General features: G+C 35.7%; 1 long non-coding RNA gene across 1 annotated transcript; it reads left to right on the top strand.

The window, feature by feature from the left end:
- The first annotated feature begins 31,409 nt into the window (after positions 1–31,409).
- On the top strand, positions 31,410–55,075 carry LOC131414996 (uncharacterized). Its single transcript, XR_009222279.1, has 3 exons — positions 31,410–32,104; positions 42,000–42,099; positions 54,909–55,075. It is a non-coding gene; the product is annotated as an uncharacterized LOC131414996 (long non-coding RNA).
- Positions 55,076–72,089: the final 17,014 nt, after the last annotated feature.

Here is a 72,089-nt window from a genome sequence, read left to right as displayed (position 1 = left end):
GTTAAGTGCATGAACTCTGCTTCCACGGCTCGGGGTTCACAGTTTCGGATCCTGGACGCGCACCGATGCACCGCTTGTCAAGCCATGCTGTGGCGGCATCCCATATAAAGTAGAGGAAGATGGGCATGGATGTTAGCTCAGGGCCAGTCTTCCTCAGCAAAAAAGAAGAGGATTGGCATTGGATGTTAGCTCAGGGCTGATCTTCCTTACAAAAAAAAAAAAATATATATATATATATATATATATGTATCTTAACATACTGTTTTAAAAATCTATAATTTAAAAGTGCCAAAATTTGATAATATGTCTAAATTTAAATATGTGAGACAGAAGACTGTGAACACAGAGTCTAGCCTTTCTTCTTAGAAATTGAGATTATTTTTGTCTAACAATTTAATTTCTTTGTGCTCGTAAAGAAGTGAAATTCAAAATTATCCATTAAATTATCTACTTGAAAGTGAATTTCTCCTACACCCCACTTTTTACAGTAATAGTTCCTTCTGCAAAATCTCCCTAGAATCTATATTCTTCTGGGGGAAATAGTGAAGGCATGAGGCTTCAATAACACTTGTGGCTTTGTCATCATAAACATAGATAAGCCACAATTTGGGTGGTGACTTTCTATATCTATCTGTCCATCTGTCCATTCATCCATCCGTCCATCCCTACCTACCTATCTACCTATAATCTATCTGTATTAGATTTATTCGTTTCTTTAAGAAAAAAATATTTACTTGAAGATTATTTTAACGTAATATAGTACATTTGACCTTGCTTGAAGAAAAGCTCCATAGATCCTCCTGGATGGTTCTGTGCATTATTATCATGTAAGTTATTTAATTGCAATAACTTAATCTGTTAAATAAAAATAGGCATAGTTTTTTCATTGTTTTTTTGTTTTTGCTTTTTTTAACCAAGTGCTGACTACATCAACATTTTAGATAGAGGCCACAGCTGTTAAAATATAAACCCTTGAAATAACCAAGTTACCAGAATCAGAAAAGAATAATAAGAAATATTTAGTGATTTGGTTAAAATATGAAGGGACTATAGATTTTTTAAAACATGAGAAATATCCACTGAAGCTAATTACAAAGTTAAGACTAAGATACCAATTTAATGGCTTTGTCATTAGGAGAATCTGACTCTTGCTCTGATAATAATAATAACAGTGATAAATCATAATAATATTAATGCTAATATTAATTACTGTTACTACTACCATAGCTAACATTTGCTAAACACTTAAAAATGGCCAGGCATTGTGCTAAGCATTTTGCCTTAAGAATTTTATTTGATTTCATATCCTCAATGTGAAAAATACTATTGTTACCTGTTTTTTACCAACGAGGAATTAAGCTTAAAGATATTAAAAGAAATTTACCAACAGTTTCCCAGCTCATAAACTGAGGATCTGGGATTCAAAACCAGGTTGTTTGACTCTAGAATCTAACTTCTTTTTCTTTTAAGGAAGAGTGGCCCTCAGCTAACATCTGTTGCCCATCTTCTTCTTTCTTTTTTCTTTCTTTTCTCCTCAAAGCCCCAGTACATAGTTGTATATCCTAGTTGTAGGTCCTTCTAGTTCTTCTGTGTGGGACGCCACCTCAGCATGGCTTAATGAGCAGTGAGTAAGTCCGCACCCAGGATCCAAACCAGTGAACCCCAGGCCGCTGAAGTGGAAGGCATGAACTTAACTGCTGTGCCACCAGGCTGGTCCCCTAGAATCTACCTTCTTAACCACAATGCCCTATTATTCTGAAAATAATCAACGTCTCAGGATCTCTGTTTATTTATCTGTAAAATGAGAAAATTGGATTAACAATGTCCAATTCTGATGCAAGATCTAAGATTTTCTTAAGTATTACAATGTAAGTGAACATTTAAGGAGAAACATTTTACTTGGTTCTTTGTATTCTTTGTGATAGCACAATGTGTAGTGTAAACATTTGTATCCACAATGCTCTATGCCTTTCCTCAATTAACATTTTGTGGAATTAAGAATTCACTTTATAAATATGTAAAGAACACTAAATGTACAAAGTAGTCTTCTTCTCTTTTAATTCCACTTTTCTCATTTATTGTTTTGTAATAATATTTTCTTATTTCAGTTTAGTTATTCATTTTGAAATTATTTTTAGGCAATAGGTTTTGTAGCCTATTATTTATGTCATAAACTACTATGAAATCATATTAAATTTTTTTAAATGGGCATTCCATTATTGATCATTATTCATTAATTTCCTATTCACATTTAACATTTATAGCAAATTACCTTCCTTGTCTCAAATTGGTTAATTATATATAATAGAATCTCCTTTTCCTATGGTTCAGACCATCCATGATCAGTTTTTGATGTCAAAAGCACTCAAGTGGTAATGGAAAGATCTAAGATGTTTTAACAAAATTTAATTCAATTCAGCTGAAATTATGAAAAAACAGCAAAATTCCACGTAAAACTTGAAATACTCAGGTCAGTCTTGGCATTGTAACCCTCTGAGATTGTCCAAAAAATGTAGATATCTTACTGATGGCAATAAAAATGATTATTTTAAATTTAAAAAAAGCAAAGGAATCACAATATAGGAGGTTTAAAGTAGATGTTTTTTAATTTCTCCTTTCTTCTTGACTTATACAATGGCCCCTATCACTGTGTGACTTATAAAATCAATTACTAGGTAAAGGATTAAAATCTGTCAGATAAGTTTTAGAAGATATTTTGAAATATTCCACATCCTGAGTTTAAGACTTGAGTAGATTAAGACTCTAGTCACACTAGAGTAACATTTCACTGTGTGATTAATAGAAACTACACTTAACTATACTATACGTATGGAACTTGTCTTGTTTCTTGTGCAGTGCATGGTAAATCTCTTCTTTGTTGTTTCTGTGGTAGCAAATAGTAAACTTTATTTCTTAAGGATATATAAAGTGAATCGGAGTTTTTATTTCCCAACAGCTAAATAGTTAAACTAGGCCAAACTAAAATGTGGAAGAGCTTTAGTCAAGCTAACATATTTCAAGTCTGGGATTTACTTTCCCTCTTCGAAGTTAAACAATGCTAGTTTTATGGGAAATAAAAACAATTTCAGTACACTTTTGTGTCTTTAGGTTTCTTTTATCATTATTATTTTAAACAACTGTGGTAGAAAACACAGAAATAAAATGTCTCCTAAGTTTATTACTCTCTCTTTATTACTGATTGTAGACACATTATTTAAAATATTGCACATAGGGGCTGGCCCCGTGGCTTAGCGGTTAAGTGCACGCACTCCGCTACTGGCGGCCAGGGTTCGGATCCCAGGCAAGCACTGACGCACCAGTTCTCCAGCCATGCCGAGGCTGTGTCCCACATACAGCAACTAGAAGGCTGTGCAACTATGACATACAACTATCTACTGGGGCTTTGGGGGGGAAAAATAAATAAATAAAAATAAATAAATAAAATATTGCATATAAACATTCACTGGCTACAGTGTTTATTAATGCATTTTATTTTTATCCTAATATATTTTTATTAAAACAATCACCAAAGGTTAAATGTAAATTCATAAGTGAATTAATGTCATTCTGACAGACCATTACCATATTCTAAACTTACTTGACTTAACTTGTAATTCTATTTAAATATGCTCAAAACATCATTAATTATAATTTAGAATAATATTTTTATTAGTATTATATATTAAAATATGATTGAATGCAGGTTGCTCATGGCCAAGTCAGTTACAATGATTGTAATAAGTTGGGGTAAATTTTTACTAGAATTGGTTAATTCATTGTTAACATTATTTCGTTTACAAAGTAAAGCAAATTGGCCAAAATAATTAAAATTATCAAATAAATGAGAAAAAATATCAAAGAGAAACTGAAAAATACCTCTTTAGTTTATAATACATCATATATTTTTTATTTGTTTCATGCCTACTGTTAAAACGCTTTTGAGGTGACGTAATTTTAAAACATACCCATGCAAGATAACTTTAAGAGACAATTTGTAAAAGTGGAAAAATAATATAACAGGTAGCTTAGGTATATTATTTAAATCCTTAATATACTAGGGGTAATTTGAGAACAAATGAGATAGTGTATTCAAATCTCTCCCTGTAGGTTAAGTTATAATAAATACAGGTAATTAAATTCACAGAGAATTCCCAAGCCTCTTTTCTCCTCACTGCCTATTTTTACTGCTTATTTTCTGTCACTGAGAGTTAAATGATCATAAGAATGGAATTGAATAGGCTTACAGACTCTACACTTAAAAAGATTACTCAGCAGAGTGAAGAGTACCCGAGGTATATTTATTGATTTCATAACCATACATCAACAGAAAGGGAAAATGTTCGGATAGGTGTTTAGCATGAAGGGACTGCATTCTACAGTCCCTGTGCTTATGAGCCCTGTGCTTATGAGGCACCTGGCAAAAGTGGGACACAGACGGTTAGAGCATAGCTGGAAGAATTACACACGTTTGGACATCAATGACATTAATGCTGAACAACTTATAATCACAAATTTAAAAGATGAAAAAATAAAGGAAAAGAAAAACTCTCCTAGGCTCCTTCAGCAACCTAAGCAGTTGCTTTAATCCTTGCTTTTGGAGAAACTCATTTTTACTAGGAACAAAAAGAGACGTCTATCAAAAGTATGAGAAGACAAGCCACAGACTGGGAGAAAACCTTTTCAAAACACATGTCTGATAAAGGACCATTATCCAAAATATGCAAAGAAGTCTTAAAACTCCACAATAAGAAAATGAACAACCCAATTTTAAAAATGAGCAAGAGATCTAAATAGACACCTCACTAAAGAAGATAAACATATGGCAAATAGGCATATGAAAAGCTGCTGCACCTCATATGCCATCATGAAAATGCAAATTGAAACAACAATGAGAAAGTGCTACGTACCTATTAGAACGGCCAAAACCTGGAACACTGACAACACCAAGTGCTGGTGAGGATGTGGAGCAACAGGGGCTCTCACTGACTGCTTGGCGAATGCAAAATAGTACAGCCGCTTTTGAAAAGAGGTTGGCAGTTTCTTACAAAACTAAACATATGCTTACCATGCGATCCAGCAATCACGCTCCTTGGTATTTGCCCAAATAAGTTGAAAACTTATGTCTGCACAAACACCTACACACAGATGTTTATAGCAGGTTTATTCATACTTTCCAAAACTTGGAAGTAACCAAGATGTCCTTCAGTATGTGAATGGATGAGTATTTCATTGTCTGCTTGTACCACAGCTTATAATACAGTGCTATCAAGCCATGAAAAGACATGGAGGAACTTTCAATGTATATTACTAAATGAAAGAAGTCAATCTGAAAAGGTACACACTATATAATTCCAACTATATGATATTCTGGAAAAGGCAAAACTATGGAGACAATAAAAAGATCAATGGTTGCCAGGCGCTGGGGAGAGGAACGGATGAATAGGCAGAGCACAGAGGATTTTTAAGGCAGTGAAACTAACCGGTATGATAATATAATAGTGGATATGTTATTATACATTTGTCACAACCCATAGAATTTGCAACACTAAGAGTGTATTCTAATGTAAACTATGGATTTTGGGTAATAATGATGTGTCAATGTAGGTTCATTGATTGTAACAAATACATCACTCTGGTGGAGGATGTTGATAGTGAGAGAGGCTGTGACTATGGGGGGAAAGGTGTAGGGGAACTCTCTGTATTTTCCACTCAGTTTTACTGTGAACCTAAAACTGCTCTAAAAAATAATCTATGGAGAGAGAGAGAGAGAGAGTGAAAGAGAGAAAGAATACCAGAGAGAAAGAGAGAGAGGTCTATGGCAGCTTTTAGAGAGTAAAGCAAACTAATGAAGCCCAGAAAAAAATAAATCAAAATAGACCAAGGGATCCAGAAGTGATAAAAATTTTGCCACAGCTTTTTGAAGTCAGGTTTGATATAAACACGTTCTTATTGGACTGGAAAATATGAGTTATTCAAACTCAATCATGAGACCCCTTAGAGCTTTTCAAAATTTTAGATCATGACCCACATAAGAAATACATTTTACATTGGGATTCATCATGCGCAGACATACATTATACATTGCACACACAATTGAAAGAAAATATTCACTGAACAATTCTACACTTAATAGGTGCAATCTACTCTGATATTTTCTATTCAACATTGTTAAAAAAAATGCTGGACATGATTCAATTAACTAAAAAAAATGCTGGACATGATTCAATTAACTAATTTTTTTTTTTTACAACTCCAGTTTACAAAACATTGCCTGCAAGCCAGTCTAGTGTTCAGATCAGAGATTGCATTAGGGTCAGTCACACAAATGATTGCTGTTCTTTGGTATTTTGTAGATCCCAGTATGGATAAGCAAAAGTAATTGAGAATTTCCATCTGCCTGGACATTCAAGGGTTGACTTCAGCTGAAGCACCAAGGGACATCTTGTGTCTGAATTCACACATGAAGAACAAGACTTAGCAAATTATTGCATCTTCTTCCTCTGCCCAGAAGCATAGTCACTATGACTGACAGTTGTTGAATCCTAACTTCCAAGTGCTTTGTTTCCTGGGAATTGATTGGATTAGCCAGAAGAGTTCCTGATGGACACATGCAGCCAAGGGAAGCCACATATTATCCCCTGGGTTATCAGAAAGGAATCCTACCCTACATTTAGAAAAAGAGAGTGAAAAGAGTCAGTGTTGGGCTATGGATGTAAATGATCACTGGCTCTCAATGATTGGCATTTTCTCTCTCTTTGTGGAATACTGCAGTGATTTGACTCAGTGAAAGATGACAGGGAAAAAGGTTTGCACATGTGTATCAATGTTTTATTCCTTCCTATGGCCACTAAGGAGAATTTACCTTTGTTTACTTAGGCTTTTCTATCTTTCATTTCTTTTCTCTACCAGCAGACTGTTGTTTGCTCGCCCCACCACACAAAGGAGAGCACTGGAGAGAGCTGGAGAGTTGCATCTTTAACTGATTTGCTCCAGGCCATGTCTACCTCAGAGGGATAGCTGGACTTGCACTGAAGGCGCTAGTCGGAGAAAATCATTACCATTCTCATCATAATTAGATAGAGAAAGGGGAAAGGGGCTGGAGAGACAAGAATCTGCACAAGGGAACATGTTCTTCTGAGGTTATTTTGAGAAGAAAAGAGAATTTTGAGGAGACTCTATCCTGCTTCTGAGGGTAAGAAAAAAGGACAAAGGAATTTTATGACCTGCTGCCCTACATTTAAAAAAATTACTGGTGTTTTCTTCAGAAATTACATTAAGGATTTAAATTGTTTTCAATCATGTTTTGGTTACCAAGTTTTGTGTTGTTGTTGCATAGTTATTTTCGTAGTATAATAATAATAAAAATTGTTATTCTTATTATTTTGAGAATATTATATGCCAGGAGTTATCTACAAACTGAAGGTGTTAACTACAAACTGAAAATTAAAAGTGTTAAAATCTTATACAGTGAATTTTTCCAATACTATGTGATACCTGGAGTTGCTCTTTAATCCACCTTTGTGTCTCAACTCTCATTTTGAAGTTGCTGGCAAAGGGAGGGATTCAGAATATTAGTAAACTTAAATATAGCATAGGTATAAATTCAAGGAAGCTAAATTGACTTACTGAAAACACATTTTTAAATATGAGTCATTTCATTTTTCTCTTTTTAGGAATGCAATTCAAAGTTCTAAAGGCAGTATACAATGGCACTCAACAACCTTTGGAAATGATTAAGGCTCAAATCTTAAAGCAACAAAGCAGACAGCCATGAAGGGTTTAGATATATTTCAATTTTACCAAGTTTCTTTTTAATCTTTCAGTAGTTGATGGTCTTATTAGACATATTTTACTATCTACCAGCTCCATCAAAAAGTAGACAAGACAGAGAGTATGAATGGAGATCACTATCCTTGTGGATTATATTTGACATGATATACTATGGTTTTTCGAATACCCGGTTTTATAAATCTCTGCTGAGAAATGGAAATCTTTATTTTGTCTTTTTTATCTGATTTATTACACTATTGAATTCAGAAATTGCACTCAATCCAATATGATTCCTCATCTGTCTTTCGATTTAAAAATAACAACCAAAACAAAAATCAATGACTGTTTTAAAAAAATGAGTCATATATAGCCCTCTCTATCATATAAGAAAAAAGTGGAAAGCCTTTTCTTTATACAAATATCAGTTGGCCAGGGAGAATCATGCTCCAGGGTACTGGTGTGATAGATACCAATGTCTAGTTCAATATTAATATTTTGTTTTTAGTTGTGATACCTTAATATTAGCAAAAATATCACGTGATAGATAATCATAAACCTTCTGCTGGTGCCATATATTGAAGTGAAAGTATATCAGTTGTGTGTTAGGGTAGAGGGGAGAGTTTTGCTTCCTCCTTTGAGGCATCTATGACACTGTTGCTCAAAGTCTGTTCCAAGGACTACCTGCATTAATCACTTGTTGAAAAAAAATCCTCAATCCCATCCCCAGTCCTACTGATGAAGAATCTTCAGGAGTTGGGACTCAGAACCTACGTTTTTAAACAGTACCCCTTGAGTGAGAAAACTGGCGTGTGTTTCAGAATAAATCCATATTCTATAGAAATCTTTACGTTAATGTTCTAAATAACTGGAATTAACAATCAAGAATGTTGCAATTATATAAGCCCACCTTAAGAAAAAAAAAAAACCCAAATAAGCAACCTCAAACTATACCTAACAGAATTAGAAAAATAAGAACAAACAAAGCATAAGTCAGCAGAAGGAGGGAAATAATAAACATCAGAGCAGAAATAAATGAAATTGAAATAAAAAAAAACAGTAGAAAGGATCAATAAAACAAAGAGCTGGTTCTTTGAGAAGATAAACTAAATTGACAAACCCTTAGCCAGACTCACCAAGAAAAAAAGAGAGAAGGCTCAAATAAATAAAATTAGAAATGAAAAAGGAGATATTACAACAGATAGCACAGAAATACAAAAGATTATAAGAGAATGCTATGAAAAACTATATGCCAACAAATGGGGCAATTGAGAAGAAATGCATAAATTCTTAGACTCATACAACCTCCCAAAACTGAATCAAGAAGAAATAGAGAACCTAAAGAGACCAATCACAAGTAAAGAGATTGACACAGTAATCAAAAACCTCCCAAAAAATAAAAGTCCAGGACCAGATGGCTTCTCTGGAGAATTTTATCAAACATTCAAAAAAGATTTAATACCTCCCCTTCTCAAACTATTCCAAAAAATAGAGGAAAATGGACACTTCCCAACACATTCTACGAGGCCAACATCACCCTGATACCAAAGCCAGACAAAGACAATACAAAGAATGAAAACTAGAGGCCAATATCACTCATGAACATAGATGCAAAAATACTCAACGAAATATTGGCAAATTGAATACAGCAATACATTATAAAGATCATACACCATGATCAAGTGGCATTTATACCAGAGACACAGGCATGGTTCAGCATCTGCAAATCAATCAATGTGATACACCACATTAACAAAACAAGGAAGAAAAACCATATGATCATCTCAATAGATGCAGAGAAGGCATTTGACAAGATCCAACATCCATTTATGAGAAAAATTCTCAACAAAATGAGTATAGAAGGAAAGTACCTTAACACAATAAAGGCCATATATGACAAACCCATAGCCAACATCATACTCAGTGGGGAAAAACTGAAAGCCATCCTTCTGAAAACAGGAACAAGACAAATGTACCCACTCTTGCCACTCTTATTCAACACAGTACTGGAGGTTCTGGCCAGAGCGATTAGGCAAGAAAAAGGAATAAAAGGAATCCAAATAGATAATGAAGACGTGAAACTCTCACTGTTTGCAGATGACATGATCTTATATATAGAAAATCCTGAAGAATCCATTAGAAAACTATTAGAAATAATCAACAAAGCAAAGTTGCAGGGTACAAAATCAACTTACAGAAATCAGTTGCATTTCTATATACCAACAACGAACAGTTGCATTTCTATATACCAACAGTGAACTAACAGAAAGAGAACTCAAGAAGATTTACAATCTTAACAAAAAGAATAAAATATCTAGGAATAAATTTAACCAAGGAAGTGAAAGACCTATACAATGAAAACTATAAGACATTATTGAATGAAATCAATGATGACACAAATAAATGGGAAAATATTCCATACACTTGGATTGGAAGAATAAACATAGTTAAAATGTCCATACCACCTAAAGCAATCTACAGATTCAATGCAATCCCAGTCAGAATCCCAAGGACATTCTTCATGGAAATAGAACAAAGAATATTAAAATTCATATGGGGCAACAAAAAACCCCGAATAGCTAAAGCAATCCTAAGATAAAAAACAAAGCAGGAGGCATCACAATCTCTGACTTCAAAACATACTACAAAGTGGTAGTAATTAAAACAGCATGGTACTGGTACAAAAACAGACACACAGGTCGATGGAACAGAATTGAAAGCCCAGAAATAAAACCTCACATCTACGGGCAGCTAATCTTTGACAAAGGAGCTAAGAGCATACAATGGAGAAAGGAAATCTCTTCAATAAATGGTGCTGGGAAAACTGGACAGCCACTTGCAAAAGAATGAAAGTAAACCATCTGCTTTCACCATACACAAAATTAACTCAATATAGATCAAAGACCTGAAGGTGAGACCTGAAACTATAAAACTCCTGGAGGAAAAATAGGTAGTACACTATTCGTCATCGGCCATAAAGGGATCTTTTCAAATTCCATGTCTAATTGGACAAGGGAAACAGAAGAAAAAATAAACAAGTGGGACTTCATCAGATTAAAGAGCTTCTACAAGGCAAATGAAACCAAGATCAAAATGAATAGGCATCCCACCACCTGGGAAAAAATATTTGCAAACCATATATCCAACAAGGGATTAATCTCCATAATATATAAGGAACTCACACAACTGAACAACAAAAAAACAAACAACCCGATCAAAAAATGGGCAGAGGAAATGAACAGACCCTTCAAAGATATACAGATGGCCAATAGGCACATGAAAAGATGCTCAATATCACTAATCATCAGGGAAATGCAAATCAAAACCACACTAACTTATCATCTTACACCCGTAAGAATGGCTATAATCACCAAGACAAAAAACAACAAATGCTGGAGAGGCTGTGGAGAAATGGGAACCCTCATTCACTGCTGGTAGGAAAGCAAACTGGTGAAGCCTCTATGGAAAACAGTACGGAGATTCCTTAAAAAATTAAAAATAGAAATACCTTATGATCCAGCTATCCCACTACTGGGTATCTACCCAACGAACCTGAAATCAACAATCCAAAGAGGCTGATAGACCCTTATGTTCATTGCAGCATTATTCACTATAGCCAAGACATGGAAGCAACTCAAGTGTCCCTCAACTGATGATTGGATAAAGAAGATGTGCCATATATATACCATGGAATACTACTCAGCCACAAAAAAAAGACAAAATTGTCCCATTTGCAACAACATGGATGGACCTGGAGGGTATTATGTTAAGCAAAATAAGCCAGAAAGAGAAAGGTAAACACCGCATGATTTCACTCATATGTGGAAGATAAACCAACACACGGACAGATAGAACTGTTTGGTGGTTACCAGGGGCAAGGGGAGCATTTCCATTTCCTTGTTTATATTACCCATCTGTTCTTGCATGTTGTCAAGTCTTTCCATTCGAGCCCTTAACATGTTAACCATAATTGTTTTAAATTCCCTGTCTGATAATTCCAAAATCTGTCATATCAGATGCCTGTTTGTTTTTTTTACAGACTGCATTTTTTCTTGCCTTTTTGCATGGCTTATAATATTTTTTTGAAAACCAGACATGATGTATTGGATAACAGGAACTAAGCTAAATGGGCCTTTAGTATAAGGTATGAAGTTAATCTGGCTAGAGGTTGGGCTGTTTTTTAATGTTTGCTATGGCTACAGGTGCCAGAAGCTTCAAATTCCTCTAGTGTCCTTGTTTTTGTCTCTCCTGTTGTCTTTGAGTTTCTCAAAGAACTCCTCCTTACACGAAATCTGGCCTTGTAGGTCTTTCAATTTTAATCCACTGTCAGTATGGCAGAAGTTGCAGGGGAGGGGAAGCATTTTGTAATCTCACGATTTAATCTCAATCTTTTACTGGGCCTGTATCACTGGGCTGTGACCTTCACAAGTAATTCTTAACCTTCCCCACCCTGCCCCCCTCCGCCCCCACCCCCTTAGGTGAGATAGGAAGGCTAGATGAGCTGGAGTTGGGTAAATGCCCTTCCCCCTAGAAGACATAAGGTCTTTTCCCCTGAAGAAAAGGACTTTGTTATAGAGAATGCTCTGGGTATATTTTAAAATGTTTTTTTCTCCTATCCCTGCCAGGGACCCAAGGGAATTTTCTTTGGCTTATCTTTGATAATATCATGGAGTTCTGTAAGTAAAACACACAAAAGCATGAGAGTCTTCCTAAGACAGTGGCCCCAGGAATTTCTCACACTCGTACTAGTCCACACTCAGCTTTCAACAATTTGTCAAATTTATTATTTAAGTTTTCCTATCAGTTTATGGCTCCAGCCACTTCAGTTCCATGTAAGCTAATCTCAGCTGTGATTCTCTATATATACGAGTCTCACCAGATTTCTGGGTGGCAATTACCCAGCAACCTGGTTTTGCTTATGGGTCCAAGAAGAGTCATTAATGTTGTTTGTTCAGCATTTTTCTTATTGTAAGGATGGGGGTGACAACTTCCAAGACATGTCAGAGCTAAAAGCAAAAGTGCTATCATTTGTTTTTTGACTGTTTAAAATGTTTTTTTTTCCATGTAGATGTTTCAGAGGTTTATGAAATGCTGCAGCAAATTTCAAACCATTTTAATTATTGAGACTTTACAAAATTTTTGAATATACAGTATGGCCACCTCCACTTTTTTACCAGTTATCTATTGCCATATAGAAAATTACCCCCAAAACATATTGACTTAAAACAATAAACATATTTTTATCTTTCACAATATCTGTGGGTCAGAAATTTGGGAGCAACTGTGAGTCTCAAGAGGTTTCAGTCCAAGTTTTACCCAGTAGTGCAGTCATTTGAAGTTTTGACTGAGAATGGAGTATCTATTTTCAGATTGGGTCTCAGGTAACTTGGAAGTTGATACCAGCTGTTGCCCCAGGGCCTCAGTTCTTCACCACCCGTGCTTCTCCACTGGGCAACTTGAGTGTCCTCACTACGTGGTGGCTGACTTCCCTGAGAGATAGTGATCTAAGAGAGAGCAAGGAGGAAGTAGCAGTCTTTTGTGAAATATCCTTGACTGTCACACATCATTTGGTATCCATGGGGGATTGGTTCCAGAACCCTCCCCCACCACAGATACTAAAATCTGCAGATGCTCGTCCCTTATATAAAATGGCGTAGTATTTGCGTATAACCTGTGCACGTACTCCCATATGCTTTAAATCATCTAGATTACTTATAATACCTCACACAATGTAAATGCCATGTAAATAGTCATTATACTGTATTGTTTAGGGAATAATGACAAGAAAAAACGTTTGTATGGTTCAGTATAGACACAACCATTGTAGGTCTTTTGATTCATGGTTGGTTGAATCTGCAGACTTGGAGCTCATGGCTCTGGAGGGCCAACTATAACAATATATTCAATTGATAACACAAGTCAGCCTTATTCAGTATGGGAGGGGACTTCATAATGATGTGAATACCAAGACAGGATCATTGAGGGCCATATTGAAGATGGGCTATGACATCCTTCTTCAATTGTCATCCTTCAGGATTTTCCTAATTATTTTTGTTTATTTAATTTTTCATATGAAATTTAGATTCAGCTTATCCAAATTTATGTGTGTGTTTTATTATTTTTTTTTTGTTGGGTAATGTTGAATTTAAAAATTAGCTAAGGGAGAATTGACATCTTTATGAAGATGGGTCTTCTCATATGAGAATATGTTATGACTTTCAATTTGTTCAAATGCACTTTTATGACTTTTGTGTTTTAAGGTTTTCTTCATAGAAGGTATCTGTATATCTTAAGTATGTTTTAGGTACTTTATGCTTTTTTGTGGCTATTTTAATAGGTCTTTTTCTTCTACTGTATCTTCTAATGGATAATGATTTTGTGTGATAAGTTGGCTATTGATTTCTACATATCAATTTTGTACCCTAATACTTTATCACATTATTTTGTTATTGATAGTAGGTGAGTAGTTTATTCTCTGGTGTATTCCAGACATACAGTTAGCATATGCAGATAATGAGAGTATTACATCCTCTATTCCAGTTTTTATAACTTTAATATCTTTCTCACTTAATTTCTTTGGCTGATAGCCCCAGTACAGTGGTAAATTATAGCAATGCCTATGAGCATCCGTGCATTATGTGAAACCCTGCCTTTGTGACTACCATGATTTTAAAGACATACCCACTGATTCCTATTTCACTCAATATTTTTAGCAAGGGTGGCTATTAAATTTTGTCAAACTCTTTTTTGCCATTTATGGAGTTAATGATATGATTTTTCTCTTTATATCTATTAATCTGATGAATTACGTTAATAGACTTCATAATACTGAACCAATCTTGCTTTACAGAAATCAACTGCACTTGGTTATGATAATAAACCTTTTAGTGTGCTTCTGGGTGATATTTGGGAAATGTGTATTAATATTCATAAGTGACATTGATCTGTCATTTTCTTTTTGTGCACTCTGCAAGTTTTTACTTAATGGTGCCTTTTGATGAACAAAATTTTTAAATTTTTATGGATTTTTAATTTATCAATTTGTTTTTTGGTTAGTATTTTTTGTCTTATTCATTTATTTATTTTTGCCTATTTCACAGTTACAAAGATATTCTCCTATATCTTCTTCTAGAAGCCTTATAGTTTTAGTTTTAACATGTCATCTATGCTCCATCTCAAATTAATTTTTGTATAAAGTGCAGTATGTGTTAATGTGAAATAATAAGAAATATATATATTGGTCTCCGCTCCCAGTTCCCAATGCAGGGCTCCTAAAACCTTTGTAAATCCTAAGTGATAAGAGCATTAGGAGCATCTTTGTTCTAAAGAGATGACTGTGAGTAGGTCTTGGATGGCTCCTGAATGGGGGCTGGTAACCAGAAAAACCAAGCCCTGATTAGAAGCTTGAAATTTTCAGCCCCACGCCTCATCCTGCAGAAAGGGGAGAGGCACTAGAAATGGAATTAGTCATTGATCATACCTACATGAGGAAGCCTCTATCAAATTCCAACAGCATGAGATTAGGAGAGCTTCCAGGCTGGTGAACACATGCACACTGGAAGGGTGACACACCCCAACTCCACAGGGACAGAAGTTCCTGCACTCAAGACCCTCCCAGACCTTGCCCTATGTATCTCTTCATCTGGCTGTTCATCTGTCCTTTATCATATCTTTTAATAAACTGGTAAATGTAACTGAGTTCTGTGAGCAGCTCTAGCAAATTAATCGAACCTGAGGAGGGGATCATTGGAACCTCTGATCTATAGCTGATTGATCAGAAGCACAGGTGGTAACCTGGGCTTGTGACTGGCCTCTGAAGTGAGGACAGGAAGGGGGCAGTCTTGTGGGACAGAGCCCTTACCTGTGGGATCTGATGCTATCTCTGAGTAGATAGTGTCAGAACTGAATTAAATTGTAGGACACCCAGATGGCATCCGAGGCTTTCTTGTTGGGGGGAATATCCCCCACATATTTGGTGACCAGAAGTGTCAAAAGTGAAGTGTTTTGTGTGAATAGTAAAAGAAACACACAGGAGATAGACTGAACTGAGGTTTTTCCCTATAACAGGAGGGAAAGACTGGGTTTTTCATTTTAGGTGATGTTCATTTTTTTCCATACAGATATCCAATTGTTCCAGATCTAGGCAATTTGTTGAAAATAATTTCCTTTCAACATGAAATTATCTTGGAGTCCTTGTCAAATTGCCTAGCCATATATATATATATATATATATATATATATATATATATATATATATATATATATATCTGAACTTGCTTGTCTGTTCCATTGGTCAATTTGTCTATCCTCAAACCGGTACCAAAATATCTTCATTACTATAGCTTTTGAAGTCAAATAATGTAAGTTTTCCAGCTTTTGTTCTGCTCTCCCAAGATTATTTCAGCAATTCTATTCCTTTGCATTTTCATATAAATTTTAGCTTGTCATTTTTTTACCAAAAAAAAAAAAAAAACCTGTTAGGATTTAGAGGAGTGAGATTGCATTGAATCTATGGATCAACTTGGGAAGAATTAACATCTTAACAAAGCTGAATCTTGAAATCTATGAGCATGGTATATCTGTTCATGTATTTAGGCCTTGCTTAACTTTACATAGCAGTGTTTTGTAGTTTTCATTGTTGAATCTTTGTCCACCTTTTATTACATTTATTCCTAAGTTTCTTTTTTATGATTTTTATGCTAATAAATGGTATTTTTAAAATGTTTATATTCCAATTTTGTGTTGTTAATATATAAAAATACAATTTGTTTATTAATGTAGACCTTGTATCCTTAGACCTTGCTAAATTCACTTGATTATTTTATCCACCTTAGGATTTCTATGTCCTTAAATACCTTTATATTTTATATACCTTTATATTTTATATATACCTTAGTATATTTTATATATACATTAATATACCTTTATATTTTATATACCTTAGGATTTCTATGACATATTGCATATGTCAAGTCATCTCTGAATAAAAAGTCTTACTTCTTCCTTTCCAAATATTATGACTTTTTTCCTTGCCTTGTTGCATTGGCTGGGAACTCCAGTACAATGTTGAATAGAAGTGGCGAGAGTAAATATTTTGTCTTGTTTCCAATCTTCTGGGGAAGTACAAAATATTTTATCAATAACTATGTTGTTAGCTGTAGGTTTGTCAGAGCTGTCCTCTTAGATTGAAGAAGTTTCCCTCTATTTCTAATTTGATTTTTTTAAAGTCATGAATGAATGTTAAATTTGTCAGATGCCTTTTCTCTTCTATTTAGATCATCATATAATTTTTTATTTTTATTCTGATAATGTGGTGAATTGTACTAGCTGTTTTCCAAGTTCTAAACCAACCTTTTATCCCTCCAGTAAGCCTGGTATTTTCATGATGTATTATCTGTTTTAGGTATTTCTGGATTTGATTTACTAACGTTTTGTTGAGGATTTCTGCATATATGTTTATGAAAGATATTGATATATAATGTTCCTTTATGGAAATGTCCTTGCTAGGTTTTGATATCTGAGGTATTCTGGCCTCAAAAAATGAGTTGGGAAATAGTCCTTCTTCTATTTCCTGAAAGAATTTGTGTAATATTGATATTAATTTCTCTTTATATGTTTGATAAAATTCATCAGTCATGTCACCTAGGCCTGGAGTTTATTTTTGCAAAGGTTTATAATTACAATTTCAGTATCTTCAACATGTATAGGGATCTCAAAATTTCTTTTATTCCCCCCTTTATGTTGGTTTTAAATTTTATTTTCCAAGGTATTTTTGTCCATTTTATATAAGTTCTTGAATTTATTGGAAAAAAATTTAAATAATATCTCATTCTTCTTTCAGTATATGTGTAGGATATTCCCTCTTTCTTATCTGATATTGGTAAACCTCTCTCTCTTTCTCTCTCTCTCTTCTCTCCCCCTCCCTCTCTCCCCTTCTTTTCTTGTTCAGTTTTTCTATGAATTTTACCAGTTTTATTAATCCTTTTAAAGAACACATGTTGACTTTGTTAATTTTCTCTATGTTTTGTTTTCTATTACACTGATTTCTACTTTACTCTTACCTTTCTATTTCCTGTCCTGTGTTTTCATTATCATTCCCTTCAACATAAACTCTAATTCACTTCTGGTCTTTTTGATTTCTTATTTAAAAGTATATTGCAGAAATTATGCCTATTTGGGGATTTTCTGTCTTGTTTTTCTTGCTTTCTAATTTAATTCTGTTGTGATCAGAGAACCTACTCTATATAGTTCAGTACTGTGAAATTTATTGAGACTCATTTTATGGTCCACCATATGGTTGCTCTTTGCGGATGTTCTATCTGCACCTGAAAAGAATATGTATTCTTCTGCTGTTGGGTAGAACATTCTATATATGCTATCATTCTAACACTTAGGTCAAGTGGTTTCATAGTTTTCATCACATTCTCAATACCTTTACTGATTTTTTTTGTCTATGTTTTCTACTTAGAGAGGGATGTTAAAAATATCTAAGATTATGGATTTGTTTATTCCTGCCTTCAATTCTGCCTTTAGTTTAATTTTTGCTGCATGTATTTTAAAGTTCTGTAATTAAGTGTTAAACATTCAGGATCGTTATTTATTCTTGGTGACTTCAACTTTTATCATAAAAATGACTCTATCCCCATTAACAATTCTTTCTTTGAAGTCTTTGTTTTATATTATTATAACCACACTAAGGTTCTTAAGCATAGTGTTTGCATGGTGTATCTTTTTCCATATCCTTTTATTCTCTACCTAAGTTTTTATATTGATAGTCATATCTTGTAAGCGATATATAGTTGAGTCTTGCTTTTATCCATTCTGTCAGTCTCTACATTTTAGAGGTTTAAGCCACTTAAATTTAATGTAATTATACATATGGATTAGTTTAAATTTACCCTCTAGTTGTTTTCTATTTGTCCCACTTGTATTTTACTTCTTTTTTCATCTTTATGGACTTAGTTGAGCTAAGTGAGTATCTTGTAGTGTTCCATTCTATCTACTCTGTTCACTTTTGAGCTATTGATAATCATCTATCTTCCATATTTTTCAATGGATTAAAAATATGCATCTTTAACTTAACATAATCTCCTTTAAATTAGTTACTATACACTTACATGTTTAATGTAAGAGCATACAAAAATGATTAATTTTGTTTTCCAACCCTGCACACCTGCTCTCTCCATCTTACACACACACACACACTCACCCCTTGTTTTGGCAAAAAGGACAACAAATTGAGAAGCCAGTTTTGACCCAAAGCATTGAATGGGAGCTGTATGACTAAGAATAAAGAAGTAAAAGCCTTAGTTTCCTCCAGGAGGCCACTGCACAGACAACAACTGCAAGCAACTGATGCAAATAACTTTCCTAAACAGGCAGACAGAGTGCACTTTGTGAAAGAAAAGCAGTATGTTTTATAACTAGAATTTTCTTCTAGCTGGCAGAGATACTGAAGATAATATGTTTACCTCAGAAGATTTTTTAGTTATTATTTTTAAGTTATGAATATTTTAAATATATAGTAAAGCCAAAACAAATAAAAAGCGTAAGGTTACAGTCATTAAGGTACCCATCACTTAGATATCACATGTTAAGATTTTTACCATATTTACTTCTGATGGCTTTTCTTTTTTAAAAAATAAAACATTACAAATATATCTAAAGCCTGCCCCTCTCCATCCCATTCTTCCCCCTCTCTTCTCACACATACGTTCTTTCCTGTAATTGGAATGCATCTTTCTGGACCATAGTTAAGGAGGAAAAAAAAGAAAGTATGGCCTCTAATTGACTATAATATCTAATTTGCTTATAATAGTGTGATTTAAATATTTTACATCCTTTCTAATTTTTAAAATGTATTTAGTCTATCAGTTTCTAAGATGTGCATTAAAATCTTTCACTATGTTTTTGGACTATAAATTTCTTCTATTTTTGTTCGGTGTTTAATATGTTTAAGATTATTCTGTTAGACCACAGGAGATCATGATAGTTACATCCTATTATTACTATTTTCAGTATATGGTGACCTCCTTACCCTTAAATTCAGTATAGGGAAAAGTTTTACTTTAACCCAGCCACTAATTTAGATGTGTAACTTAATGTCTCCATATCACAGTTTGATTATATTTAAATGGGGTTAATTATATGAACTTTTAGTAAGATTGAGGTTTAAATGGGTTAAGTTTGTCAGTGGTTTGAGAATTAAATGAGTTAATACACATAAAGTGGGCCTAAAAGTGCTTGTCTTGTGATAAGCATTAATGTCTGTTAGGGTGAGAGGATGTTAACTGTCACTTTTCTGTTGTCTCAGGTTTAGGCAGAGATCCCTAAGGCCAAGAATAATACGATAGGTGTAAGTGCCCCTCATTCCAAAGTAAGGTGCTGACTCATCTATACAGGACATAGTGAGTTTGTTTGACCTTTCAGCTAGCTTTTGATCTTTACTAACCTTGAAATTATATAAAAGGAAAAAAGTTGAAAAGGCCCACTGGGAATTTCTTTATGACGTTATCAGGATGGCTCCTTTTCTGACCCTGGAAGGGCCTAAAACAGCAGTTAGTGAGAGGAGAATAGATTAGAGCAAGGAAATTAAAAAAATCACTCCAAGTTTCCACATCATAGATTATCTGATCTAAGATAGGTTACACTTGGCAGAAGTAAGAAGATTTAATTGCACAAAAGTTTGGAGGTTTAAATTCGACAGATGTTTTCACTAAGTTACTGAAAAAACTATGGGAAAAAATCTTCATTCAGGAGGCGTAGGAAAAGTCCACAAAGCAACATTCAGGGAGAGTAGTGCAAAAGAATGAAGTTGTTTCTCTTCACCTTTGGTTGAGTCCACTTATCAATAAACCAGTGGTTAGTAGTAGGCTTGTCCTACCTGAGTAAATGAGATTTATTCTCAAATATGAAACTCCAGTTATGGCCTTAGGTGCACAATTTGTTCAATATGTCCTGGTAAAATAGGATATATTCTATTGAACCTATGCAAATAACTATATTGCCATGAAAAATAATGAAACTCAGTAAAAGTATGTATTCTGAATTACGATTTGTTAGAGAGAATCAGATACCATTTAGAAAGGTTCATTTCAGTTTACAAAAGTATGGTTTACTAAATTGAGGATTAGAGATAGACAAAAAAGAAAGTGACTGGGCCTTTTCATATATACATAAAAGAATATAAGTTAATATAATTCTAAGACTATTCCAAACAAATAACCACAATAAAATTCCCTTTATCCATTTATTCAATCCTATATTAATCAATTCTTGATCCACTGAATCTTGGGTTAGCAGTGAACTTTCACGCAGTATGTCCATTTCCAGGAATTTCTGACTCAATCCAGTAGTATAGTCTGAAAGTTGTATAAGCAATGTGAGCGTAAAACTGTTTACCCAAGAGTATATTCTTTGAACTGTTGAAATGTCAATAGTTCAGAATATTTGGCATAGTTCTTTCCATGAGCTGCTGAGACTGTCTTTGTTGAAGACATTAATTCTAGTCTGTAACTGATAGCAGAACCTTCTGGCAAACATCAGGAAGGGAAAACCTGTTTGATAATGAGAGTGTTAATTTATTACAACAACCAATAATATTGGAATGTAAAAAAGCAAAATTCTCTATTGGGGTACTGTAAATAACTATTTTATGAGAGTTTGAGTAATATTTCACATGATGGACAAGAATATTTTATGGAGAGTGAGGACATTAACAAAACTACAGGGCCTTCTTAAAAAGAATACATTTTTTGAAATATTAACATTAATAATATTTTCCCTATAAAGTTAACCTAGGAAAGGCGAGTGTCTCTTCTGATTTGACAGTTCTTCCCATGCAGTTCTTATAATGATATTGAGCTAATTAAGAAATATGGAGCCTGCTAAATAAACCTAATCATTTTAGAACCCATCCCCATTTAATAAGATGAAATAACAAATCTTTGTGATTTTCCTGGGGTCCTCTGGGAAAACTCAAAGATAGTTTTGTCTGTGAAAGATAACCTAAAAATTTTATTTTAGTTTAGTTTTTAACTTAGGATCTGATCTTGGGAAGACAAAATCAAAAGAAATGTCAAAGGAGATTTGGTCCTTTAATAAAGTTAGGATCTTAGGTGCCTGAGAAACTGTACTTATTTACTATTTAATCATAGCGATGAAATGTTTGAAAATATACATTGAAGAAAGTAGCAATATTACAAGGAACTTTAGTCCTTCACAAAGGAGAAAGCTTTGTTCTTTGTGTTTTTTTATGTTGTTTTTATTTTAAATAATCAAGGATATGAGGAAGTAACACAAAATGGAAAAACTTATTCTAGAGAGACCTGAAATCTTGTGTCTATCTGGGTAAATTACACAAACGGTAATGAGTAATTTTACCATTCTATATTAATAATCTTAAAACCAATCTATCATTTTGACAGATAAAAAGTCAAATATAACATTTGGCAGTAAAGAATATAGGCTTTTATTTCTTATGAATAAACTCATCAAAACAGAGTGATCTTTGGCAAAATTTTAACACATTTCATGGCTTCTTTTCAAACCTTAATATATGTAGGTAGTTTAAACCAAGGCAAATAAAAATTCCCTTTCTGCAAACCTACAATTTTTTGCAGATATTCCAGTTTTGTGTTTCACTATCCTCTTTCACATTCTAGATTGCAGACAATTTAAGACCCATCTACTGTCTTTTTATCTTGATGAACAAAAATATACTCCATTACTTTGGCTACATATTCAAATGTCGCTGCTACCATTGTCCCAAGTATAGTCTCAACCACCTGTATTAATTATAACTTTTAACCAAAATAACTAACTTCTATTTCACACAGCAAACTGAGAAATAGATAATTGAGATCTATCATGTATAAGCATTATACCAGATCACCAAAGCTGACATACAAGTCAATTGACACCATTTTAAAGGTGCAAATATGAACTCACTCATTATCACAACCCAAAGATATAGCCTCTTTATAGTATATAAATAAGAGCAAAAACTATATAAATTTAAAATGATGCTTAGTAATCAGTGCTTCAATATTCAATCATACTCTGAAATTAAGATTCTAATGATTATCCATAGTTGTAATTTACCTAAGAATCTTGAAATTTCTGGTTAGTCTGACATGCTACTGTCGGGGGAGAGGGAGAATCTCCCTCTGCCCTTTCCCTTAAGGTTCTTCTGGCTGGCCAAATAATCAACAAGACAGGTTAGCAGGAGAAAATAATACCAAGTTTAATAACATGTATACATGGGAGAAAGCAGGGACACTGCGTTTCTCAACACAATAGCAGAAATTCTCATCTTAAATACCATCTTCTTCTAAAGACAAAGGAGGATGTTGGGGGTGGGGGGTGTCAGTTACAGGAGATTACCACTAAAGCACTGTAAACAAGGGTAAGGTTATTATGCAGATTTAAGACCTCACCTTCCACATTGATAAGTTTCTAGAAATGAGGTCATCCCCCGTCTTCCCAAGACAGAGAGGGAGATACCTTTACAAATGGAGATTTCCCTTATAAATGTAAATGTTTGTCTGGCAACTCCTCGCAGGGCCATCCAGAGAATGTGGCCAGAGAGACAGAATTTCTGATAAGATGGGCTTGTTGGTGCCTTTCCTATTGTAACATCTATTTTACATTATATTACAGCCATCAGATGGAAGATCTGTTCCAGGAAGGAGCCATCATGTCAAATTCTTTAGGCAGTTAGTGGGGGAGGTCAAATGTCCTTCAGAGAAAACAATCAAGGTAAAGAGATATATTTCAGGGTGGCCAAATTTTGATCTCCCACAGTCCCGCCTTTGAAACTAAAAGTTTCACAGTCCTTTTGAAACTTAAAGAAGTTTCATAGTCCAGAAGCTGAGTTGGTAGATTGTTTCATCTCACTGAACACATTTCTTAGTCCTGATAATAGATCAGTTCAATTAAGTTCCTTTTGGAAGGTAGGTGGTGATGCAGGTGGGCTCTCAAGGTTACGCCTATATTGTGGAAGCAAGCAATCAAGTATTTAATAGAAGCATTTCTATAAAAGAAAAACAAGGTTAATGGTTAGAGTAAGTTGTAAAGCAGTTTTTGAGTTCAGAGGACAGCCAGTGAAGAAGAATTTTAGATGTCAGCGTCAAAGCATCTTTTGCAGTTTAAAATGTCTCGGATGGTGTCGGCAGGTCATCTCAAGTTTATATCAAGTCCATCAGCTTCAGTTTGTAAGGCTTCAGGAAAAAGGGCAGGTTCAGTTTTCAGTGATTTCAAATGAAAATGATGGAAAAAATCAAAAACGTTAGTTTGGATATCTGTAGCCAGATATTTCAGGAGACTAGAAGAAATCAGGATCCAGTCCAGTCAACAGATATAAAACAAAAACCTCAAAAGACAACAAAACTAGGATCTAATATCTGCAAACTTATACTGAAATAGTTTTTACTGAAATATAATTTTTCTCTCTAAAATCACCCTCATTTTTATTAAGATAGCCAAATTAAAACTAGTTTGCAAAATAAGTCTAGTTCCAATAGAGTTGGCCCAATTATTTACATAAGTACAGCAAGAATAGCAGCTGATCACATAGGCTCTTTTAAACCTGCTTTGCTGGAACTTTTTATAAGGAATCTCAGATTGAACTTTAAAGGTCTCTCGAGGCCAGGAAAGCCAAGCCAAGGATTTTGTCATCAGACTTCGCCTGTAATACCTACAGATTTGGGTGAATTCCTCTCTTCCGAGGTTTCCCAAAATATTTTGAGGTTCCTTGTACCTGCCAGATAAGTGACATTCTTTACTTATCCTGGTAAGTGCTGCTTGGAACATAAAGGTACCAGGCCAATATTTCCACGTGGCTTTATTCCATAAAGTCCAATCTTCATTCCTCAAAAGCTGTATGGTTATATTGCAAACATGATGTTCCAGTCACAACCTTGGTAACAGACCCAGTGTTTTCAATTGTGTCCTGTTATAAGGAGAACAGATTCTTATTGAACTTATGCAAATAACTATATTGCCATGAAAACAACAATATTTACTCACTAAGAGTTTCCAAATCCTGGAGGGATCAGATAGAGAGAAAAAGATAAATATTTTAATTTTACTTACAAAAAAATATCATTTACTAAATTGCTGTAAGTCATAGCTATCTCGGGAGAAAAGAGAAAAAGTTTTCCTTAAATCTGAAAAAACAAAACATTAAAAATTCAGCAATACTTCAAATGAAAAATCATAAAAATTATAAGCATCCTTATCAGTTTATTCAGTCCTGTGTAATCCATTCTTGATACCACTCTTTTTGTTAGTGGCTTTATGAAGTCATCAGTTTCTCCATCGGATTTCTGTAATATTTTACCAAGTTCAGTTTTATGATCAGAAAGTTTGTCAGAAACCTGTACTCCAGTGTAAATGTCAGAGTCCTTTCCATGAATTTTTCTGAAGTCGAAACATTTTGCAAAAGCATTAGAGCAAAGAAATAAGTCTGTAAACAACAAGACCTCAAAATGGCAATTGACAAGGAAATTTGGTTAATTTTGTGACATACAACACTTTAAAATAATAATAACCAGAATTATGACTGATAACCAGGACAGATCAGAATTTCAGTAATGTTATACAATTTTAAAACACCTATATCAATAACATTTGCCCACATAATAGCACCTAAGCAGGCTTATCATCACTTGTCTGACAATGTTTTCCATGTAATTGAACATATTGAATAAGCCTAATAAGTCTAGTATCTTTCCCCTTATAGGAAGAGAGCAAATTTCTTTGAGAAGTTCCAGGGCCCTTTGAAAATTCTCAAAGAAATAAAAGTTAAAAAAAGACTTTAAGATATGAATTTTGGGGGAGCTTGTCAAAAATATAAACAGTCAAAGCAAACATAGCATTAACAGTCCAAAAAGCCTTAATAGAGAGACCTCAGTCTTTTGAACGTAGGAAATTATTTTACCAGGTTTTTTTTTTTTTTCTGTCTTTTAGGTAGACTTATTCAAAGGGAAAGAAAAATCTTTTATAACCTCTTTATCAAGTTTAAGCAAATTATCGTTTTATGAGAAATTTCAATTTTGCACCAGCTTACTTCTGCTATTAAAACTCATTTACTTAATTAAATTCATTTCAATCTTAGCCAACTTGACCATGCAAAAACTCCTTTTCCAGAATTCCTCTTCCACAAACCTTCTATAACTTTCTTTTTACATTCAGAATTTGTCCCATGTCTTTCTTTTCCCTTCTAGTACTTGAGGACAAATTTATCTTTCTTAATCAACCAAACAAAATATTTTCATTCTTTGTTCCTTCTTTATATATCTTACTTTCCTTGTACACAGACATATTTTTCTTAATTTTTAATCACATATACTAATTAGAAATTTTAACCTTTAGAAACCTTAATTTGTGAGTAAAAACTAAGTAAACCATTATAAACTTTCTTTTACATTAGTATCTTGTGGCTTGGAAAATTTATAAACACTTTATAACTTCTAGAAACATGTTACTTTATAGTACAATCTTTTAATAAAACACGTTTACCAATAGACCCAAAATATCTTTTAGTTTTCCTGTAATGAAAAGCCAAAAGTAGATAAACGTAAGTTTAGCAATCAATGTGTAATATTTTATCTTATTTGGAAATGATGATACTCAGAGAATTTTTATCATAAAACTTAGCAAAACTCAAGTTTTAAGTCACCAAAAAGAGTTTGGAAGCTGTAACCAACATAACACATAATTATTGTTTAAAGTTCATCCAACATTCATCTTTATCACAACTATTTAGTTACTTATTCCCAATAATTATTTAGATTGCCTACAAGACTTCATAAGACTTGAGATAAAATTAGCCATCATTTAAATTACTATTTTTGTTAACCAGTTCTGTAATAGAAATAACATCGGTTTTTTTCCTACAAAATTTCATGTAAATTTCGTCACCTCTTATACCTTTAAACATAATTATCATTAAGATTTTTATCAATAGGTCTTGATCTTTTAATTTTGGACAAGAGAAGCATTCCCAGTCAGACATTTTAAAACATACTCAGGCAAAGTTGATGTAACCTCTTTGTATAAAATTAGCTCAAACATTCCAACCTTTATAATCTTATCAACACTTACACTTTTACATGTTCTCAATTTAATTGTAACCTGAGTCAAGGTCTTAAGACTAGTCAAATTTTTTCCTTCCTTTTTCTGGCCTTAATTCTTAGGAACCAATTAAGCAATTATGTGAGAGCTCTCAAAACATTTTTTTTTTTCCCCCAATTTAGAAGTTTTTCCAATTCAAAGGATCCGTCGTCTGGCCATTGACGAGTAGGATCTTCATTTGTATATTTATTCCAATAGTGACTCGAACCAATAAGCCTTTTTAAGGAAAGACCCGGAGGTAACTTTCCACGCTTAGAATAAATCTACCATGGACGCAAGAGGCGTCCCTGGTGAGGGCGCAGATGATGTAGCCCCCATGATCCACAGAATTTACTCCCAAAGATATTCAGAAACAGTAAAGACCTTCGTTGCACAGGCGGTAAGGATAAAAGGGTGTCTCCAGTCTCCCACAATAGTGTGGGACGCCTCCAGTCACAGACCCGCTAATCTGTGACACCGGGCAGGCGATACTGGAATGGGATTTTTCCAGCACTAACAAGCAACGAAGGTAAAGACAACAAAAGCCCTTATGGACTGGGCCCTTTATGACAAACTCCCCTGAGAACTTGGCACAGCCGGACAAAGAGACAGTTCGGAACCCCAGTCTACTCGACTGGCCACCAAGGTGCACCCCGGTAAATGCACCTTCCGTATGGTGGAGACCAAGGAGAAGATTCTCACTGGTCACAAAGCCAAGTTTTCTCAGGACACAGAACAAGACAGAAGGAAAAACCTCATCCGGTTTTTTTCTTTGCACAATGACAGCTTTAGTCACGCCTTAGGTCTCTTGGAGCCAGAATAATACCTAGCGGGGGAGATGCCGCGGGGTTGGGCACTGTGTGCTTTACAGAGTACCTCGTCGTTGCACGGACATTTTCTTGCAGTTGGCGGGGGACCTGTGTCATCTGCCCCGTTCCGTGATCCAACTTATCCTGTCACGGGAGTCTTCTGAAAGTGGCGAGCGCCCTAATGGCTCTTAACTGCTCGACCCGCGCCCACTTAAATTTGCGGCCTTTTTGGCTTCTAAGATACCCTTGGCAATGACCTTCACTTCATGTGCATAATAACCCACAGCAAAGTTTGTAGACGCCAGTCTGGTGAGACCCGCAAACTCACCAGTCTGTGGGGCCAGCCCGGACAGCAGGCTTATAGGGCCTATGCCTGCGTCCTACCCTATGGTATTTACTTCCTATGACAAAAGACACAGACAAAAGAGAAAAACAGAGACTACCTCTGGGAGGAAAAGGGATCAAGATCATAACCAAGAGTACTCTACCAAATTTAAACCAAGAGTCACTAAAAGCCCAAGAAACTAGTTTCCCAAATATTTTCTCCTGCCAATCTAAATTTAGAAAGAGAAAAAAATTCTCACCATTTCCTTCCGCCGGGCTCCGCAGATAGAGATTCCGGGAGGCTGACGTGGTAAGAAGTCTTACCTTTTGCCGGCTTTCGTCAGGCGTTCCCGTATCTCATCATCTGCAGTAGTCCAGGGAGAAGGCAGGTCTTCCAACCAGAGAAGGCAACTTACCAGCCAGTGCTTCTCCTGGCTGGCTCGCCAAAACTGTCGGGGGAGAGGGAGAATCTCCCTCTGCCCTTTCCCTTAAGGTTCTTCTGGCTGGCCAAATAATCAACAAGACAGGTTAGCAGGAGAAAATAATACCAAGTTTAATAACATGTATACATGGGAGAAAGCAGGGACACTGCGTTTCTCAACACAATAGCAGAAATTCTCATCTTAAATACCATCTTCTTCTAAAGACAAAGGAGGATGTTGGGGGTGGGGGGTGTCAGTTACAGGAGATTACCACTAAAGCACTGTAAACAAGGGTAAGGTTATTATGCAGATTTAAGACCTCACCTTCCACATTGATAAGTTTCTAGAAATGAGGTCATCCCCCGTCTTCCCAAGACAGAGAGGGAGATACCTTTACAAATGGAGATTTCCCTTATAAATGTAAATGTTTGTCTGGCAACTCCTCGCAGGGCCATCCAGAGAATGTGGCCAGAGAGACAGAATTTCTGATAAGATGGGCTTGTTGGTGCCTTTCCTATTGTAACATCTATTTTACATTATATTACAGCCATCAGATGGAAGATCTGTTCCAGGAAGGAGCCATCATGTCAAATTCTTTAGGCAGTTAGTGGGGGAGGTCAAATGTCCTTCAGAGAAAACAATCAAGGTAAAGAGATATATTTCAGGGTGGCCAAATTTTGATCTCCCACACTACAAATATAATTACTATCATGAAAAAATTTGTCATAATTATGATTCAATTTAGTTGAATACAAATTTACTTTTTTATAATCTTAAACATTATGTAGGACCAATATTAGTTTATTTGATCAATAAACCATTATAAGAAGTTTAAGGAGTTCAGGTTAATTAATCTCTTCATGAAAAAACTGGCCCAAATCTTTTAAAAATAGAACATATGTTTACATTATTCCCATAGTGATAAACCCAAGCCAAAGACATAGAGCTGTTATTTATATTTTTAAATCCAAAGTATTAAATAAGCCTGATTTGTCCAAAGATGCCCTTTAATTATGTGAATTTGGATTTTTAAAATGTTTCTGAGATAGCAATTTCTGTAAGAAGAGTTTTTTCTTAAGATGTCTAGCATTCTTAAGGTCTTAGAAGCTCACTTTCCTTATTTTCTGTGGATTTTGGGATTTTTGGAATTAGATCTATGTATAAGTGTATTTATCTGTATAAAACAATCAGAGCAGAGCTACTTTAAGAAACCTAATCATCTTATTTATTAATGCCCTCTGGTGGTAGGAAAAGATGTCACTCACACACCAGGAAAGAGCAAAGCTTTTCTGAACTACAGACATAGAGAGCTTATAGTTTTAGTTCTACAACATCAATCACAGGTCAGAAGTAACCCATAAACACAAAATTCACCAGTTCAGATATCAAAAAGCTATTTCCTTTCCCAGTGGGCACAGCATTCCTAAAAGATTTGAATTCATATATAGATAACAAATAAATTAAGACTAGCAAAACATTCTTTGTCATCTCTCACCCAATAGAAAATAGATCACCATCATCCATCCTACAGAGATCTTCAAATGGTTAAACCGTAAAACCAAATTCCTGATTACTGCAGCCGTCAATGGGAACAACGTATCAGCTCTGCACAAATTGGACACAAAAGCAAAACACAAAATTACCAGGAAAAAACTATTTAGAAAGCACTACCAGTGAGTCAGGAAATATAAAGTTCTGGGCTTCATTCTGAGAGTCAAAAAAGATTTACCAGGGCTTAAGCAGCCCCTGAGGTGCACTTTTCTGGCAATGTAGGTTTTCTTGACATCATCAGGTAAGTCCACTTGGACTTAACAAACAAATGACCTCCACAATTGTTAAAGGTTAAAAAACCTGACTCTCATGCAAATATAAAGTAGACATATGTCAAAGATTTTATTCAACTTTATAGTTGATGAGGGAACCAATACCATGATAAAGCCATACCAAGGAGCATTTATGAAGTGAGGATTTTTAGGCAATGATGATACCAGCTCAAGACAAGGTTGACATAAAGGAAGCCATACTGTAGAAAAGAAAAACTCTGTTGTAACTTTGAATGACCTCTGACAAACTAACCCAGCTGGATCTGCACCCTCCAGGAGATCTAATTGCTCTGTAGATTTTATGACCCCTACTTGTATGTGTACCTCCCAGCTGCGATAAGATGATGACTTTTTTCTTTTGAGTTCCTTAGGAATGTGATGCCCGAACAGAGAATCTATGCTAATAGCCATCATCAATGAAAACCAAAAGATCTGGTGTGGCACTCCCCTCTGTAACACTAGAATGTCAACATTTCTAACCCTTTCCCCTTATAACTCACCTGCCCATATAACTGCTATAAGATTTTGTGCCCTTTTAAGATGGTTTTTTTCAGACATTAGTTGGCTGTCTTCCCTCTTGCTAGCAAGCTGTAATAAAAAAAAGTCCTTTTTCTCCTACCACCTTGCCTCTTGACTATTGGCATGTCTTGTGGCAAGCAGAAGTCTCCACGTTGGGTAGTAACAATGATAGCAAAATATTGCTGGGTTCAATTCAATCTGGTTAATGCCCATAACCTGTAAGCTTTGGGGAGATCTTTTTTAACAGAAAAAAAATATTTGCATTTCCTCCAGTCAAAAAGTCATACATTAACCTCAGACCCTTTAGAGTTATAAAAGAGCCCAGTAAATAGAAAGTCTGGCCCAGTACCGCACTGAAGAGCACTTAATAATCTCCATGTTTTACCTGTCTTCTCTGTCTCCATGTGTTATGTAATTTTCTTCACCAGGATCTTTCTATTTCAAATTGTTCCTTTTCTATTATTTATTTTCTTGCTTAATGGTTTTATGTTAAATCTCATTGAGTATAATAATTAGAATCTTTTCTGTTATCTTTGTGTCCTGAAGTTTTTCTGTGTCTCTTAGTATCACTTATTCCATTTTTCATTTTTGTCCATCACATTCATTTCATTGACTTACCCCCGGTGTCTGTGGGAGATCAAGATTTGGCCACTCTGAAATCTATCTCTTTACCTTGGTTGCTTTCTCTAGGGACATTTGACCTCCCACACTAACTGCCTAAAGAATTTGACATGGTGGCTCCTTCCTGGAACAGATCTATCATGATGGCTGTAAAGATAATGTAGGATGGAGGTTACAATAGGAAAGGCACCAACAAGCCCCTCTTATCAGAAGTTCTGTCTCTCTGGCCACATTCTCTGGATGGCCCTGCGAGGTTTTGCCAGACAATCATTTACATTTATAAGGGAAATCTCCATTTGTAAAGGTATCTCCCTCTCTGTTTTGGGAAGAGGGGGGGATGGCCTCATTTCTAGAGGCTTATCAATGTGGAAGGTGAGGCCTTAAATCTGAATAATAACCTTACTCTTGTTTACTGTGCTTTAGTGGTAATCTCCTGTAACTGACTCCCCCCCACCCCCAACATCCTCCTTTGTCGTTGGCTGAACATGGTATTTAAGATGAGAATTTCTGCGATTGTGTTGAGAAACGCAGCGTCCCTGCTTCCTCCCATGTATACATGTTATTAAACTTGGTATTATTTTCTCCTGCTAACCTGTCTTGTTGATTATTTGGCCAGCCATAAGAACCTTAAGGAAAAGGGCACAGGGAGATTCTCCCTCTTCCCCCGACATGTCTAATGATCCTTGATTCTTCATTCACATTGGTAGGTAAAATAGGTTGATCTGTATAAGCGACTAGCAATGGTTTTTGTTGTGGCATTAGGGGTTATCTCCTTAACAGGCCTCACTTTTGCATGGGATAGTGACTGCATGTTCTGTGTAAGTGGATTGTACATTTTGACAATCAGGGTTTCCTGTGGAATGGATGGACAGCAAGAGGTCGATTAAGTTGGTGACATCCACCATTTCCAAATTAAAGGGGATTTGTGAGATGGTGTTTTTTTAATGTCATTCTTCCCTGGATGCCTTTGCTTTCCTTTTATTTTAGGATTTTTTGCAAACTGATAAAGTAGCTTAGTTCTGCTCAGCTTTTCTCTCAAGTCTCAGAGCTCTAACCTGGAGTCAGTCCTCTGCAGACAAAAAGCCCTCCTTCTGTAGAGGGATAGGCCTTAAGGCAAAGTCCACTCCTTCTTTCTAGTTGGTTTAAGAAGGGAAAAGAGGCCAAGGCCCAACTCGATCAGCTGTTCTGAATGCTGTTCTTCCTCATCCTCCTGCTCTGTGTATTTGTTGATTTTGAGATTGTGGTATCCCCAAAGTTTTCTTGGAAAGGACAGTACGTACCTTGTTTTTTTCAGGCTAAGATTTTACAGTTGTGATTTCTCCACCGTCCAATTACGTATGCCTTTTATCTTTCAGATCCTCTTAATGGAAGTTCTCCTTTTCCCAGTGCTATTGTGGTTTCATTATTTTTTAACTTAATATTATTTTTACAATATGTTTTTGTCATTTAAATTCAAAACTTAGAATGGAGGGTAGGAAAATATTTGTGCTTAGTCTGCTGTTTTCAACCAGAATTTAACCTACCATAACCTAACACATTTTTATTTTGATTAAACAGTATGAATTATATTGAAATAAAGTTGTTAAATGTACAGTTGAATAACAGAAACATGTATTTTGTTATAATCTATTATTTTCACTATGTACAAATATTTGGAATATATGTAAGATGTGTTGGGAGGAAAAAATTTTCCCTTTTCCTGCTTGAGTCCAGTGTTTGGGAGTCTGCAAATTAACTGACAATAAGCAGATTAACAAGAGAAAAGACAAAGTTTATTCACATTTGCATGTGGAAGTTCTCAGTGGTGAGTAATTTACTGAATAGCCAGAAATAAAGGTTCACATACCCAAATTAACAAAAATGGAGAGGGGGCATTTAGGGCTTCACTGGAAAGGAATGGAAGGTTCTATTGGGCTCTTATAATGCTAATGGATAGGCAGTTGTCTCCATGACAGCTGAAATCACAGGGAACTCCGTCTGAGGGAAGTTAATAGCAGCTGTATTTTCAGGAGGCTCTGCTTTAATCAGATAAACGAAGTTCAGATAGGATTTCTTTCTGCATCTTCTGTAGCTCAAATGTTTTCACTTTACAGAGATGTTTATACCAACTCCTAAGGTCCAAGGGGGTCCCTACATTTCCGCCGTTTGAAACTTCCCTAGAAGTTTCATAAAAGAAGTTATATTGATTGATGTGGAGAGAGATTCAGGTTAGAAATTGTTAGGTAAGAAATTCACAAAGGGGAAGGAGAGCATTGATTAAAACAAGGATGAATAAACAGAAAAGGACAAATCTAAGGACGTTGTCCCACAACCAGTTGAACCAGTCTCCCAGTCCTGGGAATAGGTAGATCAGTCCAGTTAAATGGTTGTGTCTCATTGAAAGGAGGCAGTGGTGCAGGTGGGAGCATGGCACACTTCAGAGTTAGGCTTCTATATGGTGGGAGCACTCAAGCATTCTATGAGGGGCATTTCTCTAGGAAAAAAGATTTAAAAAATAAAGAGCAATAATTGGAGCAAACTATAAACCTAGTTTTTGAGTCCAGAGTGCAGATAGTCAAGAAGACTCTAGATGTTAGGCTCAAAGTGTCTTTAGGTGATGGAGTGAAGACAGCAATGGCAATCTGGTGGATTTCCCAGTTTATAGCTTGAGTGTCTTTGGTGATAACATAGACATCAATGTCATAGTCATGATTATTTTTGGGAGGAGAACGTGAAAGATACAGGCATTCTGGTGAACTTTCTGTTGTGATGTAAGTCCTTCGAAGTTTATCTCAAGCGGTCCAGCTTTAGCATGCAGGCCTTTAGGAAAAGAGAAGCTATTGTACAACCTAGAGTCTCAATAAAGATCTGGGCAATCAGTTTTTAGTTCTTAGTGGCATAAAGTTGAGAGGGTGGAAGAACAAGTGGAAACATTAATTATTGACAAATTAATCACTGACAAAGTGCTCAAGATAGCAGGATCCAATTTAAAAAGAGGTGAAAAACAGCTCAAAGGCAATGAACAAAACCAGAATCTGATAAGCCACATAGTAGATTATAGTTTTCCATTGAAACATAAAATTTATCTCTAAAATAACTCCCATTTTGATCAAAGATAATCAAAGTAAGATGATTTTTGTTTACAAACTAAGTCTATTCTTATTAAATTTGGCCTAATTATTTACATAAGTGTGGGAAGAATAGTAATTGACCACAAAGGCTTTTTTTAAAAGTTTGCTTCACTGGGACTTTTTATACCGAGTCTCAGATTGGACATTTATTTATTTATGCTGAGGAAGATGCTCCCTAAGCTAACATCTGTGCCCATCTTCCTCTATTTTGTATGTGGGACATCGTCGCAGCATGGCTAGTGAGTAGAGTAGGTCCGCTCCCAGGATCCAAGCCCGTGAACCTGGGCTGCCGAAGCGGAGCGTGTGGAACTTTAACCACTCTGCCACGGGGCTGGGCCTAAGATTGAACTTTTAGAAGCCAAGCCAAGTACTCATCATCATGCTTCACCTGTAGTACCTATAGATTTTGGGTGAATTCCTCTCTTCTCAAGGTCCCCCAAAATATGCTAAGTTTCCTGGGCCTGCCAGGAAGTGACCTTTCTCTCTTACCTGTAAGGATCAGAACCCTTATATGCCAAGTATCAGGCCAGTTTTTCCCAAGAGGGCTTTGTAAGCATTGGCTCATAAAGTCGAACTTAGTTCCTTAAAACTGTGTAGTCACATCTATTTCTCTGCACATCATTCTCAAATATGACATTCCAGTTAAACCTTTGATAATATGATCTATTTTCCCAAGTATGTGCTGTTACAAGGAGAACAGATTCTTCTTGAATTTATGCAAATAACTATATTGCCATGTAACAATACTCAATGAAAGTTTCTAAATTCTAGAGAGATTAGGCAGGGAGAAAAGATAAATGTTTCATTTCTGTTTACAAAAGTATAATCTATTAAATATCTGTAAGTTATAGATAGCTTAAGAGAAAAGTGGTTCTTTAAATCTGGAAAATAGAACATTAAAGAACCAGCTATTTTCCAAAAAAGTTCATAAATAACTTATAACAGTTATTTATCACTTCATTTAGTCCCATGTAATTAATTCTTGTCCTGCTCAATCTTGGGTTAGTAGTTTCATGAACAATCAGCTTCTCCGCTAGAGTTCCAGAAATCCTTACTCAGTTCAGTGGCATGATTTCAAAGTTACTAATGCTATCAGAAGCCTATACCCCAGAGTACCTGCCATAGGCTTTTCCATGGGTTTCTGAGACATAACCTTTTGTTGAAGATGAAGCATTCTGGCTTGTAGCTGATTGCGTAAGCTTTTAGGAAAGCATCAGAGTAAAACAATAAATATCTGTATATATCAAGAGACTTGAAAAAACTGCGGTTAAAGATCTGAATAGAGTTTATTAAAATAATGTAATCAACGGGAAATTTGGTTGTTTCTGTGACATACAACATTTTACATAATAAGTGGAAGTTTGAGTGATAACATTATGCCGTTGTTTTCACTATGAGACAAAGCAGCATAAGCACCTATTGTGGACAGCAAGGGCATTGAACAACTTCTAGGAATTTCATATAATTCCTGAAATATTTATATTGATAACATTTACTCATACAAATAAAACCTGAGGAAGGTTAAGCATCTCTTCTTATTTGACTGTGCTTTACATGCCAGTCAATATATCAAATAAGCCTAACTATTATTTAAACATCTCTTTTTACAAGGTGAAAGAGCAAACTCTTTGAGATATTTTGAGGCCCTCTGGGAAGCCTCAAATCAGCTCAAGATCAAGATTTTACTTAGGATTTGATTTTGGGAAGGCAAAATATCAAAAGTCATCAAAAATGTCAAAAGTTCTGAACACTTGATTAAATAGGAACACAGGTCACTATAGAACTATTCTTGGTTATCCGTTCAACCAAAGTGACCATAAAAGATCTAGAAAGTATAAGTAGGAGGTAACATGGCTGTAAAACAAACAAACAAAATAACTTAAATCTTTTAGCAGAAAACTTGTTTCTCTTAAATAATCAAAGATGTGATAAAGACAACATAAAGCACAGGAAATCATTCTGATAAGATACAGAATCTTTCTTTCCTAGACAGATTACTCAAAAGAAAAACTTTTTACTCTCTTATTTGGAGCAGACCAATAATCTAAGAAACCTCGTCTTTTTTTTTTTGGTGGGGAAGATTGGCCCTGAGCTAACATCTATTGCCAATCTTCCTCTTTTTTGTTTGAGGAAGATTGTCGCTGAGCTAACATTTGTGCCAATATTCCTCTATTTTGTATATGGGATGCCACCACAGCATGGCTTGATGAGTGGTGTATAGGTCCGCACCCGGGATCCAAAACCATGAACCCCAGGCTACCGAAGCGGAATGTGCAAACTTAACCACTGCACCACTGGGCCAGCCCCGAAACATTGTCTTTTTAAGGGAGAGAAAACTAAACTCAAATTTTGCATTGGTACACTATTGATATTAAAGCCCATTTTAAAACCTTATAATAAATCCATTCAATCTTAGCTATCTTGATCATGCAAGATAAGATATTTTCTTTCTGTCTCTCTCTCCCCCTTACTTCAGACCCTTTACAACTTTCTATATCCATTCAGGTTTTTGTGCTACGCTATCCTTTTCCTTATTTTGAAATAACCTTTGAACAACCTGTAAACAACTACTTTAGGACAAAATTACTCTTTTTTTCCCTTAACAAAAACACACCCTACATTCCTTGAATACTTTTTGTGATGGTTAATTTTATTTGTTAACTTGACTGGGACATGGGGTACCCTGATTAAACATTATTTCTGGGTGTGTCTGTGAGGGTGCTTCTGGATGAAGTTAGCATTTAAATGGTGGACTGAATAAAGCAGATTGCCTTCCCCAATGTGCCTGGGCATCATCCAGTCCACTGAGGGCATGAATAGAATAAAAAGACAGAGTAAGAACAAATTCACTCTCTCTGCCTGACTGGATGAGCTGGGATATCAGTCATGTCCTGCCCTCTAGAGACTTGTATCATTGACTCTCCTATTCCTAGAACTACACCTCTGGCTTTCCTGGGTCATGAGACTTCTCAGCCTCCATAGTTGCGTAAGCCAATTCCATGTATATATATAGTTCTGTTTCTCTGGAGAACGCTGACTAATATACACTTTTCATACAAAGTTTTTTTCCCTCATCCTCAATGTTTATATTGGTTTCATTTACATATATTGATTATAATTTTTAACCATTAGTAACCTTTATTTTACAGAGAAAACTAAGAAGTAGAGAATTATGAGTTGCCTGTCATATACCAGCATTCTGTAGTAGAATAGCAAATTTTATGAATGCATTATCTCCCAATTTCTAGAGGCATATGCTTCTTTATGGTACAATTTTTCAATGTGATAGGGAGAACATGTTTATTAACTGACCCAGATATCCTTAGTTTCTCTGTAAGAGGAAATCAAAATATATATATTTAAACTTATGTTTAGTAACTACTGTTTCAGCATGTTATCTTATTTAGAAATAATCTAGGTATTTATTTAATATCTATTACTTAGAATAATGCTAAGGGTTCAAGTTATCAAAAATATTTTGGAGACTACTTTTAAGCAGACATATTATAAAATAAAATTATTTTTGAAATAAAGTTTGTCAGAACATGACTCAATTTGATTAAAATCAAATCTATAAGTTTTATAATCTTAGACATCCGGTAGATATAATATTACTTTGACTTGTAAGCTCAGGTAGAATAAAAATTTATGTCTGTATTATAGTTAATGCTGACAACTCTGAAGACATACCTGTTTTATTAAGCCAACAGTATTAAACTAGTCTTATTTACCAAAAGTTTATCCAAATCACATGAATTTGAAAAGCATTTGGATTAGTTCCTATATTTCTGAGAGTTTTAGAAATAGTTAATTTATATAAGTGCTTATTTTTCTCTAAGCCAATAAGAATAGAACTCCGTTAGTTATTTGGTAACCATCCGAATGTACGAAAATACCACATATACATGACGTGCATACATACAGATAGACAAATGCAAGTAGAGAGCTTTATGGCTTTCATTATAAAATTTTAGCAATGAGCGGACATAAATACAGTAATACAAAATTCACTAGTTTATATATGAGTTGCTTCTCATCTTTGTCTCACTTTATATTTTTATTTGAATTGTGTTTCTGGCAGATGGAACAGTTGTTACCTGCACGATATGAGGGCTAAAGCTTTTCATCAATATTTCTGGAGACTTTTAAGATTTTCTTTTGTCCTGATATATAGACTTATGGAGACTGTGGACTAAATTCTGTTTCCGATTAGCTCTCCCCTTTTTTTTTTAATCTTTTGAGGGTCCCTGAGTCCCTTGAGCCCCAGAGGGGTCTCCAGGGGGTCTAAAGTTCCAATAACTATGGAAACTTGTAAGGAGGAAGGGTCTTAGTGGAACCAGCTTGGGAGATTTATGTTTTTTTTAAAGGAGCTACTGAATTTCTAAAATATCCTTAGAAGTGAGGTACCTTCCAAACCAAGAAGCCTGAGATTCTAACCTAGCTTCAGAAAGTGTACTGATTTTAAATGTGACTCAAACCAATAAGCATTTTTATGGCTTAACTAAGGAAACAAAAGGCTCAGAAGATGCAGCCCCCATGCCCAAAAATAGCCAAGGGGAAAGAAAGCAAGGACCCTCATTGCTACAGATAGTAAGCAAAGAATACAGGCAAGAGTCCTTTGGGCTGAGACCCTTTATTTATTTATTTATTTGTTTATTTATTTATTTATTTATTTATTTATTTATTTATTTTTGAGGAAGATCAGCCCTGTGCTAACATCTGCCAATCCTCCTCTTTTTTTTTTTTTTTTTTTTGCTGAGGAAGACTGGCCCTGGGCTAACATCTGTGCCCATCTTCCTCCACTTCCTATGGGACGCCGTCATAGCATGGCTTGCCAAGCAGTGCGTCGGCGTGCGCCTGGGATCCCAACCAGCGAACCCCGGGCCGCCATAGTGGAGCGCGAGCACTTAACTGCTTGTAACACCCGGCCGGCCCCTGAGACCCTTTATTTAGAGTCAAATGAAATCCCCAAGAGCTGACAATGGTCAGTAAGATGCCAGCCACAAATGGGGTGTCCATGCTGCCTGCATTTCTGCCCAGCTGGCTACAAATTCTTAGCCCCCAACCTGAACTCCAATCACAGATATGACAATCTTCTCCCCCAACCAGGCGGCAGAAAACCACAGAGAATACTTTCTGGATCTGAGCCAAGTTCTTCGAACACAAAATCAAGATGGAAGGAGAACCTCATCTAGTTTAATGGTGACCCACAAACTCACCATCCTATGAGGCTGGCTTGCACAACAGACTTATGAGACCTATTCCTGTGTTCTACTCTATGATTCTCCTCCTTATGACAAACAACAGCACAAAAGACAGAGACAAACAGGACGGAGTGGCTATATATACAAACTATAAATCTAAATTTTTAAAAATCCCTTTTATAAAAGACAAGGAGAAGGTTTTATTGCTCTTGCTCAACCAGAACCCCTGAGCACAGATCCAGGAGTCTGACTAGTAAAAGCAGTTTACCTCTGTTGTTTGTCAGAGGTCCTGGGATCTCAGCTGCAGTCTCTGGAGCAAGGAGGGGTCCCAACCATTGGATCCTAGTCAACAGAACTTTTGGGAGGAAAAACTTTTTCCTCTTCCAATTTGGGTCCAGTGATGGAGGCCTGCAAATTAACTGACAATAGACAGATTAACAGGAGAAGAGACAAAGTTTATTTACACTTGCAAGCAGGAGTTGCTCAGTGATGTTACTAACTGAATAGTCAGAGATAAAAGTTTATATACCAAACTTAACAAAAGAGGGGGAATGTTTAAGGCATCAATGGGAATGTAGGAAAGGTTCTACTGGGCTTTTTTGATGCTAATGGCAATGGGAAGTCTGTCTCCATGGCAGCTGAATTCACAGGAATCTCCCCCAGAGGAGGGTTAATGGCAGCTGTATTTTCAGGAGGCTCTGCTTTAGTCAGATAAGGGAAGTTCAGATAAATTTTCTTTTTACAGTCTTTATAGTTCAAATGTTTTTGCTTTATAATAGTCTTGATACGAACTCTGGAGTCCAACTGGGTCCCCACAGATGCTTTATATAACATTTTGGAAATTTTTAATTAGGTTGAATTGAACTTAAAAACAAAAGCATGTGAATTCTAAGGTAGGGATGAGAATTGAAAACAAAATTAATTGTTCAGGGCATAACACAGATAAAATTAGTAAATTATTAGAAATATACAAATACATTCTAGGAAAATTTCTTTCATTGCTCTTTTTCTCAGTTTATATGAAAATATGAAATAATTATAAATATAAATGAATTGAATGTTACCTAATTCTTATCAATAACAATAGAAATGTAACCAATATTGATACCAGCTCAACACAAGGTTGACATAAGGGAAGCCATATTATAGAAAAGAAACCCTATTGTAACTTTGAATGACCTCTGATTAACTAACCCAGACATGCTCTGTTGATTTTATGGCCCCTCCCAGCTGCTATAAGTTGATAACTTTGTTCTTTTGAGTTCCTTAGGAATGTGATGACCCTGGGCAGAGAGTCTATGCTGATAGCCATCATCAATGACAACTAAAAGATATGGGTATAGGGCATTGCTCTGGTCTCTGATGCATATCCAGTAAAACAAAAGACTATCAGGGACTAAGACCAGCTACCTCCCCCACCCAGAGACCAGCCCTGTAGTCTTTGTGCTGTAAGATGGTTCTCTTGAACACTAGTCGGCCATCTTCCCCCTTGCTAGCAGGCTGTAATAACAAGCCCTTTCTCTCCTACCACCTTGCCTCTTGACTATTGGGATGTCTTGCAGTGCACAGATGACCCCCCCCCCCCCGCCACCTTGGGCAGTAACAATATCAGTATCTTAATTTTTTAAACGCATGATTTAAAAACATGTCTTACAAGAAAATTTATAAAATTTTAATAAAGCTTAATTCTCAAGAGAATGATTACCATGACAAAAACTTGATTTAAACTCTTTCTGCTCATATGTTATTCTGAATGAAATACTTGATAGAATATCTGGATATGTTCCTTGCCATTGTTTTTATTATTACTCTTACTACTATTATAATATGAAATTTATATTTTGAAAAATGATGAGAAAACAATTTCAAATAAGGTGATGCATGCATTTTTGCCTGTTACACGTTTTTCTATAGATAAAAAAACAGTTTCCTGATCATGTACTGGAGTTTGGTAATCTGATTCTTTTCTTTAATTATACTTTGCTAAAATTTGCCGTTATTTTCCAAGAGTCTAAATCTAAGAGCCAGGAAAGTTTTAAAATGTGTCCTCTTAGACATTATACAAGACAGGCCACCACGGGTAATGTGACAATACTCAAACCCATATGTATTGGCTGAGTTTGTTACTAGTACTGAGAAAACAGTCATAATCTGTCCTTATAAAGACTATTGGAATGGTGACTTCTGCTTGTTTTGTGGTTGTGTTAATGTTAAAATATGGAAAACAACCTCCTTGTTCATGTATTACACTTCCATTGACACTTTCTTTTGAATTTTTTTTCAGACTTATACTCATAAAATTGAAGATTTCCTGCATTAAACTGCAATGCTGACTGGAGCTGAATCTCTTTAAGAGATAACAGTTGAAAGGAAAGGAGAAAGAGGTGAGAAGGATGAGGAGGGTGGAGTGACGCCAAGGAAAAGAAGATGCTCATTTTACTCAAGAGCATGGGAAAGTGAATGTGGTGGATGAAGGATGAAGAGGAAGTGCAAGTATTTGATAGTTTGGTGCAATCTGAAAGAATTTTAATGATAAAGGAAATGTGACTTTCTTCTATTTCTATTCATCTTCATCTGGTGTTTCCTCTGTGGTTTACCTCGTCTTGCATTTGTAAAGGGAAATTGGGCCTTATCACTCTCCTGTTCACTCTCCTGGTGTCTTCAGAACTTGCAGAGGAGGCGTTTGTTGTCATTCACAGACATATTATTGTCTTTCTTATCAGATCCTTTTGGTAGCTTTTTTTAAATTCATAGTCTCTACATCTGTTTTCTCTTTTGCAATAAGTTACTGAACAACCTTTCTTTTCCCTCCTTTCTTTCACTTCGTTTTCTTCCTTGTTGCACTGACATCCACTCATTCTGGTGTTTTCGGCAGTTCTGTGCCACAGAGACCTCTGAATCACGTATGTCTGTCTTCTTTGCCATGGTTCTTGGATATTTTGTTGCTGGGAATAATATCCCCTCTCCTGATTGCTTATCCTTTGCTATCAAACCACCTATTAACTATTTGAAAATATTTTTTTAATGTCTCTTAGGGTAATATTAAATGATAATTTTCGAATAAAAGGTAAAATCAACTGTTGTGTCTGCTAACTCTCATGAGGTGGATTTCCTCTGTGCTATTTAACATTTATCTATGAGCTATTAGCTGTGTTTGTGGGAATCCCATATGTTAGTTGTTTTGTGTCTATTTGCTGGGTGCCTTGGTTTTAAGTTTCTTAAGCGCAGAAAGTCCTGAGTGAGTAGCCAAGCCATCACTACTATTTTAGATTAGCTTTTAAAATATTTCATATACATTATTTATTTTTCAGGGAATCATTTACTATGGTTATTGTGTTTGGATTTATCTTTATTATATTTTTAGATAACTTTTAAATTCTCCTCTTCACAACTAAAAGTGATTCATGATTAAAATATTTCTTTTACCAAAATATTTACATTAAACCCTCTATATATTCCAAATTCCCATGTCATTTTAAAATCACATAACCTTTTTTAATCTCACAACTAATTTTTTTCAAAAACTGATCTTCCTATTTTTAAAATAGAGTAACATTTTTTCAAGTATTCACTACCTCAAATAATACCATGTTTTATTAATTTGTCTAGAAATAATTAAAAATAATTTAAGAAAAATGTTACTTTTTCAAAAGAAAAAAGGACAAAACAAAAATATATTACTGAACCAGGTTTGTTTTTGCCCGCTGCCCAGAAAGCCAAACACCGAGACGACAAGATTGCAGCAGAGAGAAGGTTTTTTAATCACAAGGCAGCCAAGTGAGGAAATGAGAGAATGAGTCTCAAATCTGCTTCCCCGATAATGGGGACTCAGTGGTATTTATGGGGTAGGGGGCACAGTGGTCTGGAATGTGGAGATAGATGATTGGAGGTGAGGAGAGGTGAGGTAATTGATGATCTGTGCATGCGTAGTCAGACTTCATGCCTCTTTGTAGGATGGATGTTCCCAAAATGATGGCATTAGCGTACCTGAGGGTGGAGTTTTTAGCCTCTTGACATCAAAAGATCGCTTATTGGACATCTGTGTGGTCCCAGTTGATGGGTTGGTGGTCTCAACTGGCCTGAAGTGGACAAGGGGTTCTAATTCCTGAAAAACAGCTCAAATACCCATTACCATGGTGACCCAGGCTCCAGGGAGATGTTATCTATAGGAACCTAGTGGGAGTCAGACAGCATATTGCCTAAACAGCACAATTAACAATGGGTGGGTAAACAGCTAAGAGCTATAATCAGTAATTACAAAAAGGAAAAAAACTTTAGCTCCTAGCTACTTAATCATCTATGGCTGGTTTTCAGATATATTGTAGACTTAAGAATGTTAGAGCTGGAAAATTCTGCCTTAAAAATCTTCATGTTATTACATTTCAAGTTCAAGTATGAAATGCTTCCACCATGACTGAACTTTTTAAAAAGGTTCTATCCATTGCATGGTTGTTGTTTTTAAATTTTATATCTTTAAGACAAATAAAAGGTATTTAATGAGACTTGGATCACTAAGCAAAGGTTGTAGTTGAAAATTCACCTTATTTATATTTATATTAGTTTTAAACATAAAAATATACATTATATATACATATATATTTAGGTTCAAATTTATACTGAAAATAATTTAAATTTTTAAATTGAAGAAAATAATTTAACCATAAGATTTGGAAAATGTTTAGAGCTTCCTTCAAAATTATTACATCATCATCTACCTTTAAGCATATAAAACATATCAGCTGACTATATCTTAACTATGAATTCCATTTTGTAATTCTCATCTAAACCAAACAATACTTCTCTCCTCTGTAGTAGAACAGTGCCTGGCATCAAGTATACAGACAAATGTTTATCAAATGAGCAAGCAGATGAACAAATGCATTCCCAACTGGAACTATTATGTATATATATTTATGGCCTAGAAGAAAAAGAAAAGATAAACTGATTTTTAAATGATCGATAGTTTTCCTCTGAACTCTTTTAAGATGATAATATATTCTGCTTTATGTGGAACAGTCCTGCTTTATCCTTGTTTTCCTACTGTAACTATTAATAATATCTCCTTTTACTCTCAAATATGCCCACAGGGCAATTAAGTTATATGGTTCTTCTACTTGTATTTGAGTGTATGAGAGAGAATAGAGAAACACCTTGCTTGCTTCACTATATTCATTTCTTTCCTAGACCCTGAACTAAATGGTTCTTATATGGATATGACCAGTTTCTACCTCAAAACATTACTTTGGTTGCAAAAACCTAATGCCAAAATTTTCATATCATTAACTTATTTGAGTCAAGGCATTGAATGCCAGCTCTCTGCTTGAATTCTATGATCAGAAAAACTAGTTAATCTTCCAGGAGAACACTAGTGAAATGGAAAGGGGATAGGTACATTTTAATGCACTGCATTCAAGTTATATTTGGGATGTCTGCTTATTTCTGAGCCCATCACCAGTGTAGCTTCTCATTGTCATCATGGATGATGTGTAAGAAAGTGATTTGTAACTTATAAAATATCATAAAACTGAAAGTAAAACTACTACAAATCAAAATAGTAGTCATTACAGCTGTTTACTAAATATGTCCAGCTTTCCTTCTTCTGGACATACAATGGAATTATCCTTTGTTGCCCCTTTGAAGTTAAACAAATGGCCAAAGCAGAAACTTTACAAGCCAGTCCATGATTTTCCACCTTCCTTTTCCATGAAAGCTTGAATCAAGATTAAACTTCTGTGTAACTTGGGCTGCTAAGTATCTAATATGAGTGGAACCCCTGCTGTTCTTTATGTAGTATGAGTGAGAAATCAATTTTAGTAATAATGTTAAGCCACTGAGATTTTAATGTACTTTGTTATCACAACATAACCTCGCCTAACCCAGCCTATATCAACTGCTAAAATAACCTTCTTAAGTAGTACTTATCAGCTTTCTGTGTAAAACAATGGCACTGTTTGCTTTCAGAGCTATACACCATTTCTCACCCCCTCCTAGTACCTTGACCCTCTACTCTGCTGAGGTCAGATGGCCACTAGTATGTTTGGGCCACATGGTCTGTAATCCCTTGTGAAAAAAAAAGTCATGGAATTTTAGAGCTGAAAGAGATTTTAGGGATTATGTAGTTCAACTCCGCCGTTTACGTAGGTCATATGGAAAAGCATAACTTAAGTAGGCTCTGGCAGTCTCTCATGTGAACTTAGCCAAGGTACTTAATCTTTCTGACTTTCCTTTCCTTTACTGTAAAAATGCAGATAATCACACCTTCTTGTCAGGTTCGTTTAAAAGATTGAGTGAGTAATTTAAGTGAATCAATCAGACATTGTGGTCACAGGACATTTACGTACCCCTTCATTCCTTACAAGTGTCATCAGGTTAGACAGGTAAAGAGTGGCAGAGCTAGAATTTAAAAGTAACATTTATAAAGAGTCTTACAATTTTATTTTCGTTATCTATATTCGTATCTATTTCCTATAAACTTTACAACCAGCTTATTATTCAGGCAGGGTAGGAATTATTATTACATCTATTTCACAATAGTCAATCAAGACCCAAAAGGCTAATTTATTCAAGATCATCCTGTTACTATAGCAGAACTAGAGCTGGAACCAATGGCCTCTGACTTGAACATCACACTCTTTTCCACCACCTTGAAGCATAAACTTGGTGTATAGACTTTCTAGCCAGAGCTTTTCTACTACAATAACGTTTGTAGAAGTGGGTATTTCTGATTTCCTCAATACTCAATCCACAATAATAATAGTTGACATAGTATTGAATAATAATTAATATGTTTTAGAGTATGTTGATTGGAGAAAAAAATCAAAGTAAACTCCTCTGTAATAAGGAATTTGGCCCTTGTACCCAATTCCTGGGAGATAGTCTCTAAATCCTTGGAATTTCCTTAGTGATAGGAGTGTCTTCGTTATTCATGGTGGCCCTGAAGATAAGTTTATGCTAAGGAGGTGACTAATGGGGGACCCCTAGATAGTTTGTGCTAATGAGATGACTCAAGATAGGAGCTGGCCAAGCCAAAGAGATCAATCACTTACTCTCTGGGTAGGAGAATGTGGCTGGAGATTGAGTTTAATCTTATAGCCAATGATTGAATCCATATGCCTGTGTAATGAAACCCCAATAAAAACTCTAGAAACTAAAGCTCAAGTGAGCTTCCCTGGTTGGCAATAATCTGTATATTGGCACACGTAGATGTGCCAGGTGAGTAACATGTCCTGACTCCATGGGGAGAGTACAATGGAAGCTTCCTATTTGGGACCCTCCCATGCATTGCCTTATGCATCTCTTCTTTTAGCTGGTTCTGCTTTGTCTCCTTTTGCTATAATAAACCTGTAATCATAAGTATAGCACTTTCCCAAGTTCTATGAGTCTTTCTAGCGAACTATTAAACCTGAGGGGGTAATGGAAACCCCTGAATTTGTAGTCAGCTAGTCAGAAGTCAGAAGGGTGGGTGACCTGGGGACCCCCAAACTTGCCGCTGGTATCTGAAGTGAGGGCATTCCTTTGGAGGAGTGTGTCCTTCACCTCTGAAGTTTGGCCCAACTCTGGGTAGTTGGTGTCAGAAGTTACTTCAAAAACATACTTTAAAAAAATAGAGAGAGCCAGACCTGATGGCCTAGAGGTTAAAGTTTGGCGTGCTCCGCTTCAGAGGCCTGGGTTCAGTTCTCATGCATGGAACCATACCACTTGTCAGTAACCATGCTGTGGCCACAACTCACACAGAAGAACCAGAAGAACCTACAACTATACACAACTATATACTGGGGCTTTGAGGGGGAAGAAAGGAAGAAAAAAGGAGGAAGACTGGCAACAGATGTTAGCTTAGAGCGAATCTTCCCCTAAAAAAAAAATATATATATATATATGTATACACACATGCACGTACATACATATGTAAAATATAGAAAGTACCTTTTTTCTTATCCTTTTGACTCATAGGTAAAGATAAATAACACCTGGAGTTACTTCATATTTTTTCAAGTTTTGCATTATTTTTACATTAAATAATCAAGGATATTTCCAGATCTTAGAATTTTTGTCTTGATTGTTTAAAAAAATTTTTAAGGCTAATTTATGTTATTCTCAATGTTCTTTAATGAATTATTTTATTTATTTTATGAGAATATAGTTTTCACAACCTAAGATATCCTTATCTAAAGGAAATATGACAGAAAGTTAACATTTTTCTCTCTGGGACATGGAGACATGAGTGTTTCATTATATAGTCTCTATCTTTCTGCACGTGTAAAATATTTTCTTAAGTGTATCTATGTTTCAATAATAATTTTGCTTCATTCCCTGGGAATGCTGAATAAATAAGTCATTATAATAATTTAACAATACAAAATCAGAGCACCACAGACATTTGCAAATGCTGTAATTCAGGGCTTTCCCTACACCTGTGGAGGGCTCGTGTTAAGCAGCCTGTGATTGCATAGTGGTCTTTTTCAATCTCCTGGACAATACAAATACAATTTCTACCACAAACACATTCTCTTAGTAATTTGCTCTGCAGAATTGGTATCTTACTGGATGCAATGTTATGTTGCCTGCATTGTTGCTGATTGGCAATCTCACCATGCATTCTGCCCAGTCGTTACCTGCCAACTCCATAATGAGAAAAAGGCGACCATTCACAAAGTTCTCAGTTGGTGAAATAGTTTATTTTTGTATAACTTCAAAATGTTGAAATTTGGTTTTTGATGAATTCACCTAATATCTCCCTGCTTTGCAACAATAACCTTAAAAAAATCTGAATAGATACAATCTTAAGTTTGTGACTAATAAAATTATTCATCTCGAGGGCCGGGCCCATGGCGTAGTGGTTAAGTGCACACACTCCGCTCCTGGCGGCCTGGGGTTCGGATCCTGGGCGCGCACCAATGCACTGCTTGTCAGGCCATGTTGTGGCAGCGTCCCATATAAAAAGTAGAGGAAGATGGGCACAGATGTTAACCCAGGGCCTGTCTTCCTCAGCAAAAAAAAAAAAAAAAAAAAAAAAAAAAAAAGAGGAGGATTGGCATGGATGTTAGCTCAGGGCTGATCTTCCCCCCCCCCAAAAAAAAATTATTCATCTCGAGAGTTCAAAATATTAAAAGTAAATTTTCCTCTTGATAATGAAACATAATTTATAGAAAGATTATTTTTTTGTTACCATTTAATGAACATCAACTTCTTGCCAGGCAGTGTGCTAAGTAGTTTTCATTTTCCTATTTCTTTCTCAAAATTTCTACAAGGGAGATAGGATCTGCGTGTATCCTGCACTGGAATATAAAGCTCACTAGGGGCAGAGTATTGTCTACTTCTTCAGTGACATATCTAAAGAGCCTAGAACAGTGCTGGAAACATAGAAGATACTGAATAAATATTAGTTGAATGAATGAGTGATTTATACTATTGTGTAAACTGAAATTAAAATTTAACTATTCAACATCACACAACTTATACGCCTAAAGTGATCATTTCAATGAGTGTTCTTACTTATGTCACGGTATTAGTTGTACAACAGTTAGTTATAAAAAATTATATTCATTAACTGAGAATTCTCTGTCTGGCAACCTTTTTCTTATTCTGGAGTTGGCAGAAAGCATGGTAAGATTTATAACCAACTAGAAACTGTGAAGTTATTATGCTGTGGTATCCTGCAAGATAATAATTCCACAGAGATATTTGTCTGTTTTGCTCCATGATGTAGCTAAAGCCCCTAGAACAAGGACTAGCACATAGTTGACACTAAGCTCAATAAATATTTGTTGACTATGTGAATTTTGTTTTCTATGTGAATGCTAAGATTAACAGAACTTAAGATACTTCAAAGGGAAAGCCACAATTTAAATAAGTGTCTTCCATTATACCATGTTTTGTAATACTTTTCAGTACTCTTTTCTATATTTTATTTGATCCTAGCAATAATTCTGAAGATGCATAAAGCAAATGTGACTTTTAATAAATGTATATGCTAAATTGTCCAAGCTCAAGTGAATTTTCTGAGAACACTGAATTAACTGACGAACTATGATTACATATTGGTCTTCTGCCTACTTTTTAAGTAAACAGGCCCTTTTTTTTTTTTTGTGAGGAAGATCAGCCCTGAGCTAACATCTGATGCCAATCCTCCTCCTTTTTTTTTTTTTTTGCTGAGGAAGATTGGCCCTTAGCTAACATCCTTGCCCATCTTCCTCCACTTTATATGGGACGCCGCCACAGCATGGCTTGACAAGCGGTGCATCGGTGCATGCCCCGAATCCGAACCTGAGAACCCTGGGCCACCAAAGCGGAGTATGCGCACTTAACTGCTTGCACCACCAGGCCGGCTCCGTAAACAGGACTTTTTAAGGCATCAGAATTTACTGTTAGTTGAGAAATTTTGATGATATTAAATAATTATGTAAGAGCCACAAATATCATTACCTCATTTCATGAAAATAATGTCTAAAAAATAGTACACCATATGAAATACACAATTATTTGTGGTAGTTATGTCCCGAAAGTAGAAACTATATGGCTTCAAGAATTTGTCTTTCCATAATGTCAAAAATACCTCAGAACGGGTCCTGTCTGTTGTTCAGTTAGTTCTTTGAATCAAGGAGATTCTAGTACTAATTAGTAGACTCTCTTATGTATTTAAAAATGATTGGCAAGGCCCTAATCCTCAATAACTTTTAGTTTTTTAGAGTAAAACTAAAAACTATTACCCAACTTATTGATTACCCAAAGTATAGTACCCAGAACTCTTGGGCTTATAAATAAGTGTTAGTTGAAAATAATGTCCCAGATCCATTGTAGGTAATGCTTGGTTGAATAAAGATAAACAGAATTTTTTTGTTGTTAGTTTTTCATTTAGTTTTGATTTGCCTTGTTTTGAATGTGGAAAAGCTTAGAGTATTTAATATACCATTGTGCAGTGTGACTGTCTAAAAGTGGAAGTATACTAATCAGTATTTCCCTATTCTATTTGAACCTGAAAAATGTTTCTCCCCTATAGGACATCTTGTGGGATTACTGTTCTGTGGATCACACTTTGAGACACACTGGACTAGGAATTTATCTTACATTTATCTAACTCTTTTGAACTGATGTTTTAGTGGTTTCTGTAATATATGGTTCCTCCACTATTTTTTTTTTTTTTGTGAGGAAGATCAGCCCTGAGCTAACATCCATGCTAATCCTCCTCTCTTTTTTTGCCGAGGACGACCGGCTCTGAGCTAACATCTATTGCCAATCCTCCTCCTTGTTTTTTCCCAAAGCCCCAGTAGATAGTTGTATGTCATAGTTGCACATCCTTCTAGTTGCTGTATGTGGGACACGGCCTCAGCTCGGCCGGAGAAGCAGTGCGTTGGTGCGTGCCCGGGATCCGAACCCGGGCCGCCAGTAGCAGGGCGCGCGCACCTAACTGCTAAGCCACGGGGCTGGCCCACCTCCACTATTTTTAATTTTATTTTGTTGTGGTAAGAACATAATATGAGATCTACCCTCTTAAGAAATTTTTGTGTGTATAATACAATATTGTTAACTATGGGGACAATATTGTACAATAGAGCTCTAGAATTTGTTCATCTTACATAACTGAAACTTCATGCCCATTCATTTGTAACTCTCCATTTCCCCTCCCGGCAACCCCTGGCAACCACCATTCCACTCTTTGAGTCTATGAGTTTGAATATTTAAGATACCTCATATAGGTGGAATTATGCAGCATTTGTCCTTTTGTGACTGTCTTATTTCACTTAACATAGTGTCCTCCAAGTTTATCCATGTTGTCACATATGGCAAGATTTCCTTCTCTTTAAAGGATGAATAATATTCCATTGTATGTTTATACTACATTTTCTTTATCCATTTATCTGTCAAAGGACATTTAGGTTGTTTCCACATCTTGGCTCTTGTGAATAGTGCTTCAATGAACATTGGAGTGCTAATATCTCTTTGAGATCCTGATTTCAATTCTTTTGAATAAATACCCAGAAACGAGATTGCTGAATGATATGGTAGTTCTATTTTTAATTTTTGAGGAATCATCATACTGTTTTCCATAGCAGCTGCATCATTTTGCATTCCTACCAACAGTATACAAGGATTCCAATTTCTCCACGTCCTCCCCAACACTTGTCTTTATTTATTTATTTATTTATTTTGATAATAGCAATCCTAACTAGGTTTGAGGTAAAAATCATTGTGGTTTTGATTTGTTATTACATTTCCCTGATGATTAATGACATTGAGTATCTTTTCATATGCCTGTTTGCCATTTGTATGTCTTCTTTGGAGAAATGTCTATTCAAATCTTTAGTCTGTTGTAAAATCAGGTTATTTGGTTTTTTGCTGTTGAGTTCTTTGAGTTCCTTATATATTTTGGCTATTAATCCCTTATCTGACATATGGTTTGCAAATATTTTCTCCCATTCCGTAGGTTTCCTTTTACACTATTAATTGTTTCCTTTGCTGTACAGAAGCTTTTTAGTTTGATGCAGTCCCACTTGTCTATTTTTGCTTTGTTGCCTAGGGTTTTGGTGTCATATTGATGAAATAATTGCCAAGAGCAATGTCACAAAGCTTTCACCCTATGTTTTCTTCTGGTCTTCTGCAGTTTCAAGTCTTACATTTAAGTCTTTAATCCATTTTGATTTTATTTTTGTTTTTGGTGTGAGATAGGGGTCCAATTTCATTCTTTTGCATATGGATTTCAAGTTTTCCCAGCACCATTTTTTGAAAAGACTATCCTTTCCCCATGTATGTTCTTGGTACCTTCATTGAAGATCAGTTGATCTTATATGTGTGGACCGATTTCAGGGCTCTCTATTCTGTTCCATTTGTCTATATGTCTGTCTTTGTGCCAGTACCATACTGTTTTAATTACTATGGATTTGTAATATATTTTGGAATCAGGAAATGTGATGCCTCTAGCTTTGTTCTTTTTCAAAATTGTTTTGTCTATTCAGGGTCTTTTATGGTCTATATGAATTTTAGTATTGTCTTTTCTATTTCTGTAAAAAATGCTTTTGGAATTTTGATAGAGGTTGTACTGAATCTGTAAATCAGGTAGGGTAGTATGGACATTTAATAATATTAATCTTCACTCCATGAACACAGGATGTCTTTCCATTTGCTTGTATCTTCTTTAATTTCTTTCTTCAGTGTTTTTTAGCCTTCAGTGTACAAATCCTTCCCCTTCTTAGTTAAATTTATTTCTAAATATTTTATTCTTTTTGGTGCTATTGTAAATAGGATTGTTTCCCAAATTCCCTTTTCAGATAGTTCATTTTTAGTGTATAGAAATGCAACTGACTTTTGCATGTTGACTTGATATCCTGCAACTTTACAGAATTCATTTATTATATCTAACAGTTTTTTTGTGGAGTCTGTAGGGTTTTCTTTATATAAGACCATGTCCTGTGAAAACAAGGAAATTTTACTTCTTCATTTCTGATTTGCATGACTTTTATCTCTTTTTATTGCCTAATTGCTCTGGGTAGACTTCCAGTACTACGTTGAATAGAAGTGGCGAGAGTAGAGCATCCTTGCCTTGATCTTGATCTTAGGGGAAAAGCTTTCAGTTTTTCACAATTGCCTATGATATCAGCTGTTGGTTTTTCATATGTGGCCTTTATTAATTTGCGATAATTTCCTTCTGTTTATAGTTTGTTGAGAGTTTTTATCATAAAAGTGTATCGAGTTTTGTCAAATGCTTTTTCTGAATCTATTGAGATGATCATTATTTTTATCTTTAATTCCATTAATATGGTATATATTGATTTTCATGTGTTGACCCATCCTTGCGTCCAAGGGATACATCTCACTTGGTTGTGGTGTATGATCCTTTTAATATGCTGTTAAATGTGATTTGCTAGTATTTTGTTGAGGATTTTTATATCTATGTTCATCAGGAATATTGGCCTACAGTTTTCTTTTCTTGTGGTATCTTTGTCTGTCTTTGGTATCAGGGCAACGCTGGTCTCATAAAATGAGATGGAAAGTGTTCCTCTTTTCTATTAAAGAGACATGGTTGTGGAATGTTAACCAACCAAGGACATTATTTGAAAAAAAAGTTACTTCAGCAAAATGAAAAAAGGAAACAGAGCAGATGACATTGCGTATGAGAGGCAGCATGAGCTAACCATGACATTGCAGAAGATAGGAGATCAAAAAGAAGATTATTGACTTTAGACTTGGAAGAGTCTTCTTTGAGTGGTAATGTTTGAAGAATATCAGATTATATTTACTTCCCTATAGATCCAATCCCACGACTTGATTCTACATTGAATACTTGTTCACATGGTCTTAGATTTTAAATGCTGTTTAATGGTCTTTCATTTTAGGAAACCTATAAATAAAGCATCGAAGAGAAGTATAAATACAAACCAGTACATAAATACTAGATATTAATTTGTATAAGTAGTTTTTATATATTTAAATTATATTAATTTGTTTATATGTAATACCTGTATATAATTAAAGTTTATCAATACAAAAATTGGGTGATGAATAGGTGAGAAGAGGTTGAAGAAAGCACAAACGGTCTAATTTCTCAGTTTTCCCCTAAGGTTTCCTCAAAGGTTGCAAAGCTATCATTTATGTCTAGTTCTCTAGAAGCAGACCTGCAATGGGAAATTTTATGCTTGTGATTTATTAAGGGGGTGGTCTCAGAAGAAATCAATAAGAGAATGAGATAAGCAGGATAGGGAAGGGGAAGGAGCTGCACAAGATGTGGTTTCAGATAAAGTCTGTGTTCTCTCTAATCCCCTAGGAGCTTGGGAGTATAAATGGCAAGATGGTCTGTCATGACCTGAGGTCAGGAAGAAGGGCTTTTGTACACTTTCAACATCCCAGTTTGTCATTGACTATGAGTTTCAGGGCGGAGGGAGGGAGAGGGTGCCCCAGTTAACTCCTAGTTACTTTTAGGAAGGTGAGTGTAATGGTTAATTTTCTATGTCAAGTTGACTGGGCCACAGGGTGCCCAGACATTTGGTCAAACATTTTGAGTTTGTCTGTGAGAGTGTTTCTGGATGAGATTAACATTTGAATCAATAGAGTAAAGCAAATTACCCTTTCCAATGTGGGTGAGCCTCATTCAATCAGTTGAAGGCCTGAATAGAACAAAAGGCTCACTCTCCCATGAGTAAGGAAGAACTCCTCCTATATTATTGCCTTCCAGCAGGTACATTCACTTTGTTCTTGCCTTTAGACTTGAATTGAAACATTGACTCCTTCTGGATATCAAGCCAGCCAGTTCTTGGACTAGAACTACACCATTGCCTTTCCTGGTTCTCAGGCCTTCAGACTCAGACTGGAACTACACCATCGGCGTAGCTGGGTCTTCAGCTTGCCAATTACAAATCTTGGGACTTGTCAACCTCCATAATTGGGTGAGCCAATTCCTTATAAAAACTCTTTCTCTCTCTCTCTATATATATATCCTATTGGTTCTATTTCTCTGGAGAACCATCACTAATACAGTGAGAGATGAATTCCATAACCTAAGTAAAATCTTCCAGAAAATGTCAGTTAGTGTGAGGCATTGGCAGAATCACCCCCAGGAAGCAGTAAAAACAATCCCAAGGGATTTGGGTGGGGCAACAACAATATCTGCTACAAGTGAAAATCCTGCTTTTATTAGGTGATTCATGTCACTTTAGGCTCTCCTTTATATATTCTAGAAAACTGCCTACATACAAATAGCATCTCCATCTAGCCTTTTTCTCCCAACCAATACTCTAGCCAATCCTTGTGAAGGTTGAAGTTCTGTGTATGCACTTATAAAAATCTCAACTTATCTGAGAGTAAATTTTGTTTCCTATGAGTTTTATGCCCATATTTAGCTCATAATTTATTCTAAAATGATTTTTAGGATTCTAGATTTACTTAATTTTTATGTAGATTCCCTACCTTATACTCTCAACAAAGCTATTCCCTGTGCCAAATTACTGTAGTGTTCTTTTTGGAGACTGAGGTCTCCGAAAAATTCAGAAAGACATTTAAAAATGACATAGATAATCCAAAAAATGATCAATTTATTATTTGAAGGTAAAATACTTCTTAGAAAAAATTGGGATGCTTGATTACTTAGTACTGAGAGTGGAAAAGCTGCCTTTGAAAATAATAGAATCAAAGAATACAATCATAAACCTTTAGGACTGGAAGTTCCTTTGAGATCAACTTGTCCAATATACATTTTCTCCAGACAAGTACACTGAGGAAGAGAATATGAAGTCAACTGAGGTACAGAGGATATATGTGAGATAGCTTTTTACTTTACATTTTTAACACCTTGATCAGCAATTATTTTTAGTTGGAGCTCAGTATAAAGTCATTTATATACAATACATTTTTAATGTTGAAATCTTATTGCTCATGGCTCTAAATTCAACTCAGAAAATGCCTCAGATGCAGTTTTCTGGTAAATGTTTTATTAAAAAGAATGTATCCTTTATAGAGAACAGACCACTAGGAACAAAATATAGCCATGATTTTAAAAATAATTTATCATCACAAATCTTTGAAGAAAATAATAATAATGATGGCAGCAACAACAACAACATCAACAGCATAGGCATATTCGTTTGTTTAATGCCCAAACAATCCTATGAGGGCAGTACTTTCCCCCTCCCCCAAATTTTACATGTGGGGAAACCGGAGTGTAACCCCAGTCACTCTGGCTCACAAAATTATCTTCTCAACCACTATATTCTTCTGTACAACAAATATACTGTGAACACCTTACTGCTATTTAAAACACCTGAATACACACTTAAACCATTTTCATACACATTTGCCAGAGACTTATGAACTTATGAATACTATTTCACTGCGTTTCTAGTTTTGCTTGTGAACGTAAAACTATGGACTGTTAGATGTAATTTAGTGATCAAGTGGAAAATCCTGTGCTTGCACGACTCTTGATCAGTTTTTGAGTAATGCAGTTTGCTATGTGAATATGAAGATGATGGTCCTGATCCACCATCAAAGGGCATATTTGTGGGGTTGGGTTTGCAGTTAGTGAGGGATTGCATAGGCTGTAACAATCACTCTTAGAAGAAAGCGCAATGGCACAGAAGTCAGGGGGCTTTAGGTTTAATTTCTGCTTTGTAAGTAGCCATTTGGCTTTAACCAAGTCAGTTAACTTTATGAGAATCATTTTTCTCTCCCTTAAAGTGAGGAGGTTGGAGTTTTGACCTAGATCAACTGGAAGATTCCCTTTAGGTCTTTTCTGACATTCTATGATTCTATGACCTAGGCCTCATTAGAGGTGTGTTAATAGTCAAAACTAGGCACGAATGAAATCATTAGATTGCTTTTTGTATGTGACAGATACTCTTGGATTTGAGATTTTTAATTTTTAATTTCCGTTTTGAGATCCTCTTCTTCTTGGCTCTATGCTCGTTTGGAAACCTTTGATCTTAGGAAAGAACCAAAGTGCATGGAGTGAATAGAGGTAGTTCTTTGAGTATTTTTAAATTATTTAACAAGCTAATTTACAAAGACTTAATAAGAAATTAAATGTCTAAATTTCTAAAAACAAACCTTAAATCAGCCAGTCTATCAATTGGTCCCTGCCTGAACTGGAACGACAAATAAAATACATTATCATACCCTATGCATGTAGACAAGTTATGTAATGTGTCAAGAGAGAAAAATGGCTTTGGACCTGCCCTCTGGAAAGGATGCCCTTACTTGGCATTCTTCAGTGTAATCCTTGAACAGTGTGCCTGAGCAGTTGGAAACAGGCTGAAACAATCAGAAAACACTGAGTTAGTGGGAGGTAAGGGAGGTATCTGCAACAGCTGAAGCAAAATGAACTTTTCTGCCGAGAAAAGCAGCTTAGTTACAAACCCTCTGAGCTTAGACGTCAATCCATCCGCAACCAGGACAAGTGTGGGTGATGTATGGAAAGGATATTTTAAAATCTGCTTGAGCTTGCCAATCTGGAGATTCGCCCAGGAAAGAGAGCCTCAGAAAAATCACGATGGAAACAAGCAAATTTTATCATATTTATGCAGAACCTGAGAGCCACAGAAACCAATTGGACAAGCTCCCCTTGCTAAGCAGATAAAGATTTATCCTTAATAATTACTATGACAGAAAGCTCTTTTAACTGTTTTTCCTCTAATATGTGTTGCAGTAATTAAATAAGCATGCATATTAGTTTTGTGCAATATCGTGATGGAAAAAATACTTTCCTCACATGTGCTTATAAAGCTAAACCTGCTCTCTAGTAACTTGCTGAATCTTAAATCAGTTTTCAAGCAGGGCTATGCTGTCAAATAGAAATGTAGTAGGAACATTTCTTTCTAAAGTCAGAAGCATTTCATTTTGAATGCTCAAGAAAATCACAAAAGCCAAGTGCTTTTTTTCTTTAACATGAAAGTTTGTTTAACATCTTGAATTATGCAAAATATTTGTGACACTAAATGATAATCCTCTTTCCTTTAGTATAAACGGAATCTTTTTGTCAGCAAAGTAAAACACCCTGTATTAAAAGTAATATTAACGCTCATCAGCTGTGTGCATTATTGCCTTTTGCAGATGTCAGTTGAGTCACTATGATTTACTCCAATTGAGATATTTTTAATGAAAATGTATCACATAGACAAGATAAACCATTTCCAGTAATATTGTAACAGCTTCAAAAGAAGACACTGTGGTGTTAAAGAGAAGCATATGATTCTTGGTGTCAGTGCCAGAGAGCTATAGTTTTAATGTGTTGAATCAGGACAAGTGATGACATGAATGATTAGATTTTACAATAGCAACCTAATTTGAAAGAAGGAGCCATTCTTATTCAGGGACTTAGCTAAAATTTCATGGCAAAGTTATAAAGAAATAAAATTTGCCAAAGAGTTTTCATACAATTTATTTTTTAATAAAAAATGAACTTTAGAGTATAATGATTAATTTTATAGGCAATAAAATAGTTTTGAGTTAGTAAAAGTACTCTAGATGGAGTATAAGTAATCATCATATGTACTTTTTTTTCAATTATTTTATTGAGGTCATATTGATTTATAACATTGTGGAATTTCAGGTGTTCGTTATTGTATATCAGTTTCTGTATAGATTGCATCATGCTCACCACCAATAGTCTAATTTTTATCTATCACCATGCATATGTGTCCCTTTACCCCTCTCGCTCTCCCCTTCCCCTCTAGTAACCACTAATCTATTTTTTTTATCCACATGTTTATATCTTCTGCATACGAGTGAAATCATACAGTGTTTGTCTTACTCTGTCTGGCTTATTTCACTTAACATAATACCCTCAATGTCCATCCATGTTATTGCAAATAGGATGATTTTGTCTTTTTTATAGCTGAGTAGTATTCCATTGTATACATATACCACATCTTCTTTATCCAGTCATCAGTTGATGGGCGCTTGGGTTGCTTCCACATCTTGGCTATTGTGAATAATGCTGCAATGAACATGGGGGTACATAAATATCTTTGTATTGTTGATTTCATGTTCTTTGGATAAATACCCAGTAGTGGGATAGCTGGATTGTATGGTATTTCTATTTTTAATTTTTTGAGAAATCTCCATACTGTTTTCCATAGTGGCTGCACCAGTTTGCATTCCCACCAGCAGTGTCTGAGGGTTTCCTTTTCTCCACATCCTCTCCAACATTTGTTATTTTTTATCTTGGTAATTATAGCCATTCTGACAAGTGTAAGGTGATATGTCATGGTAGTTTTGATTTCATTTCCCTAATAATTAGTGATGTTGAACATCTTTTCGTGTGCCTGTTGGCCACCTGTATACCTTCTTTGGAAAAATGTCTGTTGATATCCTCTGCCCATTTTTTGATTGGGTTGTTTGTTTTTTTGTTGTTGAGTTGTATGAGTTCTTTATATGTTTTGAAAATTAACCCCTTGTTGGATATATGATTTGCAAATATTTTCTCCCAGTTGGTGGGTTGTCTTTTCATTTTGTTCATAGTTTCCTTTGCCTTGCGGAAGCTTTTTAGTCTGATGTAGTCTCACTTGTTTATTTTTTCTTTTGTTTCCCTTGCCTGTGTACACATGGTATTCGAAAAGATGCTGCTAAGACCAATGTCAAAGAGTGTACTGCCTATGTTTTCTTATAGAAGTTTCATGGTTTCGGGTCTTACATTCAAGTCTTTAATTCATTTTGACTTAATTTTTGTGTATGGTGTAAGATAATGGTGTACTTTCATTGCCTGTGGCTGTCCAGTTTTCCCAACGCCATTTATTGAAGAGACTTTCCTTTCTCCATTGTATGTTCTTGGCTTCTTTGTCAAAGAGTAGCTGTCCATAGATGTGTGGTTTTATCTCTAGGCTTTCAATTCTGTTCCATTGATCTGTGTGTCTGTTTTTGTACCAGTACCATGATGCTTTGATTACTATAGCTTTGAATGTATTTTGAAATCAGGGAGTGTGATGCCTCCAGCTTCGTTCTTTTTTCTCAGGATTGCTTTGGGTCTTTTGTTGTTTGATACAAATTTTAGGATTTCTTGTCCTGTTCCTGTGAAGAAAGTCATTGGGATTCTGATTGAGATTGCATTGAATCTGTAGATTGCTTTAGGTAATATGGATATTTTAACTATGTTTATTATTCCAATCCCTGAGCATGGAATATATTTCCATTTCTTTATGTCTTCTTCAATTTCTTTCAATAATGTCTTATAGTTTTCAGTGTATAGGTCTTTTACCTCCTTGGTTAAATTTATTCCTAGATATTTTATTCTTTTTGTTGAGATTGTTAATGGGATTGTATTCTTGTCTTCTTTTTCTGCTAGTTTGTTATTAGTATATAGAATCGCAACTGATTTTCGTAAGTTGATTTTGTACCCGGAACTTTGCTGTAGTTGTTCATTATTTCTAATGGTTTTCTGGTGGATTCTTTAGGGTTTTCTAGATATAGAGTCCTCAAACAGTAAGAGTTTTCACTTCTTCCTTTCTAATTTGGATAACTTTTATTTCTTTTTCTTGCCTAATTGCTATGGCCAAAACCTCCAGTACTATGTTGAATAGGAGTGGCAAGAGTGGGCACACTTATCTTGTTCCTGTTCTCAGAGGGATGGCTTTCAGTTTTTCCACATTGAGTATGATCTTGGCTGTGGGTTTGTCATAGATGGCCTTTATTATGTTGAGGTACTTTCCTTCTATTCCCATTTTGTTGAGAGTTTTTATCATAAATGGATGTTGGATCTTGTCAAATGCTTTCTCTGCATCTATTGACATGACCATCTGGTTTTTATTCCTCATTTTGTTAATGTGTTTTATCACATTGATTGATTTGTGGATGTTGAACCATCCCTGCATCCCTGGTATAAATCCCACTTGATCATGGTGTATGATAATTTTAATGTATTGCTGTATTTGAGTTGCCAATATTTTGTTGCAGATTTTTGCATTTATGTTCATCAGCGATGTTGGCCTGTAATTTTCCTGCTTTCTGTTGTCTTTGTCTGGCTTTGGTTTCAGGGTACTGTTGACCTCACAGAATGAGTTAGGAATTATTCCATCTTCTTCAATTTTTTGGAATAGTTTGAGAAGGATAGCTATTAAAGCTTCTTTGAATGTTTGGTAGAATTCTCCAGAGAAGCCATCTGGTTCTGGACTTTTGTTTTATGGGAGGTTTTTGATTACTCTTTTAATTTCTTTACTTGTGATTGATCTAATCAGATTCTCTATTTCTTCTTGATTCAGTTTTGGGCAGTTGTATGAGTCTAAGAATTTATCCATTTCTTCTAGGTTATCCGGTTTGTTGGCATATAGTTTTTCGTAGTATTTGCTTCTAATCCTTTGTATTTCTATGCTATCCATTGTAATTTCTAATTTTATTTATTTGAGCCTTCTCTCTTTTCTTCTTAGTGAGTCTGGCTAAGGTTTTTCAATTTTGTTTATCTTCTCAAAGAACCAGCTCTTAGTTTCACTGATCCTTTCTACTGTTTTTGTGGTCGTTATTTCATTTATTTTTTCTCTAATTTTTATTATTTCCCTCCTTCTGCTGTCTTTGGGCTTTGTTTGCTGTTCTTTTCTAGTTCTGTTAGGTATAGTTTAAGATTAATTATATGAGATTTTTCTTTGTTGAGGTGGGCCTGTATTGCTATAAATTTCCCTCTTAGAACCACTTTTGTTGCATCGCATAAGAGTTCGTATGTTGTATTTTCATTTTCATTTGTCTCTATGTATTTTTTTATTTCTCCTTTGATTTCTTCATTGATCCAATGATTGTTCAGTTGTGTGTTGTTTAGTCTCCACATATTTTTGGCTTTCCCAGCTTTTTTCTTGTAGTTGATTTCTAGTTTCATAGCATTGTGGTTGGAAAAGATGCTTGATATGATTTCAATTTTCTTAAATTTATTGAGACTTGCCTTGTTTCCCAGCATATGGTCTATCTTTGAGAATGTTCCATGTGCGTTTGAGAAGAGAGTATATTCTGCTGTTTTGGGATGGAATATTCTATATATATCTACTAAGTCCATCTGGTCTAGTGTTTCATTTAAGGCCACTGTTTCCTTGTTGACTTTCTGTCTGGATGATCTTTCCATTGATGTACCTGTGGTGTTGAGGTCCTCTACTATTACTGTGTTGCTTTCAATTTATCCCTTTAGATCTGTTAGTAGTTGCTTTATATACTTTTTGCTTCTATGTTAAGTGCATATATATTCATAAGTGTTATTTCCTCTTGGTGGAATGTTCCTTTTATCATTATATACTGCTTCTCTATGTCTCTCATTGTCTTGGTCTGATATAGATATGGCAACACCTGCTTTCTTTTGCTTGCCATTTGCTTGGAGTTTTGTCTTCCATATTCTCACTCTGAGTCTCTGTTTGTCTTGAGAGCTGTGATGTGTTTCCTGGAGGCAGCATATTCTTGGGTTTTGTTTTTTCATCCATCCAGCCACTCTGTGTCTTTTGATTGGAGAATTCAATCCGTTTACATTTAGAGTGATTTTTGATATATGAAGGCTAAATACTGCCATTTTATCTCTTGTTTTCTGGTTCTTCTATATTTCTGTTGTTTCTTTTCCCTTGTATTTCTGACTTCCATTTTGGTTTTGTGGTTTTCTGTGATGGTTTTCTCTTTATTTATGATTTGTGGCTCTATTCTAATTCTTTGTTTAATGGTTACCATGAAGTTTGTATAAAAGATCTCATAGATGAGATAGTCCGTTTTCTGATAGCTTATCTCCATTAGCTTAAGCAGGTTCCATCCCTTTCCTCTTCTCCTTCTGAGTTATTGTTGTCACAAATTCTTCTTTTTTGTGTTGTGAGTTTGTGACTACATTGAATTGTTTGTAGTTATTTTTGGTGCTTTTCTTCCCTTTATCTTTTGTGTTATAATTAAGCATTTGCTAACCTGTTCTGATAGAGAGCTGCAGTATTCTGATTTTGTCTGTCTATTATCTCCTTGCTCAAAGCTATGTAAACCTTTGCATTTTTGTTTCAGGTAGAAGTGCTTCCTTCATCATTTCTTGTGAAGGAGGTCTAGTGGTCATGAACTCCCTCAGCTTTTGTTTATCTGGGAAAGCTTTTATTTCTCCATAATATCTGAAGGATAGTTTTGCTGGATAGAGTAGTCTTGGCTAAAAGTCTTGCCTTTCAGTATTTGACTATATCATTCCATTCTCTCCTATCCTGTAAGGTTTCTGCTGAGAAATCCACTGAAAGCCTGATAGGGGTTTCATTGTAGGTTATTTTCTTCAGCCTTGCTGCCCTTACTATTTTTTCTTTGTCATTGACTTTTGCCACTTTTACTGTTATATGCCTTTGAGAAGTTCTTTTTTCATGGATGTAATTAGGAGTTCTATTGGCTTCAAGTACTTGTAAGTCCAGTTCCTTCCCCAGGTTTGGGAAGTTCTCAGCTATTATTTCTTTGAACAAGCTCTTTGCTCCTTTATCCCTCTCTTCTCCCTCTGAAATATGTATAATCCTTATATTGCTAACTGAGTTGGATACTTCTCAAAGAATTTCTTCATTTTTTTAAAAATCTTAGTTCTGGTTCCTCCTCTACCTGAAGCATTTCTATATTTCCGTCCTGTAATTCACTAATTCTGTCCTCCATAACATCAGCTCTATTTTTTATGGTTTCTAGATTATTTTTTTGTCTCATTACTTGTGTTCTTCATATCCAGAATTTCTGGTTTGTTTTTTTTTTTCAGAGTTTAAATCTCTTTGGTGAAGTATTCCTTCTGCTCATTAATTTTATTCCTCAGCTCATTGACCTGTCTTTCTGAGTTTTCTTATAACTCATTGAGTTTCTTTATGACATCTGTTTTCAATTCTCTGTCATTTAGATTGTAAATTTCTATGGCTGTGGGATTGGTTTCTGGAGACTTGCCATTTTCCTTCTGCTCTGAAGTATTACTGTAGTTCTTCATGCTGTTTAATAAATTGATCCTTTGCCAGTACATTTGTGGTAGTATCAGGTTGCAAATTCCACTTGCCACTGTTGGAGGGGAGCAGGAGCTGTGTTTTCTGATCCCGTCTTGTCTGCTGGAAGTTGTGCAGGTAAGGTTACTCTTCACTTGCTCGGCTGGCTGCAGCCACTCTGCAGGTTGCGCTCACGTGGACAGGGCCTCTGTGCTGCATGGGCGGGTCAAGTACTGTAGGCAGGGCCTCTGTGCTTGGCAGGGGACTGGCTGAGTTGCTGTATTGTAGGCAGGAGGGGCACCTATGCAGGGGCTGAGCTGCCACCCAGTTGGTCCTGTGGGCTGCTGTGCTCCTCAGGTGGGGCATCTTCTGAGCTGGCGGGGTGCCTTCTTGCCTGTGCTGTGCTGGGGGGAAGGGGCACTCATGCAGGGGCTGAGCCACCACTTAGTGGATCCCACAGACTGCTGTACTCTGCGGGCAAGGTCACTTTCTGAGTGGATGGGATGCCTTCTCACCTGTGCTATGCACAGCAGGCAGTGCCTTTGCAAGGGCTTAGCCACCACCTCTGAGTTTAGAGTGTTCCCACTGGCAGGGCTGCCATAGCATGGTGGGTGCTCCAGTGGGCTAGACTGCCACTCTGAAAGCATTTGCACAGGCTAGGCTGTCCCTGCCTCCACTTATAGTTGCTCTGGCCACTGTGTGAGGATCTGCGACCTGGCTGTCTGCCACTGGGAAGGGAAATGGATGTGCTCACCTAGTTCCACTGCCTCCTAGAGATCCAGTCCATACACCCTCAGAGGTATGCTCCGTGGATCTCTCAGATGTCCTGTTGTGCTGTGCAGGGAATCTTCTGCTGGTTAAGGAATGTCTATTTAGTTGTAACTTAAAGGAGAGAGACTAAGGGAACAACTCTCTCTGCCATGATGCTGACATCACTCCCTAATCACATTTACTTTTGCAAAAATATTTAATATTTAGCTTTGAGATGGTCATCCTAAACCTTTTTTATTTAAGGGTGCTAAATTCTAGTGTCTCAAATTACAGTGCTATTTTAGGACAGGTAGATAAATAAGACAGGTTATATTTATTAACAATTAAGGAATTAAAATAATAGAATCCATAGCACCCAAAATAGGATAATGTATGTCAAAGGTTTAATTGGCTTGTACTCTTTTAGAATATATTAGTATTCATGCACTCACTTTATAAGACCAGCAATAACACTATGAGCCCAACTATCATAGATTGGTGCTGATAATCAGACAGCAATTATTATTGCACATTGATAATGAAGCTATTGTTTTAGATTGTATGGTAGTGCAGTGTGGAATAAATTCTGACCCAGCTGTAAGAAACTGAAAGAAGCTACATTCAAATTAAAAGTGACATTTAAGAAAAGAGTTCACTGGTAAAATGTTAGAGAGTAACTTCTTCTTTTACTTGGCATCCTTAAACCACTTCTAAAATTAGTATACTTAGAAACTATAGTTTCTACTTTATTCTTTTTATAATGAGTAGCATAGGACATGATTTGCTTTGGAGGAAATCATATTTTCTAGATTTTGCAGTTAGGAATAGATTTGTTATAGAGAATATATTATTTAGTTTTTATAGCTCTGATTAAAACTGTAATTGAATTGTGTAATTAGTTGTTGAATGGCTGTCATTCAGCAACTAGCATGCCTAAGTTATAAGCTCTGTGAATGTTGAAATGGTGTCTGCCTGGTGAACCCAGCCGCAGCCCCTAGCATAGGGCCATGCAGCAGGCGCTCCATAAGGAATCAATCATTAATTAAATGATGGCGTGGGCCCACAGCTAGTAACTGGGAGGGAAGGGAATTCAAGCCCACGCTGCTAACTCCATGCTCAGTGCTTTAGGGACTGTTTTGAATATTTGTCAGTTTTGGTAACAGACAGGATGTGAGCATAAAATTCACAGATATATTTCTCAGTGAATTCAAACATTACTATTGAATAAGCCATGTGTATAGTGAGTGGCTTGACAAAATCACTTGATCTGTTTTTGTGACAAGATTTCATGGTTAGCTATTTATGAAAATGCCTTTAAGTTATAATTTATACTGCATATCATGATTCTAGAGAGTTTAGGGTTAGGGCCACTGATTCAATTCTCAGAGGGAAAATTAGATTTTCCAGGGAAACTTTCTTTTTCCACAGAGTCCATACCCCCAACCCCAGTTTCATCTCTAGCTGAAATGCCTATCTTGTTCTACAGGAACAATCCTGGACCAAATGTGAGTAAACATCAGCCCTGTCTAGTCACCAACCTTGAATCATCAGTTGACCAACTGGGCCACTGTTTGTTAAGAAATTATCTTAAATATTCTATGAACTCTTTCCTGGTTCTGAATTTATATTAAATTAATAGCAATCAGGTTATGTACATATTATCTCTTTTAATTCTGAAAACAAGTCCATGAAATAAATATTAACATCTCACATTGAGATGAGGAAAATGAGACACAGAGGGAATTCAAACCTAGGTCTTCCCAACTTGAACACTTACTCTTAAGTGATTATTCTTCGGTAAAATAAAGATGACAATAAGTATATTGCTCACAGTATTTCATGAACATAAAATATGACAGAAAATATTACTGTGATTTGTAAGCTGAAAAGTAATATATGCAACACAAGCTATTATTAGTGTCATATAATCCAAGATTCAGAGTACAGCAACTGGGGAAAAACCTCCTGAGTTGATACAAAATTCTACAAATATCAAAAATATCCCTGCTGAAGAATTATAGGAGCTCTTAAATATTTAGGACTTAACTTTTATGATTCTATGATTTTTTTGATTCTTTAAATGGTATAATCTTTTCTTTTCAAAGTACAACCATGATTATTAGCACAGTGTAGACAGAACTCTCTGGCATTTAGGGAAGCCCAGAGAAGCACTCTCATTCTACCTTGGAGGTGAAGACTAGCCAGGCCAACCCTCTTAGAGCTTCATCTGAGAAAGAGGATCATGTAAGTATGCAGGGTCATACCTGTGGCCTGGCATTTTTTTTTCTTTTTTGTATATTTTCCCTTTATGCTTGGCTAAATTGATACCAAAGATTATAAGATTGAATTTCCCTACCTTCTTGGCATTAAGAGACAGATATTTGACCAAGATCTCCTCCAGTGAAATGTACCAGTTCAGCAGGGAAAAAAACAGAAGAAGCAGGCTTTTTGAGAAAGTCATACCTGGTGAATGTGGCAGAGACGCTGAGTCTGAGAAGCAACTGTGACAGAATTGCTGAGGATAGGGTCCCATTTTCATGGGGTACAATGCCTGTGCTGAAATCAAGCCTGTGAGGAGTTTAATGGTGTGGTTTTAGTATTATTTCTGGTGGTGTAATCTCTAAACTCAATTGTTTAAACTCAAGGAACTTCTAAAGACTACCTTATATCATTTAATATTCTTATTTACCTAGTTTGTTCTCTTTTTGCAGCTACTAAACCTAATTAAAATAAACCTAGCCTGCATAGCAGGATAGTGTTAGACAGAATAATTGTCTCCCAAAGATGTCCATGTCCTAATCCTTGGAATCTGTGAATATATGAAGTTGCATGGTAAAAAGGGATTTTTGCAGATATGATTAAGATTACAGACATTGGAATGTGGAAAGTATTCTGGATTATCTAGGTGGGCCCAATCTAATCACATAAGTCCTTAAAAGCAGAGACCTTTTTTTGTCTAGGTCCAGAAAGAAAGATGGACAGATGTGACAGAAGAGGTAGAAAGGATTTTAAGCATAAGAATGATTCTGTCTGTGCTTGCTGGCTTGGGAGATGGTGGAAGAGAGCCATGAGCCAAGGAATGCAGGTGATCTCCAGAAGCTGGGAGTGACCTTCAGCTGGCAGTCAGCAAGGAAATGGAGACAGTTCTACAACTGAATGGAACTGAATTCTGCTAACAACCTGAATGAAAGAAAATGGAATCTACTCTAGAGCCCACCAGAGTTCTGACCTATAAAACTGGAAAATAATAAATTTGTAGTGTTTCAAGCCATTAAATTTATGGTAATAGAAAACTAATACAAGACTAGAACAAAATCAGTAGTTCATGGATCAGTGCCTGATTGAGAACATTGTCTAACGTGTATAAAGCCAGGAAAGTCAAGCCAGTCTCTGGAGACACAGATAGGATGGAGAGCCAGATCCATAGTCATGAAGTACAAAGTTTATGATCATCTATTCTTGCACAGTCTGTTATCCGTCATCAGGAGTGCTGTGGGATTACAGAGCTAGCACCCAGTCCACATGGGCCACCAAGACTCTATCATTTATGCCTTGGTTCTTGTTATAACCAGCTTCATGTACTTGACGCTTCTCTGCTCTGGATCCTGCCATATTCTGTTCCTGTCACTCATTCTTTTGTTTGCTGCCTTGAACCTTGCCACAGCTTTACTGGCTGTCACCTTAGCTATGACTTAATCCAGTCCCAGCTTGACTATGATTTTGATTCTTCTCCTGCAGGCTGCTTTGTTCCGCTGTCTGCCCAGCCTATCTTATAAGACTCTCACCTTGACCTCTGGACCCAGAAGAAAACTCAGAAAGATCTCTGTGCTTAATATCAGGAGGCAAAGTATAGAGCAGAAGTAAACAGTGAGATTGGTATATGGCAAAATTCAGAGAGAGAGAACATGAAATGCAAGGTAAGAATTGAATCAGAAAAAGCTGAAATTAGTCAGTGCTAGCAACATTGGACAGTTAAACTGTTAATGCTTCTACTTCTCTGTATGTAAAATTTGGATAATAATAGCACTTCATAGGTTGCTAATAGTACTGAATAAAATAATACACTTAAAGCCCTTAGTATAGTCTCTGGCACATAGGAAATGCTTTATAAATGACAACTTCTTTTTATTGGTATAGGGTATATATGCCAGAGTGCTTTGTATACAGAAAGCATATTGAGGGAGGGGGAAAGGGAGATGTCTCTTCTTAAATTTTCTCTAAATTAAACTGTTGTCTTTGTGAAAACAGTCTTTTGGTTTTTAAATCTATCTGGTCATCAATTTTATTTACTAAATCTAAATATTAATACTCAGTTAATTTTCAACGAACATAAAATCAGTATGAAGGCTCTTTAGGAATGAGACTTAGTTTGATGGAAAAATCAGTGATCTAAAGCCCTGTTTTTCAAAGTATGGTCTGTGGGAGGTGTTTGAATGCAGAATCTCAGACCCCACCTGACAGCTACTAAGTTGGAATCTGCATTTTAATAAGATCCCCAGATGATTCATGTGTACCCTAAGGTTTTAGAAGCACCAATCTAAAGCACAAACAACAAAAATTGGAAAGGCAGCCAAATTAAAATTCGAACCTACTTAAAGTTATACTACAGTAAAACGATTTTTATGCCTTCTCCTTTCTGTTTCATCATTTGTAAAATGAGGACAATATGCCACCTATTTCATAGAGTTAAGGTGAAGATTTAATGACCCACATCATTATTAATTAGATAATACATGTAAAGCTGTCTGGTTGGCTAATAATAAATGCTTATCAAATGTAAATATGATCAATATTATTCTTTATTAGCCCATTCCTCTACAAGGACTCCTTTCTCCTATTTGTCCAGTAATCCTCTTTAAATAACCTCTGTATAATAACTTGGGTACTCTGGTGCAACTAATCATTTGAAATGGCAGCCACAGTGGATCAGGAGGAGAACCAACCCATGTTTTGTCCCTCTTTTAGCCAGAGCATAGGGAATAGAATAAGAAAAAAGGATCCTAGCTTAACCTAATTAAAATACCTAATATTTATTGATATTTTTATATAGAATAATTCATTGCCTATGAAAATTCTTCAGTTCCAGATATTTAGGCCTGTGAAAAATTACTTTAGTCTGCGAGAAAGGAGCCACATATAACATCTAAAATGAGAAAAGACATAGATTAAGACATGTGGATTTTTATATCTCCTACAGAAATATAAGTATGAAATAGAAAAATGGTGGCCTCACTTAGAAGCCAGCAGGACCTGGGTTTAAATTCTGACTATTTTTCTTACTCATGTGTGACATTTGGCAAATAAATTAACTGCTCTGAAATTTAGTTTCCTCTTCTATAAACATCTGCCTTAAAGGATTGTGGTTCCTATTAAATGTTAAACACCTTTTCCATGCTGTCTGACACATAGTAGGCATAAAATAAAGGCTACTTTTCTGTCTTTTCATATTTTTAGATACATAAATAGAATAAGGTACATGACAGGATTATATCTCTAAATATTAATGTCTGTTTTCTGTGTATTTTCCTCCTCCACTTTACGTTGTTTTCCAAGGCCATATTATCCCCTCTCAACTTGTTGGTGGATAAGCAGAAACAAATACATGTATGTGACAGAGAGGTTCAGCCACATGCTTACAGAGTAGCCTAAGACCACAGAAGAGTAGACTGCATACAGAAGAGAATGAGGAGGGGTTGGGGTGACTCTGACTCAAGCAAAGAAAGGAGACCCTAGACATTGAAAGAAAAAGCGGAAATGGTACCTTTCTTTTCAAGGGCTAGAGCCACAAGCCAAAGGGGCTGAGCACCAACATTTCTCTAGGTATGGACTCTTTGCCAGTCTATCACCTAGAGACAAAACTCTGTCCAATAGTCCTGCACCATTAAGTATATCCTGAACATAGGTTGAAGGAGTTAGACAGTATATTGGTGAGCAAGATGGAATCAAACACAACCAAGAGCGATTTCACTATGAGCCATATCAGGACTGTATATGCTGCCAAGGATAAATCCTGTCTAGTTCTTGACTCAAAAGAAAGCAGACAGACCAGTTATCTTGAAAAGGATAATAACTAAGGCTACATCTTCAAGTGACTCTAATACTTGAATACAAAAAACCTTGAACTTGTGTAGTTCATGAATTTGAGTGAATTAGGGAATCACAGAGAAACTAGAAAATTATCAATAAATATTATATAATATTTAAAATGCATGTATTTTTGTAGATTATTATAGACTATTAAAGAAATTATTATTTTTACTGATACATTTGGATAAATGTATATAATATTTATAGCATATAAAGTTGACATTATGAATTTCTTTATTGAGTTGTTATATTCACAATTTAGGCCTCAGAACCTACTAAAACAAAGAGATAATTTTACAATGATGTTTAGTTGTATTTTTATATGTATCTTTGTAGACAGCTAGAGTAAGAGTAGCCACTTTAAAGTAGCCCCTGAGTTCTTTGATAAAAATTCTTTTAATTTTATCAAATACATTCAACTTTGCAAGATGTATTGAGCACTTACAATATACCAGGCACTGTCCGCTGTGCTGAGACACTAACGACGACATGCTTTACCAGTGCTATGTGCTATATTATGGGAAGATGTGTAAAAATTATAATAGAAAATGCTATGGAAATGAATGTTTCTGTGCTCATGTATTATAAAGTTTTTAAAAAAACAATTAATATAATTCATCCTTCTCCAGTCTGTAGAAATATTCTTTTCTTCATATTTTAGAAATATATCACCTGAAAATTATGAAGACTTATAAAGATCTTTTGTCTTGATGTTATTCTTCGGAGAGTTTTAAACTGATTATTGAGACTTACAATTTTTGTAATAGCAAATTAGGTAATTTGAACCAATCTTCATACTGAAGACAACTTCAAAAAGCTGGAAAAAGTTAAAAACAAATTACTTGAAAGCACCGTAGAGCTAACAAGGCTGTGAAAAGTTACAAGGCAAAGATTTGGTAAGTAGAAATCTAAAGATGGTTGGTGTTTGGTGCCACTTTCTCCTGAGGAGCATTGGTGTATTCTGAAAGAGGTAGCTCCGTGTTTGAGAACCTAAGCAGTCCTGTGAACCTCTCAAGGCTAGAGGGAAAACTTGAACAGCATGTAGTTTAGCTCTCCCATGAATTGATGCCTAATCTCAAATATCTCAAACTTGAAACTGAATTAAGGTAATCCCAGGTTGCTGGTACCGTTAGCTGCATTCAAGAGTTTGAACAACCATGCTTACTACATTCAGGGAGATAAGTGATAAGACT

The sequence above is a fragment of the Diceros bicornis genome, chromosome 15 (genome assembly GCF_020826845.1).
Source record: "Diceros bicornis minor isolate mBicDic1 chromosome 15, mDicBic1.mat.cur, whole genome shotgun sequence".
NCBI classification, from domain to species: Eukaryota; Metazoa; Chordata; class Mammalia; order Perissodactyla; family Rhinocerotidae; genus Diceros; species Diceros bicornis.
This window is presented reverse-complemented; position numbering and strand designations above follow the sequence as displayed.